Below are 72,089 nucleotides of genomic sequence, written 5' to 3' on the forward strand. Positions count from 1 at the left end.
ATTAGAAATTTGTTGGGAAAAGGATTCCTTTATCTTCATCTCCCTGTAGTTTTTTAAGCTTCCTGTTCTTTTTAATAAATTCAATTATCTCTAGCAGTCTGTGGCAGCATCAGTAACAAAGAAAGAACTTGAATTTATATAGTGCCTTTAATATCCTTAGGATGTAGAGGCATAGAGTTATAGGCCGGAATTTAACTTTGAGTGGGAGGCCCCCCATTGGCCTAAAAGTAGGTGGCGAACCCACCTCCGCCGGGCCTGGGGAGACACGTTGGAATTTTCACGCCCCAGGTCCTTAATTGGTCTTGGGCAGGACGTCCATCTCCTTGAGGCGGGAAGTCCCACCTAATGGAGCTGCCGGCCAATCAGTGGACCAACAGCTCTTAGTCCCAACAGCACCAACCAGGAGTAGTGGCCGCTGCTGGGACTACACCCAGCTTCAGCAGGAAGAGGAAGGACGACCCCAGAAAGAAGGTATGTCTTTTGGGCCTTGCCAGGGATAATTGGCCAGGCCCTGGTGAGACAAGGGGAGTCGGTTGGGGGGGGGGGGGGGAGGGGTGTTATGCATTGGGGACAGTTGAGGCTTCAGGGGGGACCTCCATGGGGCACAGGGTGCCCGATAAGGAGGGTCTCTCCAGCCTGCAAGTAGGCCACCAGGTCTTACCTGGTGGTGTTTTGGGGCCTTTGTTGTCCACCTGCCGTGGGTAAAATACCAGTGGCGGCGGGAGGAGGCCCTTAAGTGGCAATTAATTGTCCACTTAAGGGGCTTGATTGGCTTGAGGCGGGCAGGCCGTTTCTCACCACCTCTGCCCTGCTTAAAATCACCTCCCACTCAATTTTTCGGCCCCCCCCCACCCACTCCTGCCACCAGCCCACTCGTTGGGGGCCGTAGAATTCCGGCATAGTGTCATTTTCAGCACAGAAGTTATGTAGAGTCTATAGCACAACTGGTCTATGCCAGCATACATGATCCACATGAGCCTCCTCCCACCCTAATTCATCTCACCCTATCAGCATATCCCTCGACTCCTTTCGTCCTAATGTGCATACCTAGCTTCCCCTTAAATGTATCTATCCTATTCACCTCAACGACTCCTCTCTGCTTTTCAGTGGTATCCCTCTAGAAGTGAACCCTAGTATTTTCTTATGGCCTTATTAACCTGCATTGCTACTTGTAGTGATTTGTGCATATGTCCTCCTGGATCCTTTTGCTCTTCTACCCCATTTAGATGCATATTATCAAAGCAGTATGTGGTCTCCTTATTCTTCCTATCAAATTGCACCATCTCCCACTTATATATACTGAAATTTATTTGCCAATTAAATGCTCATTCCGTAAGTCTATTCATGTCTTCTTGTGGTTTGTCTCATATTTCTTCAGTATTAACTATACTCCCCAATTTGGTGTCATCTGCAAATTTTGAAACTGTACTGTACTTCTGATTGCCAAGTCCAAATCATTAATGTAAATTGTAACAACAGTAGTCCCAATCCCAATCACTGGGCAACACCACTTCCCATCTTTTGCCATTCTAAGTAGCTACCCTTAACCCCTACTCTCTGTTTTCTGTTTTGTCACCAGCCTGCTATCTATTCTGCCACCTGTCCCCTGACTCCCCATGCTCAGATCTTATGTGTCTATTATGCAGTACCTTATTGAAGGCCTTATGAAAATTCAAAATGTTACATCTAATACATTAAAGCTGCAGTCATGAATGGTGGTAGACGATTAAACAACTAACTGGAGGAGGAGGCTCCATGAACATCCCCATCCTCAATGATGGCAGAGCCTGGCACGTGAGTGCAAAAGATAAGGCTGAAGTGTTTACAGCCATCTTCAGCCAGAAGTATGGAGTGGATGATTCATTTTTGCCCCTTCCTGAGGTCCCCACTATCTGAGTCCTCAGCCAATTTTTTCATTCCCCAAGAAACAGCTGAGCATACTGGACACAGCAAAGGTTATAGGCCCGACAACATCCTGGCTGTAGTGCTGAAAACTTGTGCTCCAGAACTAGCTGTGCCTCTAGCCAAGCTGTTCCAGTACAGCTACAACACTGGCATCTACCCGACAAAAGTGGAAAATTGCTCAGGTATGTCCTGTAAACAAAAAGCAGGACAAATCCAATCCGACCAGTTACCACCCCATTAGTCAACTCTCAATCATCAGCAAAGTGATGGAAGGTGCCGTCGACAGTGCTATCAAGCAGCACTTAGTCACCAATAACGTGCTCACTGGTGCTCAGTTTAGGTTCCGCCAGGACCACTCAGCTCCTGACCTTATTACAGCCTTGGTCCAAACATGGACAAGAGCTGAATTCCAGAAGTGAGGCAAGAGTGACTGCCCTTGACATCAAGGCAGCATTTGACCAAGTGTGGCATCAAGCAGATCTAGCAAAATTGAAGTTAATGGGAATCAGGAGGAAAACTCTCCATCGGTTGGAGTCATACTTTACGCAAAGGAAGATGGTTGTGGTTGTTGGAGACCAGTCAGCTCAGTCCCAGGACATTGCTGCAGGAGTTCCTCAGGGTAGTGTTCAAGGCCCAACCATCTTCAGTTGCTTCATCAATGACCTTCCCTCCATCATAAGGCCAGAAGTGGGGATGTTCACTGATGATTGCCCAGTGTTCGGTTCCATTGACAATTCCTCAGACAATGAAGCAGTCCATGTCCACATGCAGCAAGATCTGGACAACGTTCAGGCTTGAGCTGATTGGCAAGTGACATTTGCGCCACACAATGCCAGGCAATAACCATCTCCAATAAAAGAGAATCTAACCATCTACCCATGACATTCAAGGCATTACCATTGGCATGTCCCCCACCATCAACATTCTGGAGGTTATCATTGACCAGAAACTTAACTGGACCAGTCACATAAATACTGTGGCTACAATAACAGGTCAGAGACTGGGTATTCTGTGGCGAGTGACTCACCTCCCTACTACGCACAAAGCACATGTCAGGATTGTGTTGGAATACCCTTCCTTCACCTGGATGAGTGCAGCTCCAACAACACTCAAGAATCTTGACACCATCCGGAACAAAGCAGCCTGCTTGATTGGCACCCCATCCACCACCATCAGCACTCACTCCTTCCACCACCAGCGCACAGTCGCTGCAGTGTGTACAAGATGAACTGCAGCAACTCACCAAGGCTCCTTCAACAGCAACTCCCATACCCGTGATCTTTACCACCTAGAAGGACAAGAGCAACAGACGCATGGGAACACCACCACCTGCAAGCTCCCCTCCAAGCCACACACCATCTTGACTTGGAAGTATATTGTCATGCCTTCACTCTTGCTGGGTCAAAATCTTGCAACCCAGTGGTAAGAATGCACTGTGGCGCAGTAGTTAGCACTGCAGCCTCACAGCTCCAGCGACCCGGGTTCGGTTCTGGGTACTGCCTGTATGGAGTTTGCAAGTTCTCCCTGTGACCGCGTGGGTTTCCGCCAGTTGCTCTGGTTTCCTTCCACACCCAAAGTCTTGCAGGTTGATAGGTAAATTGACCATTGTAAATTGCCCTTAGTGTAGGTAGGTGGTAGGAGAATTGTGGGGATGTGGTAAGGAATATGGGATTAATGTAGGATTAGTATAAATGGGCGGTTGATGGTCAGTACAGACTCAGTGGGCCGAAGGGCTTGTTTCAGTGCTGTATCTCTCTATGACCCTATTACCCATGTCCACACTTCAAAGAATTCAATAAGGGTGGGCAATTATGACCTTCCCATTTGAAATCTATGACGACTACTCGGTGGGCCGAAGGGCCTGTTTCAGTGCTGTATCTCTAAATAAAAAATAAAAATAACAACTATGTTTTCAGTTTCTAGATGTTTTTCTATTACGTCTTTGAGTAAAGATTCCATTATGTTTCCTTCCATCGACATTAAGCTAACCAGTCTATATTTGCCTAGACTTCCTCTATTTTCCTTTATAAATATAGGAATAACATTAGCTCGCTGCCAGGTATTCCACCTCCACTTCTTGCTTTCTCCATTATTCCCTTTTCAAATGAATATATATATATATATATACATAAAATAGTGCCTCTGTTATCTCTTTCCTAACCTTTTAATATGTGTGGATGCAATCCATTTGCAATAGGGATATTATCTTCTCTAACTTTGATTAGATTGTTAATTTTCTCCCCCCCCCCCCCCCTTTCTATATTAAATGTCCTTATATATTTTTTGATCTCATCTTCTAATGACTTGCCCACCTTGTTAGCCTCCTTGGTAAATACTGAGGCAAGGGCTGGAATTTTAGGCACCCCGCTAGTGGCGGGGGTGGGACGTATAATTGAGTGGGAGGCAGGGGGGAGCATTCCCAACCTCATCCGGCCCCATTCCAATTTTACACGGGGCGGAGGTGGCAAGAAATGGCCTGCTCGCCCCAGGCCAGTCAAGGCCCTTAAGTGGCCAATTAACTGGCACTTAGGGGTCTCCACCTGCCGCCCCAGATATTTTAACCTTGGCTGGCGGGTGGCTGAGGCCTCAGAAAGCCCGTCTGGTGATACCTGGCAGCCTTCTAACAGGGGCTTTCCTGATTGTACACCCTGTGCCCCGTGGAGGGCCGCCCCCAAAGCCCCAGCTGCCCCCCATGCACAACACACACCCCGCCCCCCCCAAAACCAGCCCCCATTAACTCGCCGGGGCCCGACCGATTGACCCCAGTGAGGCCCTAACAACTTACCTTTGTTCCGGGGCCTTCCTTCTTGTTGGTTCTGATGGCTGGATGTAGTCCCAGCAGTGGCCACTGCTCCCGGTGGCGGTGCTGGGACGAAGAGCTGCCGGCCCGCTGATTGGCTGGCAGCTCCATTAGATGGGACTCCTTGCCTCAAGGTGGTTGAAATCCCGCCTAAGACCAATTAGGAGCCTGGGGAGTGAAAGCTCCCAGTCTGGCTCCCCAGGGCTCAGTGGAGGTGGGCTCGGCACCAGCATTTCAGCTGGTGGAGGGGGCCACACCCCCCCCTAACCCCACCCCCCCCCTCCCCTCCCCTCCGCCCCGTCCAACGAATAATTCCGGCCAAGGTAACTATTCAATATTTTTGCCATTTCACTATCATTGCCTGTGAGTTCATCTTTACTGACCCTGTTCCTATTCTTTTTTTGAAGGTCATTGATAGATTTGTGGAATGCTATACTATGTCTTTTTATATTCCATGTCTCTTGATAATTTAATTTTGTAGTTCTTCTTTGTTTTTCTAATTTTTCTGTATTTCTTTCCTAAATTCTTTGTATTTTCTTGTCATCCTCTCCTTTATTGTCTATTTAACAAGTATCTCTATTACTTTAGTTTACATTTCACCCTTATCTCTTTATTCTTCAATGGTGTTTCATTATTCGCCAGACAGTTGATTTCTTTTCGCAGAGTATTTTTTTCCTGAACTCTATTGATCACCTTTTAAAACATTTCCACTGCTGTTCTATCTCTTTTTCATTCTTTTTATCCAGTTTACCTTCCTTTCTTCCTTCTCATCACATTGAAATGAGCTTTTCTTTCAAATCTTTTACTTTGGTCTTTGTTTACTTATGTCTTTTTCAATCATTATTTTGAGATTGCTGTTGCTTCGATGTTTCCCTGCACTTATTTCTCTTATCTGCTCTCATTCATTGCCCATTACTAGATCCAGCAATGACTCCTCTCTGCTTAGGATTCTTACGTACTGGGTAAGAAAGTAGTCCTCAACATATTGTAAAATTCCCATTCCCTTTTGCCCTTTTCCTACCTCTTCTTTCCAGTTTATTTGGGAATAGTTGAAATCTCCACAGATGTTTCTTCTATGCCTTTCAGTAATTTAATAGATTTGCTTCTGCATTTCTTTCCTCCACTACCCAAAATATCCCCCTAATTGTCAAATCTTCTATAAATTCAACCTTTAAAGTCTGCTCCTCCCCCCTTGGCTTACATCCTGCTTCATAGTGTCATGGTTATGATTCTGGCCATCCTCCCGACATCCTTATCCTCACCAGTAACACGTACATTGTACTTGTTAGAAAGGACCAGTATCAGCAAAACCTCCTTCTCTGCCTCCTCTAGATTTCCCCTGCCCTGCTGAGTGGCAATCACAATCTCCCCTTTCTGTGCTTACGATTTCCTCTGAGGTGCGACTGTTCCCTGGAGAAACTTATCCAGAAATTCCTCCTGCTGCGTTCTGCTTCGGAGTGTCTGTAACTCAAATCCAGCTCTGCACTGGTGAGTATTAAGATGAACATTTCCTGCAGATGTGGCAATCTGAGACAATCTGGTCATTCACAAACTTCCACATACTACAGTCCCAACATGCTGCCTGTGCTGTCATTATTATTCTTCATTTACTTATTGTTTGTAGTAGTTTATTTTCAGAACTATTGAATCGGACGAGATCTAAATAATATTTCAGAGATGGATTTAGCTTGACTCCAAATTAATCAGTAAATTAATTACTCAGATTGCTTTAATTATTTGTTTACTCATTTATTTCAAGTTGATGGATTGGTTTATATTTCAGATTATATATTAAATTAAATACTTAGCTCAAATAGCTCAGCTTGCAGATTGCAAGCTAAGTGTAGATATTTGAGTTTGGTGAGTGGGGATTTTAAGTGTTGTTATCTTTATAAAGTCTGGTCTGCATTCAGCTGGGATTTACCCTCTAGATAAACTAGGGTTAAGAAAGTAAAGTAAGTTTCTTACAGTTTTAGGCAGGAATTAACAGGCTCTACTGTGGAGTAGCTGATTAGTTGAGTAGCTGACCAGTCAAATCTGGTTGCTGCAGTTTCAGCTTCAAAAGGTATGAATGGAGTGGTCTGGGTGCAGCGTGCAACCGGTATGCAGTTTGCAAGCTGAGTGTGGAGATTCGAGTTTGGTGAGTGGCGGGTTCAGTGAAAGTGCGAGGCGGTGCTCCATTTTCTACTTTTTTTCTACTTTTTTAACCCTCCAGTATTTGGTTCCTGCTTCGATGCAGTGGAAGGAGCTGTTTGGTGAGTACCCGGTAAGCTATTCTAGTTATAATAAATAGTCTGTAAAGTTAAGGTATGGCAGGGCAGCTCTGCCGAGTGGAATGTCCAGCCTGTGGCATATGGGAAGTCATGGAAGCACCATGTGTCCTAGACAAGCACATCAGCAAGAGGTGTCACCGACTGCAGAAGCTTGAGCTCCAGGTTTCGGAACTCGAGCGGAGGCTGGAGTCACTGTTGTGCATCCGCGAGGCAGATGTTTAGGGAGGTGTTCACACCACAGGTTAGGAGCATGCAGTCAGATAGGGAATGAGTGACCGCCAGGCAGTCTAAGAGAACTAGGCAGGTAGTGCAGGAGTGCCCTGATATGATCTCACTCGTTAATCGGTTTTCCAATTTGGATACTGGTGAAGGTGATGGTTCCTCAGAAGAGTGCAGTCAGAGTCAAGTTTGTGGCACCACAGGTGGCTCAGCTGCACAGGAGGGGAGGAAGAGCAGTGGAAGAACTGATAGGGAATTTATTAGTTAGGGGTACAGACAGGCATTTCTGCAGCAGTAAATGGGAGTCCAGGATCGTGTGTTGCCTCCCTGGTGCCTGGGTCAAGGATGTCACGAAGAGGTTGCAGGATATTCGTCTGGGGGAGGGTGAACAGCCAGAGGATGTGGTCCGCATTGGTATCAATAACATAGGTAAGAAGGGGGATGAGGTCCTGAAAGCAGATTTTAGGGAGCTAGGAAGGAGATTCAAAAGCAGGACCTCAAAAGCCGCAATCTCAGGATTACTCCCAGTCCCACGTGCAAGTGAGCATAGGAATAGAAGAACTGAGCGATTGAACACGTGGCTGGAGAACTGGTGTAGGAGGGAGGGCATCTGATTTCTGAGACATTGGGACTGGTGCTGGGACAGGTGGGACCTGTACAAGATGGACGGGTTGCATCGTAGCAGGACTGGGATGAATATCCTCCTGGGAGATTTGCTAGTGCTGTTGGGGAGGGTTTAAACTAAATTGTCAGCAGGATGGGAGCCTGAGAGGGAGCTCAGATTGGAGGGAAGCAAAACTGATAACTTGTCTGGAGTGTGGAAACCAAGAGCAAGTATCAGAGAGGAATACCAAGGTGCACAGAATACTGGAGGTGATAGATAGCACTAGATTAGGGAATAGTAAGTTATTAGGTGGGGTCCGAGTAAGGGAGAAAGTAATCAAGTCTGAATCAGGGTTAATGTGCATGTATGTGAATGCACGGAGTGCGCTTAATAAGACTGGTGAGGTACAGGCGCAGATTGCCTTGTGGAAATATGATGTTGTGGTTATAGTACAGGTTGAGAGAGTGGTTAATAAAGCATACAGTATCCTGGGCTTTATTAATAGGGGCATAGAGTACAAGAGAAAGGAAGTTATGTTGAACTTGTAAAGACACTAGTTCATCCTCAGCTGGAGTATTGCGTCCAATTCTGGGTGCCGCACTTGAGGAAAAACGTCAGGGCACTGGAGAAAGTATAGAAAAAATTCACGAGATTGCTTCCAGGAATGAGGAATTTCAGTTATGAAGAAAGATCCGAGAAGTTAGGACTGTTTCCCTTGGAGAAGAGAAGGCTGAGAGGTGATTTAATAGAGATATTCAAAATCATGAGGGGGCTGGACAGAGTAGATAAAGAGAAACTGTTCCCACTATTGAAAGGATCAAGAACGAGAGGGCACAGATATAAAGTATTTGGTAAGAGAAGCAAAAGTGATGTGAGGAAAAACTTTTTCACGCAGTGAGTGGTTAAGGTCTGGAATGCGCTGCCTGAGAATGTGGTGGAGGCAGGTTCGATTGAAGCATTCGAAAGGGAATTGGACAGTCATATGAAAGGGTAAAATGTGCAGGGTTACAGGGAGAGGGTAGGGGAATGGAACTGAGCGAGTTGCTCTTTCAGAGAGCCAGAATGGACATGATGGGCCGAATGGCCTCCATCTGCACTGTAACTATTCTGTGATTATATATTATATTAAACACTTTGGACAATTATATACTAAATTAAACACTTAGCATAATTATATACTAATTAAGTAATTTACTTCCTAGGGATCCATTGCTCCTCCCTCTGCTGTGATGTCATTTTCTCAGATTCAGGGCAGGATTTTGTGGCCCAGCGAGTCGAATCCCGTCTCAGCCATTCCAAGCCTCCAACCAACCCCCTCCCCCCACTCCCAGTGCGATCTTGCGTTATTCCAGTACTTAAGGGCTGGATGCCGGGATCCCATTCCTTTAAAAGATGAAGACGGGGATCCCGCCTCCAAGGGCTGCCGGCCAATCAAAGGGCTAACAGCTCAGCAGTATTGGGAGTGCCACTAGGAGTGGTGGCCACTGCCGGAACTGCAGAGGCCTTGGACCCAGGCCCAACGTTGGAGACCCAGACCTCAGGTAAGTGAGGCAGGGTCACCATGGCCAGTCCAGAAGGCCCTGGCAAGGGGAGTGTGAGGGTGAGCGTTAAGTGCAGGGTGAGGAGGGTCCAGGGAGGTCGAATTATTCCCAGCAGGGCACCTCCGTGGGCCACAGGTTTCCCATGGAAAAGGGACCACCCCCAAGCCCACAGGGAGGGCGCCTCATATTACTAGGTGACATCCCGTGTGTCAGAAGCACCCTCCTCTGCTGGTTAATTCCCAGCAGCAGGGAGAAGAGGCCCTTAAGTGGCCTCCTGTCGCAATTCTATGGGCCCCCCGCCTCTGACCCTGTCTCAAGGGGACCCATAAAATCCGGCCATCAGAACTTCTTTCAGAGTTTAACCTGCTCAGCCACTTCTTACTGTGCTTTAGCTTCTCTGTTCAGCTTTTTTTTTTAGGTGCTTCACTCAGCAGCTTCTCACCTGCGCTTCAATGCAGGAAACGGGGCAGCACAGTGGTTAGCACCGTAGCCTCACAGCTCCAGCGACCTGGGTTCAATTCTGGGTACTGCCTGTGTGGAGTTTGCAAGTTCTCCCTGTGTCTGCGTGGGTTTTCTCCGGGTGCTCCGGTTTCCTCCCACCACCAAAAGACTTGCAGGTTGATAGGTAAATTGGCCATTATAAATTGCCCCTAGTATAGGTAGGTGGTAGGGGAATATAGGGACAGGTGGGGATGTGGTAGGAATATGGGATTAGTGTAGGATTAGTATAAATGGGTGGTTGATGGTCGGCACAGACTCGGTGGGCCGAAGGGCCTGTTTCAGTGCTGTATCTCTAAATAAATAAAATAAATAAATAAATAAAATAAACATGTATTTGCGCACAGCAAGATCCCACAAACAGAAATGTGATAGTAACCAACGAATCTGTTTGTTGTTGACTGTGACATAAATTTCAGCCACTACACCAGGGAGAACAGATCTACTCTTCAAATAATGTAGCATTTGGAGCAAACCCGCCACCCATCCTCACTACCACAAATGATGCACAGTTTGGTGGAAACTGGAGAGAAATTAATATTTCATTTTCTCCTTCTCCCTTTCCCTCACACCATGCAGCAACCCACCTGAGAGGGTGACAGATGATCTCTTCACATTTTAGACATGTTAGGCTAGTCTCTGGACCAGTCAATGCTGCTTTGTAATCAGTTATGATATAGCAGCATGAGAATGCCCATAAAGGGAAGAGGGCAGACACTCACCCTCAATTATCAGGTAATTCAATGAGGAAGCGCTACTTAGCATTCCTTCCCTGTAATGGTTGTGCTCAAGATTGGAATTGCCACATGAGGAAACACAGGCTTGAGTACATGGTCTAATACTATGTAGCACAGAACACGTAAATCACATAACTGCAAGACCCTGTCCTGCCTTATTATTAGGTTTCATAAGACAGAGCAGAATATCTGCTGTGTTACTGATTCCCCAAATTACAAATGAGTAAGGCCCTTAGGCCTGTACATTTTATTAACAAGTTTGACCCACTTTTAAATCACGATAGGTTGTGTTCATTGGTCAGCAATATGCTAATGAGACGGCAAAAACAGAGGACCATTAGAAATCGAGTTAAAGGGGAGATCAGAAAAGTCTCTTGACACAGAGGGGCATTAGAATGTGGAATTCTCTGCTACAAACTGTTCTTAAGGTGAAGCTCATAAATTCTTTGCAAAGGGGATTATAAAGTTGCTTGAAAAGATAATGATTAGAAGATATGGAGAGATTAGAAAAACACTGGCGCAGACTTGATGACTGAAAGACCTGTTTCTGTGATAGAGTCATGGGGCAGAATTTTACTGGCCCAGGGGTGAGGGGCTAGGAGGGGTGGGGGGGGGGGGGGGTGGAAAATAGAGGGGAGATGCATCTGAAAGGCTCACCGATTCAATCCCACCACCGGGGAGGTTGCCCAGCGAGGGACCGGCTGCGGCTTGGCTGTCCACCTCTGTTCGGCTGGCAGCAGATTTGAATAATTAAAGGCCCAATTAAGGGTGATTTTCCCTGGGCCACCGCCATTTTGCCAGGGGTAGAGCAACCCCCATGGCCGTGTGGGGAGGTCGCCAGCTGCACAGAGGCAGCCTCCCTGTGGTTTCCCGGGGGGCCATCGTAGCCACGGCTCCATGACCCAGGGAGGGGTCGCCAGCAGCAAAGTCTGCCCCTGTGGCTCCAATGCTGCCACTAGAGGGGTTACCCCTCCGTTCGCCAGGTCCTGCCTGCTTGGCCCATCAGAAAAATAAAGTCATGCTCACACTCTGAGGGCACCTCCATTTTGAGGCACCCTCACGTTCTTCTAGCTGCCTCAGCAGTGGACACCTCTCTCAGCGGCACTGCCGGGGATCCAGAGCTGCCGGCCCTCTGATTGGGCGGTAGCGTGAAAGGCCCACCCACTGTCCTTAATTGTCCATCTCCCCCACCTGCTGGCTCTTAATTGCTTTCGCCTGGCAATATCGTGGGCAAAGTACCTCCTCACGCCCATGTGGACCTCTGACTCGTAAACCACCCCGATGATGGGACCTCTACTGTTTTGGAAAAATCTTGACTATAGAGTCAATATGGCACAGACGAAGGCCATTCAGCCAATCGAGTCCATACCAGCTCTCTGTAGAAGAATCCCGTCAGTCCCATTCTCCAATTTGATCCCCATAGCCGTGCAAATTTATTTCCCTCAAGTGCCCATCCAATTTCCTTAGGAAATCATTCATCATCACCACATCCGCCACCCTCATAGGCAGCGAGTTCCAGGTCATTACCACTCACTGCATAAAAAAGTTCTTCCTCACATACCCCCTGCATCTCTTGCCCAAAACCTTCAATCTGTGTCCCCTGGCCCTTGTATCATTAGCTAATGGAATAGTTTTTCCTTGTCTACCTTATCTAAACCTGTCATAATCTACACCTCTATCAAATCTCCCCTCAATCTCCTTTGCTCCAAGAAGAACAAACTCATCTTCTTCAAACTAACCTTGCAACTACAATCCCTCATCCTTGGAACCATTCTGGTAAATCTCCTCTGCACCCTCTCAAGGACCCTCACATCCTTCATAAAGTGTGGTGGCCAGAACTGATATGAAATGTTAAATATATATTGGTGAGTGGTGGGTTGTGTAGAATAAAGCACTGGGTCATGCACATTGCATAGTTCACAGGACCCAAGACTGGAATATATAATGACAGCCCTCACATAATTGGTTTACTTTACTTCAACCACTGGTCTCAACATATATTTTCTTTGTCCAAATATTTGACTAATAATGCATTTTACTTTACTCATTTCCCTTAGCTGGGTCTTTGAAAGGTTACAGGGTAATGTACATGGCAAGATCATCAGAAGTTTCTGAATTTAGATGTTAAACTATGCTAAAGAAAAATTGGAGCAGATGTGTTGTTATTGATGCAGGCTGTATGCTGCACCAAATTAAAAACAAAATTCTATGTTATATCTTTTTATCTAAATTACAGATAGGCCATAGCACTGAATTTTAAATTAGAACCAGAGATGCTTTTCTGGTGAGTTGTCCTTTGTCTTAATAGCTGTGGTTGAGTTAATATATCATTTTGTCTGAAGGCATTACATGGTAATGGCACATAAATTCTGTCTGGTCTAATCTGTATGGTGGTTGGTAGCAAGCAATGGTTGACTGATGCATCATGTTTCACAAAGAGAACTGGCATGTAAAATTGCAATGGCTGAATCCCAAACCTAGGGCTTAATTTTATCAGTCCTCTAGAAATGGGCAGGGTGGCAGGAGGCCCATAAAATAGCAAGGGAAGGCAGGGGCTGGAGCGCCTGTCACCTTCCTGACACCATTCAATTTTGTCAGGGGCAGGGAGGGCTGAGGACGGCCTTCCCGCCCAGAGGCCAATTGAGGCCCTTATGCGGCCAATTCATGTCCACTTAAATGCCTTTTCCTGCCACCACTAGTATTTTACTAGGAGCTGGTGGAAGCCCAGTCACATGGGGAGGCCACCCGGTAAAACCAGACGGCCTCCCTGTGGGCTGGGGTGAGGAAGGGGGTGCCTTCCTCCTTGGGCAATCTGTGGACCACGGAGGTCTTCCAGCAGCCAAGGCCATCCCTGCGCCAACAACCCACCCCCTCACTCAACAACCACCCCTCACCAGGGCCTGCCTGACTGAGCCAGGTGTGCCCTCCCCACTTACCTTCACTCCTGGGCTCCATCGTTGCTCCTGGTCCTGGGCCTCTTGCAGTACCAGAATTGGCCACTGCTCCAGGTAGCACTGCTGGGACACCTGAGCTGCCGGCCCTCTGATTGGCTGACAGCTCTTGAAGGCAGGATCCCTGTCCAAAAAGGGAGGGGGACCCCGCGCAGGGCAGTTAACTGCTTGAGTTAAATGCAGCTTGGGAGCCGCAAAACAGCCTAGGTACCTTTCCCATCACCTTTCTGGCTCAGTTTCAGAACTGCCACCACCTGCATAAAATCCAGCCCCTAATATAATAGTAAACTAGCCCCAATGATATGTTGGGAATGATTCTGCAGGCCATCTTCCTGCATTTACGCTCTTCTCAGTGGAAAGGAAATTTATAGAAAATGCCTGCTCCAAGCCTCCCTTAAGCCAAACATTTTGAATCATAGAACAGGAGAGGAAAGGAGATTAAATAGTAATTTCCAAGGATATGGATGTCTCACTCTCAATTTATTGGATCAATCCAACATGTAAGTGACAGAAGAATGGGATTTCCATTCCGAGGTCAGGACCTCGACATCGCAGTCACTTCCGGGCCCTGACCCTGCACCGTGTCGGCAGCACGCATACATTGCAATTTTAATTGGCAAAGCAGTTAATTGACCCAGAGTCACATTAGCCACCCCAATTAGCAGCAGCAGACATGGGAAGGAGGCAGGTCACAGGGAGGCGTGGGCCTGATTTAAAGGGCCAATGGCTGCCATTGCTGTGGTTGCCGTTTGTCCCAAGAATGGAGGCTGAAGCTGAGCAGAGGGCAGTGGGCAGAGAGGGCCCCCTTGCCAGGGCAACCCCCCCCCCCTCCATTTTTCTGATGCCTCACTTGAGGTGCTGCTGGAGGCAGTGACAGCTCAGAGAAGCATCCTGTTCCCTGCCAGTGACAATAGAAATCCTGCAAAACAGGGGAATGGTAAACAAGAGTTAACGGGGCAAAGGAGTGTGTCGGGGAAGAGTGTGTCAGATGGAAACTCTTGCAGTGTTTGTGCCATTGGAAGCTTGCTGACCTTTGTTCTTAAAGGATGCCTGCTCTCACTCAGATGAAGAAGACTCTCCTCTCCAAATGTCCTGCGGACTGATTATTACACGTGATTCAGAATTCAGGATTGAAAATTCGTTCCCAATCATTGATAGAGTTGATAGAATTGGTTGTGTTCCACGCTTTCTCTTGTGACTGATTGTGCATTTCAGCAAGTCAAAGTATTGGCTGGAAGAGTCCACCATTCACGAGAAAGAAATAATTTACATTTATATAGTGCCTTACACATCTTCATGATGACCAAAGTGCTTCACCACCATGTGAAGATTTTTGAAATGTCGTCACTTGTAATGTCAGAAGTGGCAGCCAATTTGTTCACAAGGACCCACAAGCAAAAATGAAACGAATGACCAGATCACCTGCTTTGAGTGATGTTGGCTGATGGAATATTGTTGAAGAGGACAATTTTCCTGCTCTTCCTTGAATATTGCCATGAGATCCTTTACATCCTCCTGACACAGCAGACCAGGCTTCAATTTAACATCTAGTCCACAAGAAGGCACCTCCAACAATGCAGCACTCCCTCTGTAATTCATTGAAGTGTCAGCCTAGATAGTGTCTGGAGAAAAGTCTCTGGATTGGGGCTTGAATCCACAGTTCACTGAATCCAGAGTGCTACCACTGAACCAAGGCTGACACCAAGTAACGTTACCACAGTGCCTGGTGGAAGCTCTGAAATGTTTCATTAAAATATTGAGATTTTGTGCAACATAGCATTTTTCTGAAGCAGTGGTTCTCAAACATTTTTGGTTGAGCACTCCTTTCTAAATGGGTGAGTAATCATAGATCCACCACCCCGCCCCATCTAAATTATAATACTATATAATATGAAATTGCTGCATGTAAAGAGTGTTTAAATAATGCTTTTAAGAAAACAGATATTTACTTCCAGTTATCAGTGACATGGGTGTGCCTGCTTCTCACTGAAGAGTTTATCTTTGCATGATCCCTCCTAGCTGAGACAGCTAACCCTCTCTGCGCTGCACAGCCGGACTCTGCTCCCACCTCCTGGCTTACACCAGGCCCTGCCTCTTGTTGTCACTAATTCACTTAATCGTGACCAATGCGCCTCCCTGACAACAGCGCCCTGCACGGTCTCCCATGTTGTCCATCCATATGGCTGGCCATACTCGGTAAGCACTTTCACATTATTCCACCCACCCTGGAATGTCTGTACAGACCCCCAGGTCCCCAGCCTGATGGTCTAACAGAACTCTGTATCTCAAAGGCTTTCTGCAGCTGGAATTTCTGCTTGCTGTTCAGCTACACTATGAACTCTGTGCGAAATTCCATGGACAGATTAATTTATATAACAGTGGTAGGCTTCTGATACTTTGAGATGCCTCTTAAGTTTCTGAGTTTTTAACTCCGATTCCACCCTCCCTCCCAGCACACATTGTACCCACCGTCACCCACCGACAGCACATATCAAGAAATCACAGGCGCCCTCTCTACAATTACCTTTCCTAAAAATTAATGGAAGGGAAACTGTTTGGACCACACTTACAAATTCCCCAATTTAGGCCCAACAAGTGACGCTGCTGGCCAAAAATATAAATTTATAAAGTCAGCCCTCACATCTTTTGTGATAGACCATGAAGCAGCTGGCATGATCCAACTTTCTCTTCCACCTTGTGAAGACACACTTGGGGAGGGGCTGCCTGGCTCGACTCATGAAGTCACCATGTAGGGTATCATATGTAGGGTATCATATCATATGAGAATATCACAGCTGTACTGCGGAAGGACACCACGGAGGGGTCACGCAGCGAGGCAATATGCGTGGAGCTCAGGAATAGGAAGGGTGCAGTCACGATGTTGGGGGTTTACTACCGGCCTCCCAACAGCCAGCGGGAGGTAGAGGAGCAGATATGTAGACAGATTTTGGAAAGATGTAAAGGTAACAGGGTTGTGGTGGTGGGTGATTTTAACTTCCCCAATATTGACTGGGACTCACATAGTGCTAGGGGCTTGGATGGGGCAGAATTTGTGAGGAGCATCCAGGAGGGCTTTTTGAAACAGTATGTAGATAGTCCAACTAGGGATGGGCCATTCTGGACCTGGTATTGGGGAATGAGCCCGGCAAGGTGGTCGAAGTTTCAGTGGGGGAGCATTTCGGGAGCAGTGACCATAATTCCATATGTTTTAAGGTACTTGTGGATAAGGATAAGAGTAGTCCTCGGGTGAAGGTGCTAAATTGAGGGAAGGCTAATTATAATAATATTAGGCAGGAACTGAAGAATTTAGATTGGGGGCGGCTGTTTGAGGGTAAATCAACATCTGACATGTGGGAGTCTTTCAAATGTCAGCTGATTAGAATCCAGGACCAGCATGTTCCTGTGAGGAAGAAAGACAAGTTTGGCAAGTTTCGGGAAGCTTGGATAACACGGGATATTGTGAGCCTAGTCAAAAAGAAAAAGGAAGCATTTGTAACGTTTTGGAAGGCTAGGAACAGATGAAGCACTTGAGGAATATAAAGACAGTAGGAAGGAACTTAAGCAAGGAGTTAGGAGGGCTAAAAGGGGTCATGCAAAGTCATTGGCAAACAGGATTAAGGAAAATCCCAAGGCTTTTTATACATATATAAAGAGCAAAAGGGTAATCAGGGAAAGGGTTGGCCCACTCAAGGACAGAGATGGGAATCTATGTGTGGAGCCAGAGGAAATGGGCAAGGTGCTAAATGAGTACTTTGCATCAGTATTCACCAAAAAGAAGGACTTGGTGGATAATGAGCCTCGAGAAGGGAGTGCAGATAATCTCAGTCATCTCGTTATCAAAAAGGAGGAGGTGTTGGGTGTCTTGCAAAGCATTAAGGTAGATAAGTCCCCAGGGCCTGATGGGATCTACCCTAGAATACTGAGGGAGGCAAGGAAGGAAATTGCTGGGGCCTTGACAGAAATCTTTACATCCTCATTGGCTACAGGTGAGGTCCCAGAGGACTGGAGAATAGCCAATGTTGTGCCTTTGTTTAAGAAGAGTGGCAAGGATAATCCAAGAAATTACAAGCGGGTGAGCCTTTCGTCAGTGGTAGGGAAACTATTAGAGAGGATTATTCGGGACAGGATTTACTCCCATTTGGAAACAAACAAACTTATTAGCGAGAGGCAGCATGGTTTTGTGAAGGGGAGGTCGTGTCTTACTAATTTGATTTAGTTTTTTGAGGAAGTGATGAAGATGATTGATGAGGGAAGGACGGTGGATGTTGTCTATATGGACTTTAGTAAAGCCTTTGACAAGGTACTGCATGGCAGACTGGTGCAAAAGGTGAATTCACACGGGATCAGAGGTGAACTGGCAAGATGGATACAGAACTGGCTCGGTCATAGAAGACAGAGGGTAACAGTGGATGGGTGTTTTTCTGAATGGAGGGATGTGACTTGTGGTGTTCCGCAGGGATCAGTGCTGGGACCTTTGCTGTTTGTAGTATATATAAATGATTTGGAGGAAAATGTAGCTGGTCTGATTAGTAAGTTTGCGGACGACACAAAGGTTGGTGGCGATGCGGATAATGATGAGGATTGTCAGAGGATACAGCAGGATATAGATCGGTTGGAGACGTGGGCGGAGAAATGGCAGATGGAGTTTAATACAGACAAGTGTGAGGTAATGCATTTTGGAAGGTCTAATGCAGATGGGAGGTATACAGTAAATGGCAGAACCCTTAGGAGTATTGACAGGCAGAGAGATCTGGGCGTACAGGTCCACAGGTCACTGAAAGTGGCAACGCAGGTGGATAAGGTAGTCAAGAAGGCATACGGCATGCTTGCCTTCATCGGTCGGGGCATAGAGTATAAAAATTGGCAAGTCATGTTGCAGCTGTACAGAACCTTAGTTCGGCCACACTTAGAATATTGCGTGCAATTCTGGTCGCCACACTACCAGAGGGACATGGAGGCTTTGGAGAGGGTACAGAGGAGGTTTACCAGGATGTTGCCTGGTCTGGAGGGCATTAGCTATGAGGAGAGGTTGGAAAAACTCGGATTGTTTTCACTGGAACGACGGAGGTGGAGGGGCAGCATGATAGAGGTTTACAAAGTTATGAGCGGCATGGACAGAGTGGATAGTCAGAAGCTTTTTCCCAGGGTGGAAGAGTCAGTTACTAGGGGACATAGGTTTAAGGTGTGAGTGGCAAAGTTTAGAGGGGATGTGCGAGGCAAGTTTTTTTACACAGAGGGTGGTGAGTGCCTGGAACTTGCTGCCAGGGGAGGTGGTGGAAGCAGATACGATAGCGACGTTTAAGAGACATCTTGACAAATATATGAATAGGAAGGGAATAGAGGGATATGGGCCCCGGAAGTGCAGGAGGTGTTAGTTTAGGCAGGCATCAAGATCGGCGCAGGTTTGGAGGGCCGAATGGCCTGTTCCTGTGCTGTACTGTTCTTTGTTCTTTGTACAGTACTGAGGGAGGGTTGCATAGTCTTTGAGATGAGAGGTTAACTTGGAGTCCTATCTGTCATCTCTGGTGGACATAACAGATTCCACAACAGTATTTAGAAGAACAGCATGGAATTTCTCTTGGCACTCTGGTCAATATTTAACCCTCAACCACCATCAGGAAAACAGGTTATCTGGTCATTATCACATTACTGTTTGTGGGAACTTGCTGTGCACAAATTAGCTGCTCTGTTTCCTACATCACAAGAATAACTATACCTTAAAAGAGCTTCATTGAGTGTAAAGCCCCTGGTGATGTCTTGAAGTCATGAAAGGCACAATATAATTGCATTCTTTCTTTTAGCAATCATTGGTAATGTACATGTATGAACTATGTGGTGCACTGCATGAATTTGAGAATGAACAAGGTTCTCTTTTGCAGTGAGGCAGTAAATGTCTCTAAAGATTTTATGAGAGTACTCGGCACACTTTCACCTTAGCTACCAGCTGAGGCCAACAGCTGCAGTTCACGTTCCAGCCAAGCGGAACTGCATTTATATTCTCTAGATCTTGCTTGGCTGGTATTTTAACAATCTTTCCTGAGGGAGAGTCATGCATAATTCTGGATATGGGTGTAGGTAGAGCTCTCTCCAAAGTGAAAAGTGGGCAAGGAAGAGTTCCTACTCTCTAAATATTTAAACTGAGGCAGGTCGGGTTTCCAAAGTGCCCAGCGGGTTTACCAGACCCCAAGCACTTTCCAAATCAGGTTTGGCATTACACTATTTACAGTCGATGCAGTGTGCAGAGTGCTGTAAGGCTGTCCCTTCCAGGGGTCTCATTCTGCTTCGCACCAGGATCCCTGACTGTGGATTCACACTGCAAGTTAACAAAATTTCATCATACTGATGCTGAATTTGGAGTGTAAATGCACTTTTGGGTCATGTTTAGCTATGAAGTGCTTACCTCCTTATGTGTTCTTTATTGAGGGCTAAATTTTCCCAGCTCACTGCCAATCTCGGCGGCCAGCTTCAAAAACGAGCGAGATGTGCGCTATGGAACCGCTGCGATATTTAAGGCAGTGACTCATTTAAATGGACGGGGCAGACCGCGCCCCCCCCCCCCCCCCTTCCCCCGCCCAATGACATGGAGGGGGCGGGTGCTCGTTTCCCAACAACAGCGTCCGGCGCCACTGCGCAGGCGCCGGCACCATTTTTAAAGGGCTTCAAGTCCTCACATGTAATTTCAATTTTTAAAGTGATATGCATGTTAGAGTTATTTTAAAAAATTTAATAAAAGATTTAAACCCCTCTCCCACCCCAGCAACGACCAAACAATTTATTTAGTGCCTTCTCCCCCCACCCAAAAAAACTTAGCTTGCGATCCTGACCTCTCCCCCCACAAAGTTCATTACCTTTCACCTTCAACTCCTTCCCATCAACCCCTCCACCAAAACAATTGTTTTCCCCGCCACCTTCCCCAACTCCCACCTCCTGACCTGAAATCTTACCTCCTCCTCCCTCCCAAACGTTGTGCTGCCTTGGATCTCCAAATGGAGTTCCAAAGGCACCAGAGTCCCCAGCAACCAGCCGGAATACGGTAGTGGGACGGCCAATGGGAGCAGGTAGGTAATTAAATCTTATTTAAGTATTTAAATCCTGCTCCTGTCACCGAGCGGTGGGGACGCCACCACGAGGGCCTCTTCCAGATGTGTTTTCCGGGCCCCCTTGCCACGACCGCCAACATCAGCCCTATTCCGGCTGGTTGCTAGAAACTTTGGTGCCTTCGGAACTCCATTTGGATATTCAGACATGATCCAAAACTGAATTAAATCGGCTGTCAGTCTCCTGAACAGAGCCAAAAAACAGATGAACCAAAGCAGAAGCAGTGAATCCTGCATGTTTCATTTGTGTATCAGTCAGGAGTCAGCGTATTAAGTCTACATCCTTCGGTAACCAGAGGCAAAACTCAACTGCTTTGACGGTGTTGGTGACACCATTAGGAGAAAGTATCCCGACAATGTGATGAAACAAAATTAACAGCAGGATTCAAGCATTTAAAGAAGTGATGAGAAACCATGCCAGAATTGATTAATAATTCATGGCCCTCTGTCCTGGTAAGAAGATCAACAGTGCAAGAAAACATCCATTAACCTCATTCAATATGAACTCCATGCAAACCAGTAATGCATGCCAAAAAGATATTAAAAAACATGTATAAGATTGATAAAGAATGATGCCTTGCATTTCATTATACTAACTGTGCAAAATAAGGTCAAGATTTTTTTTAAATCTTTAATTCGCAATTTGTAACAGGTGGTTTCTATGAGGTCCCATAGGTTTGTCCTCAATCATGAAAAAGACCTTCACATTTAACTAAATTTATTTTTCTATTCAATATTAAATATGAAGAGAGTGCAATTTCCCCCTTGATTCCTCACCTTATATTTTCAAAGGCACTGTGCATGAAACATACATTTTACATGCGTGCAGTATGGACTAGTACAGACATGAAGATGAGAGCACAGCATTTGTTTGCTTGGCCCTCCCAAATCCCTGTCTTTAAGTTTATATGGTTACAAACATTGCTTTCAACAAATTGGGTTTTGTTATTCCAACTCTAAAAATCAGTCATCAGCACTCAACTCTTTTGTGAGACAGAATTGATAACTTTAAGGTAATCAAACACACCTAGATACAGACAGCATTCTTACAGTCAAGGGAGTATGCTGAAAACTGGACTAGGTACCAGGACTGCAACTTATATTTATATTGTATTCAGCTGCCAAGGCCCTAAGCGCTGGAAATCCCTCTCTAAACCTTTCCACTTCTCCACCTCTCTCCCCTTCTTCAAGGCTCGGTTGGCATCCTTCCATTAACGAAAGATGATGGACATGCAGCAAACAATCCATTTATAGTTGGGGTCACTTCTCTTGGTGCAACTTTGCTGATGACTGTGAAGGCCAATCCTTGAGAGGCAGGTTCTGCCACAAGTGTCACAAGTGAAGCTACCAAGTGATGCTGTGATTGTCATTTTTGACTTTGGTGCCTGTTGCCAAGCTGCTGTAGCAACTACTCGTTGTGGTAGTCCACACCAGTCCACGGAATGTGTTGCCATTTCCCTGTTTCGCCAGCTAGTGACTCCCAGGTGCAATAGTCGACATTTAGGGCCTTCATGTCACGTTTGCAAGCATCCTTGAAGCAGAGCTTTGGGTGCCCCACTGGTCATCTGCCCTCAGATACCTCACCATACAGAAGGTCCTTAAGTATGCGACTGTCTTCCATCCTGCAGACATGTCCGATCCATTGAAGCTGCCTCTGTTTGATTTGTGCCAACACACTTGGGAGCTCTATCTTTGAGAAGACTGTCACATATGTGATTTTGTCCTTCCAGAATATACCCATAATGCGCTGCAGACAGCGAAGATGGAAATCATTGAGCTTCTTTTCCTGGTAGCTGTAAGTCACCCATGTTTCACAGCCATACAGCAAGGTGCTAAGAATACGGGCCTTATAAACCAGCAGCTTGGACCTAAGGGTCAGCTTGGTTTTATCCCATGCGCGTTTTGCAAGTCATCCAAAGGTGGTAGCTATTTTCCCTATGTGTGTATCGAACTCAGCATCAAGGGACAGAATGTCTGTCACCGTGGACCCAAGGTAGCAGAAGTCACTAACCACTTCCACTGGGGTGTTATTCAGTGTGATCAGGGATGGAGATGCACCACCTTGTCTCATGACCATGGTTTTCTTGATGCTTATCGTCAAGGAAAACAAGTTACAGGCATGGGAGAGACAGTCCATGAGTCTTCTGAGCTGAGTTTCCGTGTGAGCGACTAGTGCAGCGTCATCAACCTAGAGGAATTCTCTGATCAGGATGTGATGAGTTTTTGTCTTTGCTTTCAGCCTTGATAGATTGTAGAGCTTGCCATCTGACCTAGTGTGCAAGTAGACTCCTTCCATATCTGCAGGGAAATTGAAGTTCAGGAGCATGGAGAAGAAGATGCCAAACAGTGTGATGTGATGGAAACCACACCTGCCTAATGGAAACATATTAATTTTGTCATATGCAATACTATTTGAACGCTTACTGGATGTGGAAAATAATTTGTTTAAAAAGACCACAGAGCAGTGGCTGAAAACATGGCTGCAGATTTGCATTCTGAGGGACAGTTGCACAGAGATAAAATGGAAGTACTCCCTGATTCAATTATCCAGATAGGTTTTGTCAATAATGATGATCAAAATCCATTGAGAGTCATTGTCTGCGTAACAACCAACATTCCACCCACCCCCCCCCCCCCCCCCACCCCCCCACTGAGTGTGTCTGGTAAGCTTTGAAGAATCAACAAACCTCACAGGCGATGCTGTCTCAAACAAAGAGCTGGTCACATGACTAACCTGCTGGCCAACCTGGGAATTGATTGGATTGTGCTCACAGAAAAGTTTTGAGACAGACAGCTTTCGAAGACCAAGAAGAAGCAAGGTCTCTCTCTCTCTCTCAAGCAAAGTTCCAGGGACCAACAGAAGTAACTTAAGCCTCAAGACAGAAGACCCTGCAGCCTTCTGGTACCAGCAAAACAAGTTTGAAAATGTGCACTGGGCCCCAATGAAAACTGCAAGATTTAACTTCAATCAAAGACTTCACATCCAACCCAAAACCAGTAACTGAATTCCATCTACTACTTCAAACCTTCTCCCTTTAATTCTTTCTCCGCCTTTGTATCTTTTTGTGTGTGTGTTTATCGCGTATGCATGTTAGCATGGTTGCGTCGCTTATTTTTAGTAGTTTTAACTGAGTTAGAGTTTTAAGGTTAATAAACTTACACCTTTCTTGTTTAAATTTGAGAAACCCTGGTCTGATTGATTCCTTTACAATTACAATTAGAGAGCAGTGAGCAAGGACTCATTGAGGAGAAGCTAAAAACAGTGTTTTTAAAAATTAAACCCTATTATGGCCAAACTAGCAAATGGCCAAGAGGGGATCCCTAGACCCCTTCCTCATCTGGTCATAACAGTGGTGACCAGGACACAACCCTGTTTCACTCCATTCTTCTGTCAGAAGTGGAGCCATCAAACTGTACACTGCAGTACATGTTGGCATGGAAGGAACGGATGAGACTGAGGAGCTTCAGTGGACAGCAAATTCTTCCCCAAATCTTTTAGAGCCCTGTTCTGATGATGGTGTCGAATGACCTAGTGAGATCTACGAAAGTAAGGTAAAGGGGTATACTCTGTTCCCTAAACTTCTCTTGTAGCTGGCATATAGAGAAGATCATATCCACAGTAGATCTGCTGGTACGGAAACCGCACAGTGCTTCTGGGTACATTCAGTCTGCAAGTAAATGGAGTCTTTTAAGTATTACCCTAGCAAAGGCCTTCCCCATGACAATAAGGAGTGAGTTGCCCCTGGTTTCGTTGCAGCCTCCTCTGTCGCCTTTGTTTTTGTGTAGTGTGATGATTTTGGCATCACGCATGTCCTGCGGAACAGAGCCTACCTTCCAGCAGAGGAGGAGAAGGTGATAAAGGTATGGCAATAGATGGGACTTTCTGTGCTTAAGCACTGCAGCTGGGATTCCATCCTTGCTGGATGCCCTTCTGTTCGCTAGGTGGTCTGTGGCCTTCTCGAGCTCCAGTGATGAGAGTTCTTCATCTAACTCCTCCATGACAGGAAGTTGCAGGAGAGCATTAGGCGCAGACTGGGAGATGTCCGACTCATGGGAGTACAGCTCACAGTAGTGTTCAATCCAGCAGGACATCTGTTTACTTCTGTTGATGAGTGCTTCACCATCTACTGATTTCAAGGGACCAACTTTGGTGATGGCAGGGCCAATCGCCCTCTTGATCCCTTCATACATAGCTTATAGATTTCCTTTGTCATGTGTAGTTTGGATTTCTTGACATAAGCTGATCCAGTGTTTGTTTGTTCAGTATCTCCCTCTCCTTTGCATGGCTGTCTTGGCTACTTTCAGGTCATGCAATGTCTTAGCTGTTGGGTTTATGTTATGCATCATTTAGGCTTTGTTTTTTGCATCAATGACAGATAACTCAGCTGAGTAGGTCTCACCTCCTTTAAGATGCTCCTTAAAACCTTTCTCCTTGACTAAGATTTGGTGTTCCACCCAAATATCCCCTTATGTAGCTCGGTGTCAAATTTTGCTTTATATTGCCCCTGTGAAGTGATATATAAATATAAGTTGCTGGTATTGTAATCTAACACAATTTATCAACTCAATCATTTAGATTGAAAAGTTTAGTATATTTTTTGCATTGTAGATAACAGATAATTTATTGAAAACTATTAAATGATTTGGTGCAAAGCTACAAAATATACTGCAAAAGAAGGGGACCTTCACATCAAACTTATGAGGTATTGTTTTTGTTCTTGCTAATAAATTTGTCAGAATTAATTTGATAAAAACCTCCAGCAATGAATACATCAGGGGGTGGGATAGTTAACATGGAATTGTAGTATCAAAAAAATTTCACAGCACAAAAGAAAGACATTCAGCCCACTGTATCTGTGCTAGTTCTTCACTAGAGTAATCCAGAGATAATATCACACCCCTGGTTTTTCCCTATCCTATATTTTCCTCTGTTTCAAATATTTGTTCAATTAAGGGTGATGGAAACAGATACAGTAGTAACTTTCAAAAAGTAATTGGATATACTTGAAAAAGGAGAAATTTGCAAGACGATGGGGAAAGAGCATGGGTGTGAAATTATTTGTATAGCTTTCAAAGAGCTTGCACAGGCATGATGAGGCATGATGGGTCAAAGGGCCTCCTTCTGTACTCGATGATTCTCTGATTAAATTTCCTTTAAAAGATTGGATGTTCTTGAGTTCAGCCATTCCTTGCAGCATAGTATTCTATGTTCAAGCAACACTCTGCAGAAAGGAATCTCTCCAAAACTCCTTTACCATCTTCATGATCATTTTAAATTGAAGGCCCTCTCATCACGGGCTTGCCAGCCAGGGGAAATAGTCTTTCCTTGTTCAGCCTTTCAAATCCTTTCATAACTTTAACAGCCTTAATTAAACTTCTGTGGGAATAGTCTCTCTTGACAACTATAGTTTCTTATTACAGGCATCATCCTGGTGATTTTATGTTGTATATAATGTCCTTTCTTTAATGTAGCACCCAAAACTGCACACTGCATTGCAATATCTTTCCACTGAGTGCATCTCACATTCTTTGTTTCTCCTCTCAAAATGTATTATCTCACAATTCACCCCATTAATTTGCATCTGCCACTTGTCTGCCGATTTTGCCAATCCCTCTTATGTCTTTCTAAAGTGTTTTAGCTTCCTGCTCACAGTTTGCCAAACCCATTACTTTTGCATCATCAGCAAATTTAGAGTTTGCACTCTCTATGCACATCTATAAATATCAAGTACAAAAATGGATCAATCTTAGTACAGCATTTCTTTAGCAAAGACATTAACCCACTTTAACGTTATTACCCCACGAATTGATGAAATCACACCACACAATCAAATTTTAACTTCCTGCCCAGTGTAAACCAAGTTAAAATTGAACAGGATACTTGTAAAATTATGAGCACGAAGGTGACTCTTAACTGCCCTTTGAAGTGGCCTAGAAACCCACTCTGTTGTATCAAATCAGGGCAATGGGGGATGGGCAATAAAGGCTGGCCTCGCCAGTGATACCCACATCCTGAGAATGAATAACAAAAAGCAGAGCTAATAAACTGTTCATTTTATATATCTCTTTTATCAATCATAAGATCATTTTGTCAATAGTCTCTGCAGTGCTGCAGGGAAATCGTTTTCATTAATCTTTCCTTAAAGCTGATCACTTGTATCTTGTGGCTGTGCCCCTTACAATGCATGTATATGTTTTTTGGGGTGCGGTGACTGTTTTCTGATGATGTATTATAAAGTTTTAGCATAATCTCTGTAGACATGCAATTTACCCATCAGACTATATACTGAAACATTCTGAGTTGTCTTAGTTGCTTTTTCACTCTGTCATTACTACAGCCTAGAATTGCCCTCATCTCCCAGTCGCCCATATCTGTCCAGGCACTTGAATTGCATCTTCAGCACCCTGATGGCTTGCTCAATGACAACTCTTGCTCATGTGGCTTCAGTTCTAACTACAGTGGTAGGGTTCCTCGTACATGTCATCAGCCATGTCCTTAGAGGGTAGCCCTAGTCCCCAAACAGACATCTGCTGACTTGGAGGTGCAAATGGAATATCTGTAGGAGACTTGACTAGTGCAGGATGAAGACATCATGGCAGCTTCCTGGGTATCTTCCACAGTCATGCATAATGATCTTTTGGTGGTTGTATACCAGCTGACCATTGATGGAGTGGAATTCCTTGCACTTGATGAATACTGCTGGGTGATCTGAAGGTAACTTGATTGTCATATGTGCATAATATGTGACTTTCTGAACCTGTAGAAATCCAGCCAGAGCAGTAAATCTGAGGACCCTTTTATTTTGATTGGTTTCATCGGTAGTGAGGACATAAATGCTGGCCCTGGCAAACATAGCATCAGGCCCATTGAAGATGTACTTCTAGGGGAGCAGATTGTGAGATTCTACAAATGTCACCAGCAGATCCCCAGCAGAAGCTGGAGGTGAAGAAATTAAGTGCTGTGGTAACCTTGACCGCCACAGGCAATGCTTACCCATCTGGTCCACTTGGAAAGAGGTATTTTTCCATGAAGCTGCAAATGTCAGCAACAACCTGACAGGAAAGGCTGAGCCACCTGTGGCACTGGCGCTCAGTCATGTCCAGGATACTAATCCTGTGCCTGCATACTCTGTTTTAGGGGTATCACCTCCTGTGAGCTGGGCTCCATGCTCATCCGTGTGGAGTGGCATGTGGTTGAGCAGAAGGCTGCTGCTGCTGTTCCTGCTGGGTGCTGCTCCTACTGTTTCACCTCAGAGGTCAAGGTAGAGCTGCATAAACAGCTCCCATGCTACTGAGAACGCTGGCATCTGGGAAGTGCACATCAAAGGCAAAAACTCCAAGGTAGCCGAAATCACCTCCAAAGTAGTGAAAGTTGACTCAGAATAAGTCCTGTGAGCAAAGGCCTTTCACTTAGGCAAGGAAGCAGCAGTCATATTTAGTATTTAAAGCCTTTCTTGCCTGTTGATTATTCAGCCCCAAACCCCGCTGCTCCCTCGCATTATTTGACCCAGGGAGTTCTTGGAAGCCCGAGAAACCTTAGTGTTCAGAATTAAAAGCAAAATCCTGGGTTAAATGTTACACTTAATTGCAGTTTAAAATATTTAAATCTCAGACCTGCACATCCCACAGAGGTTTCGCATGTGCCAAGAATGCGCTCGGTATAAAGGAAGTCAACGGGTTCCTGCCAGCTTGCCGACATGCGGCCAGTCTCTGTTTTTTTAACCTGGGGACCATACAAAAATCTGCCCACTTTGGCAGGCTAAAAATTCCCTTATGATTGCTTGCTTTCAATTCTACAGAATTTCATCTGTGCCTTGTGTTTTCTACCTGATGAGAACCAATGCTCTGCAAAGTTCCTGTCTGATATATGCCACCTGGTCAGAGATTTCTTGGACCTTGATCTCTTTAAATTATTATGCACCTCTGCCACCCTAACCCCAATATCTGCTAGAAGATTGGTTGACCCTTAATATTGGATAGCAGGCAAGAATTAGCCTCTTTGAGAAAAAATTCACTTAATATTTTAATTATTGAATTTTCTTCTTCATTTTCAACCCCAGTGTTATCCTTTGGAATTCTAACTTTCTACTTTTTTTTTCACACAGCTGTGCTGTCATACCTAAGCTTGCCCCACCCCAGAGCTCCGTGTCAGGACAAAACAAAAAACCAATCCCTTCTCAAAGGGAGGCATTACACACAGACAGATGAGATCGGAGTTTCAAGGTGAATTGTTGGAAAACAACTGTTGATCTTACTTCTGCAGGTATGCTTATCTTTATATGCTGAAAGATTTTTTTCAACATTTTGAACTAAATAAACACAAGTGCCACATTGTGAATGTTGAAATATGAGCTTTCCGGAAATATAAAATCACAGATCAAATTGGAGCTTGGAAGTTTTGATAAAAAGCAGAAGCAGATTTGTTGTGAATTGTTCTGAATCAAAAAAGGTATAAGCTATTTAAACCTTAATTATTTGTTTAAAGGAAGGTATATGACTGATTTTTTAACACAGTACTCAACATGTAAACTCAAAGAATTAGAGTAGTTCGGATTATAGGACTCTTGTGAATACCACATGTCACAGGAGCAGATAGAGTGAATGGGATCTGTACTTGCTATTCCTTGCCACATAATCTCTTCATATGCATTTGAAAGATTGAATATGAAGGTGAGAAAATCTTGTGCACATTATATGGTCTAACTGATGTCTGTGAAAGGTGAATGGAACGATAAGAACCAGACACTTTAAATCATTATCCTCATTAGAATGTGAGTGTGTTAGGCATGTATAGCATTTTTGTTGTAGAGCCTAGCTCACATTTATAGAGCTACAAGAATGAATTATCATCAATCAAAATGTTCTTCTGATTGAATTTGGAATCCTGTCATTTGAGTTACAGATTAAACTGCACAGGGGTTTTGCTCTGTCATAGAAATTGATGCTATTCTGATACCAACAATAACTAGTTTTGCCCTTGAGGGATTTCTCTGCACAATAACCTATCAGAGCTGTTCCAAATTTATAGTCTGTCTCTTTCCACAGTTTTGACTAATGGCATCCTCCAGGCTCACCAGAAACAGGTTGGGATCTGGTTAAATGACCAGATTACTGCTGAGCAGATGTGTTGAAAGAACATGTCTTTCAAGGAAATCTTGCCTTGCCCTATGCCAAAAGGCACAGCAAAATGTGAGGCAGAATACAGAAGACTGCAAGAGGACATGCATGGTGGTGGTGGTGGGGGGTCAGATACAGTTCAGCATGTGAGAGTCTATTCTGAGAGAAAGAACAAGAAATAAAAATATTCCTTTAAATAGTGGAGGAACAGAGAGATGTAAGCATAGAAAAATGCAGACATTTCAAAGCAGGAAGGACAGAAAATCAACAGAGGTAGGGGATTCAATAGTTGGGGAACAGATGTTTCTATGGTGTGATTCCAGGATGATATGTTACCTCCCTGGTGCAGGGTCAAGGATTTCATTGAGCAGCTGCAGAACATTCTGAGGAGGGAAGATGAACAGCTCGATGTCATGGTCCATATCAGTACCAATGACTTAGGAAGAAAGAAGGATGAGGCCCTGCGGGCAGATTTGAGAGATCTAGGAAATAAATTAATAAGAAGGACCTCAAAGGTAGTAACCTCCAGAATACTCCTGGTAACACACTCTAGCGAGTACAGAAATAGGAGGATATTGCAGATCAATGTGTGGAGAGATGGTGCAGGAGGGAGGGTGTTAGATTTTGGGGCATTGGCAGCAGCTCTGGGGAGGTGGGACTTGTACAGGCCAGACGAGTTGCACTAATATCATCAGGATCAATACCATCATGGGGAGGCTGGCTAGTGATGCTGGGGAAGGTTTAAACTATCTTGACAGGGTATTGGGAACCTAAATGTAGATTCAGAAGTGAGAGAAGCAAAGGCTAGAAATAGAAGGCAGAAAATTAGTGAGTGTAGAAGGCAGTGGAAACAAAGGCTAGGAAATAGACAACAATGGAGTTTGGCAGTTCTTTATAGTATATACTTCAATGCAAGGAGTCTATGAATATGGCAGATGAATTACAGGCACAGATAGACACTTGGAAATATGATATCATAGCTATTACTGAAACATGGCTTAAAGAAGGGCAGCAATGGCAGCTAAATATTGCTGGTTACAGTGTTTCCAGATGAGATAGAGAGGGGGATAAAAAAGAAAGTGTTTGCAATATTGATTAAAAATACAATTATACCAATGGGAATGGATGATATGCTAGAAGGCTCATCAAAATAGGCTAAAAGGGTTGAACTAAAGAACAAAAGGGGGCAATCACAATGCTGGGAGTATACTATAGACCCCCAATCGGTCAGGGAAAGATAGAAGAGCAAATATGTAGGAAAATTTGTGAGAAGTGCAAAAACAATAGATCTTTAATAGTAGGGGATTTCAACTACCCTCATACTAACTTGGATAGAATCAGTGTAAAAGGTATAGAGGGTGCAGAATTCTCAAAATCTATTCAGGAGAACTTTTGTAGGCAGTAATTAGCAAGCCCACAAGAGAAGGGACAGTTCTAGACTTAGTTTTAGGAAATGAATCTGGGAAGGTGGAAGGGGTATCAGTGGGAAAGCATTTTGGTGGTGGTGATCATAATCAAGCTAGATTACTGTAGTTATGGAAAAGGACAAAGTTAGAGCTGGAGTAAAAGTTCTCAGTTAGATGAAGGCCAATTTTATTAAACTGGGATGTGTTTTGGCAAAAGTGGACTTGAAGGTAAATCAATGTCAGAGCAGTGGGAGGCTTTCAAGGAGGAGGTAAAGAGAGTTCAGAACAAACATGTTTCCACAAAGAAAAAGGGTGGGACTCCAAAATCTAGAGCCCCCTCAATGTCAAGAAGCATACAGGATAGGATAAGGCAAAAAAGGGAAGCGATGGCAGAAACCGACAGCTTAGTACTGCAGAAAGCCAAAAGGAGTTTAGAAATTGCAGGGGTGCAAGTAAAAAGCTAATTAGGAAAGCAAAGAGAGGATATGAAAAAAATATTAGCAAGCAAAATCAAAGAAAACACAAAGATGTTTCATAAATACATAAAGAGCAAAAGGATAACTAAGGAAAGAGTAGGGCCTATTTGAGACCAGAAGGATAACCTGTCTGTGGAGGCAAAGATGTGGGCATTTTCTTATTGAATATTCGCGTCTGTCTTCACAAAAGAGGGGAATGATGCTGACATTGTTGTTAAGACGGTGAATGAAATATTGGATGGGATAAACATAGAGGGGACATATTAAGGGGTTTAGCATCTGTGAAAGTAGATAAATCTCCAGGTCCATATGAAATGTAACCCAGGCTGTTAAGAGAATCAAGGGAGGAACCAGTGGATACTTTTACCATCATTTTCCAATCCTCTTTGGCTGTATATGTGATACCGGAGAGCTGGACTTCTGCTAATGTTGTATCACTGTTTAAAAAGAGGGAAAGGGATAGACTGAGTAATTATGGGCCAGTCAGCCTAACCTCAGTGGTGTGCAAATTATGGGAAAACTTCTGAGTATTAATCGTCATTTAGAAAGGCCCAGATTAATCAAGGACAGTCAGCCTGGATTTGTTGGGGGAGGATCGTGTCTGACCAGCTTGAATGTTTTGAGGATGTTTCAAGGAGGGTCAATGATGGTGGTGCATTTGATGTAGTCTACACAGATTTTAGCAAGGTTTTTGGCAGACTGGTCAGAAAGTAAAAACCCTTGGAATCCAAGAGCAAGTGGCAAGTTGGATCCAAAATTGATCCAGTGGCAGGAAACAAAGAGTAATGGTCGACGAGTGTCTTTGTGATTGGAAGGCTGTTTCCAGTGGGGCTGACAAGGTTCAGTACTAGGTCCCTTGCTTTTCATGGTATATGTCAATGACTTAGACTTAAATCTAGGGGGTGTGATTAAGAAATTTGCAGATGTTACAAAACTTGGGCCCTGTGGTTGATAAGAAGAAAGTTGTAGACTGCTGGAAGATTTCTATGGACTGGTCAGGCAGACAGAAAAGTGCCAAATGAAATTCAGGCTGGAGAAATGTGAGGTAATACATTTGGGAGGGCAAACAAGGCAAGGGAATACACAATAAATTGTAGGATCGTGCGAAATGTAGAAGAACAGAGGGACCTTGGACTACATGTCCACAGATTCCTTCAGGGAGCAGGACAGGTAGATTAGGTGGTTAAGAAGGCATAAAGGTTACGTTCCTTTATTAGCTGAGGCATAGAATATAAGAGCAGTGTGGTTATACTAGAACTGTATAAAACACTAGTTAGTTCACAGCTAGAGTACTGAATACAGTTCTGGTTATCACATTACAGGAAGGATGTGATCGCACTAGAAAGGGTACAGAGGAGATTTACGAGGATGTTGGTAGGAATGGAGGATTTTAGCTATGAAGAAAGATTGGATAGGCTGGGATTGTTTTCTTTGAAACAGAGGAGGCTGAGGGGCAATTTAATTGAGGTTTATAAATTTATCAGGGCCAACGTAGAGTGGATAGGTAGAATTTCCTTTAGCAGATAGGTCAATAATCAGGGTACATAGCTTTAAAGTAATTGGTAGAAGGATTGGAGAGGAGTTGAAGAGAATATTTTTCACCCAGAGGGTGGTAGAGACCTGGAACTCACTGCCTGAGAGGTTAGTCATGACAGAAACCCTCAAGACATTTAAAAATGACCTTAGACATGTAATTGAAGTGCCATAACCTGCAGGGCTATGGACCCAGAGCCAGAAAGTGGGATTAGGCTGGATAGCTCTTTCTCGGCCACAATGGGCCAAATGGCCTCCTTCTGTGTTATAAATTCCTAAATGCATCCATGCTATTCACTTCAACTATGCCATGTGATAGCACATTCCACATTCTAACCACTCTTTTGGATAAACATTTTGCTCCGGAATTTCTTATTAGATTTATTAGTGATTATTTTGTATTAATGCCCCCTAGTTTTGGTCTCCCAACAAGTGGAAACATTCTAAGTCCATCCTATCAAGCCCCTTCATAACAACAACAACTTATATTTACATAGCTCCTTTAATGTAATAAAAAGTCTCAGGGTGCTTCACAGGAGCATTATAAAATAAAATATAAGACTTAACCACATAAGGAGATATTAAAGAGGTAGGTTTTAAGGAGGAAAGCAAGGTAGAGAGGCAGAGAGGTGCAGGGAGTGTATTTCAGAGCTTAGGGCCTAGGCAACTGAAGGCACGGCCACCAATGGTAGAGCGATTAAAATCGGGGACACTAAAGAGGCCGAAATTAGAGAAGTGCAGATATCTCGGAGGATTGTGGGACTGGAGAAGATTACAGAGATAGGGAGGGGCAAGGCCATGGAGGGATTTGAAAACAAGAATGCAAATTTTAAAATCAAGACGTTGCTTGACAAGGTACCAATGTAGGTCAGCGAGCACAGGGGTAACAGGTGAACAGGACTTGGTATGAGTTGAGACATGGGCAGCAGAGTTTTGGATGATCTCAAGTTTATGGAGGGTAGCATGTGTGAGACCAGCCAGAAGTGCATTGGCATAGTTAGGTCGAGAAGGCATGAATGAGAGTTTCAGCAGCAGATGAGCTGAGACAGGGACAAAGTTGTGCGATGTTATGGAGGTGGAAATAGGCAGTCTTAATGATGGCATGAATACGTGGTCAGAAGCTCATCTCGGGATTAAATGTGACACCAAGGTTGCAACAGACTGGTTTAATCTCAGACTGTTGCCAGGGAGAGGGATGGAGTCGGTGGCAAGAGAATGGAATTTGGAGTGGCGACTGAAAAAAATGGCTTCAGATTTCCCAATATTTAATAAATCAATAACCCTATTATGTCATCCCACTGCTTCATTTTTCTATAGAAAAATACGTCAGAGAACTTTAAATTAAGCCTAGAGAGAATTTCAACACTGAAATCCTGATTCATCAGTAGCTAAAACAGATTGAGACAATGTTTAAAGATAACACAAAGCCAGTCTGGCATTGTATCACACCTTACTGGGCAGCTATTGCATACATTTGGTTTAAAAAGTCAATATTATTTTAGTAATCAAGGGCACACCAGAATCAAACTGCCAATCTTTCTGATGATTACATTTCCTTCTTATGTAATATTTAAACTACTTCTCCAAATGTTTTTATTCCTTATTCAACCCAAAGAACACCCCAGTGGAACTCCACTAATCACTGCTCCCACTTTTCCATTGAGCAGCACCTTCTGTTTTCTATGGGTTAAGTCAGTTTCTAACGAAACTCGCTATTTTACCATTAATTCCAAGAGGCTTAACCTTCTTTTAAATTGTCACATGTAGAACATTATTAAATGCTTTATTAAATGACTATTCTAATGGTCTTCAAGCTTTTTGATAGCATCCTTTATCATGCCCTTGAGCATTTAATCCCACTACGATGTTACAGAATGTGTCTATAGGGATTCATGTTTCACTCATTGGGGTAGACCTTGACTTTGAAGTCAATGGAGCTAAAAAATCAGGAGAGATGTAACATCGGTTAACAATTTCCCATTGCTCATGTTACACTATTGCACTGTCAAAACCTACCCATACAGCTATTGATGGAGCTCCTACAAATATTAACCACAGCATTATTTAATTCCTTTTTTACTTCCTTGACAATTGTAGCTGATTTGGCCAAAGTGCCTTGTAGGCATTTAAGGGGGATTCTGTAATCAAATACACCCAACAGAGAGCAGTGCTCCCAGGAAGTCCATCTTGGCAAATGTCAGGAGAGCAGCCTATGATTTTCTGTTATTAGTCTTATGGGAGAGGAAATCATTGGTAGCACACCAGCAATTTTTCAAAAAAAACCCTCTTAGAAACTGCCACTCCACTTAGTATTCCAGCAGTGTGGAATTATCTCGTGAACTCTTTGCATTTCCACATAGTACTTCGGGTACTGATGACTGCTGTATTATATTTACCTACTGTATAAAATTGTGAAAGTGTATTTAACATATCTGCAATTTCCAATAATTTGTTTCCCAAACTCATCCCTCAAAGGACTTAATTGGTCTTTAATATACTGTCTGCAAATAACATTAACAACATACAGTGTTTGAGTCTACTTAGCTTTTCCTCCGCATGTCTATGGAAAAGAATGAATTTGTTAACCCTCTGGTTCTGCTTATTAGTCATATCTCAAATACAGGTGGAGATGGATCTTTGGCAAATTTCTGCCAAATCCCAACTGGGCAATTGGAATGAATCACTAGAGAAAAAGAGCTGTTGTAACCTACAGAGCCACCAACAGAGCAATGCCTGTCATGAAGGACATCATAAATCTCATGTACTACTAAATGTTACACTTAGTAGCTGTGTCACTGAAGAGTGTCAATCTCTTTAGACATGGCTCCTCCATTAAGCCTAGCTAAGCTTTTCAGGGCTGTGAATATATCCTATTCCTCTTCTATGTTTAGCAATATTCTCAATCTGTTCATGCAAGCTCTGAGCTGAATGTAAAGACATTTCAAGACGCTTGGGTGGATTTTAATTTGTCTACAATGGAAATCGTTCGGGTTGTTTAACAGGTGGCGAATCCGCTACTGCCAGTCTTCCAAAAGTTAAAATATACCCCTTCAAGTGATTACAAATTGCAACTTGGTTGACTTCGATTGGATTCCCCTCTCTGGTTAATGGTGGAAATTGGTAACCTCTGACATTACGAACAAGTCATTTAATGCAGACAGCTGTTTCTGGATATCACTAAGCGATTGGAAACACTACTGACACTCAAAAACAGTAAACTTTTCACATGCACTCGTTCCAATAAAGAGAAAAAGAGTCTTAGAGAAGAAAAGCTTTTCAATATTCAACTCAGTACATTTTCCCAATAAGGTTGTCGGGCAAATTTTTATTAGGGCAACTCTGGAAAGTTAGCTCCCGTAAGATTACTTGCCCTTCATATGCATGATTTAGCACTCTTCTTGGGAAACACTGAATAAATTTGACCATTAAAGAACTCAGTCATTTTGAAATAGTGCCATTTTAAAAAAATTTAATAGTTTTGAAATCTCTTTATCCACAATGGTTTTAAAGTCGGTTTGTACCCATTAATATTTGATAATGTGTTGCTCCCTTTCAGGTATTAGTGAGAAGATTTTCAGGCATAATGAATTGGGCTTTCCTTCAAGGCCTGCTCAGCGGAGTGAATAAATACTCCACAGGATTCGGCCGGATCTGGCTGTCCGTCCTCTTCCTCTTCCGAGTCATGGTCTATGTGGTGGCGGCAGAAAAAGTTTGGGGTGATGACCAAAAAGACTTTGAATGCAATGTCAAGCAGCCTGGATGTGAAAATGTCTGCTTCGACTTCTATTTCCCTGTCTCCCACATCCGACTGTGGGCTCTGCAGCTCATATTTGTCTCCACTCCATCCCTGCTGGTGGTCATGCATGTAGCTTACAGAGAAGAAAGGGAGAGGAAGAACAGGAGAAAACATGGGGAGACCTGTCATACTCTCTACAATGACACAGGGAAGAAGATAGGAGGACTGTGGTGGACTTACATAATCAGCCTTCTATTTAAAGCAGGGATTGATGCTGGGTTCCTGTACATACTTTATCGCATCTACGATAACTTTGAACTACCGCGCCTTGTTAAGTGCCAGCTGGACCCTTGTCCCAACACTGTGGATTGCTTCATTGCCAGACCGACTGAGAAAACGATCTTTACTATTTTTATGGTTGTGACTGCAGCCCTGTGTATTCTTATAAACGTTTGTGAGTTTACGTACCTTGTAAGTAAGAGAATCGTGGCCGAGTGCTGTTCCTCAGGCAGACGAAGACGAACAAATCAGTCCACAAAGGCCCCTGCAGCCTTCTTTGAGAAGTCATCTAATCCAATCTTCAGTTCAGAAAATAAGTCATTCGCCGGAAACCAAAGTCCAAATGCTATCATTCACTTGAATTCATGAAATTTCCATTAGCAAGCAAGTCAAAAATTACTTCCATTTGAATGTGCAGAACGAATTGAACCTCGGGATACGCTGATTTCTTGCAAAGTATTTTTCTTCATCTGACAGAATCTAGAGCTCAACAAAACATTCTCAGACTGGTACCATCTTTTATGAAGATAATCCTGTTTTGTTAAAAAAAAGTCACTTTTAGAAGGTCTTCACATTATCTCGTCTCCAGTCTCTGCTCCAAGGCAAACTGACTTCCTGTGTTACCTACCACAAAATTTAATTAGCAGGTGAAGGGGTCATTTGATGTCTGATTAAATTCAATCCGACTGTAATTTGTTAGGACCAAGCTGCTCGCTTATAAGGCCTATGTTCTCAGCACCTTGCTGTATGGCTGTGAAACATGAGTGACTTACAGCTAACAGGAAAAGAAGCTCAATAATTTCCATCTTCACTGTCTACAGTGCATTATGGGTATATCCTGGCAGGACAAAATCACAAATGTGGCAGTCCTCTCAAAGGCAGAGCTCCCAAGTGTGTGTTGGCACTAATCAAACAGAGGTGGCTTCGGTGGATCAGACACATCCGCAGGATGGAAGACAGTTGCATACCCAAGGACTTTCTCTATGGTGAGGTAGCTGGGGCCAGATGACCAGTGGGGCCCCAAAGCTCTGCTTCAAGGATGTTTGCAAGCGTGACATGAAGGCCCTAGATGTCAACTATCACACCTGGGAGTCACTAGCTGGCGAAAGAGAGAAATGTGGACTGGTGTGCACTGCCATGATGACCAGTTGATACAGCAGCTTGGCAACAGGTGCCAATGTCAAAAACAACAACTCACAGCGTCTCTTGGCAGCTTCACGTACAGCATTTGTGGCAGAACCTGCCTTTCAAGGATTGGCCTTCACAGCCATCAGCAAAAGTGCACCAAGAGAAGGCATCCCACCTAAATGGATTGTTTGCTGCATGTCCATCATCTTTTACAGATGGAAGGATGCCAAGCAAACATATTTTGTTTGCATCAGTAGATTCATGTTAACTGTTAAGGGTTCCAATAGCAGAGTTGATAAACAAAATTGTAGAACATTATGCAGGATAAGAAGGAAGATTAAGAAAAACCTTTTAAGTAAAGGGTAATAGGTTTAGGGAATAAGTTATCTGTGAAGGCCATAGAAGCAGACTACTTAACTGAATTAAGAGATAAATGCCAAGCAATGACCACCTCCAACAAGAGAGAGTTTAACCACCTCCCCTTGACACTCAATAACATTACCACCACTGAACACCCCATTTTCTACATTTAGGGGGTGTTGAGCATTGACAAGAAACTCATCTTGATCATTCACATAAATGCCATAGTTACAAGAACAGTTCAGAGGCTGGATATCATTAACAAGTGGCTCACCTCTTAACTCGTCAAAGTCTTTCCAACACCTACAAGGCACAAGTCAGAAGTGTGATGGAATACACTCCACTCACCTGGATGGGTGCAGCTCCAACAGAACTCAATGATGTTCAACAGCATCTAGGAGAAAGCAGTCTGCTTGAACAGATTGTAAATTAGAGAGGACCCCATTTGGCTGATTTCACAACATACCCCTGAAATGTTGATACTATCCGAACTCTTAGCATAGCTCCTACACGCAGTAATTCACAGAATATTTAAGAGGCATTCCCTGAACATTTCACTGTGTGACTTCTTTCACTGGTGTTTCCCTACATTCACATGAATAGAACACTAAGAACACTGCCTGCCCACACCACCACCCTAAAGCTTTGTGAATCAGCGCATCAGGAGCTGGCCACATTGTTGTTGCAATCTGAATCCAACACTAAATTTTACATTTCTTTATCTGTGCAAAATTGTTTCCAGCTGCTGGTGTCACCTGTCGCTGCAAACATCATGCTGAGTGAGGTGCTATTTACACATCCAAACCAGTTGTATTTTGATCCATCTAAATCAGGCTGGTTTGCATTTGGCCATTGTGTTGGAGCTAGCCCCAAGCAATAACCCATCTCTTTTTAAGACTCCTGAGTGTAACCCTGGAACTGAAGCTAATTGTAGCAGCCCGTCCCCCACCCACCGCTTTCCACTAAGATGAGTCAAGTCAGCACAGACCAGGAAGGTCTGTGTAGGTTAGTGTTAGGCTACAAGGTACATTTATTTACTTCTTTTGGGCCTCCTTATCTCGAGAGACAATGGATACGCGCCTGGAGGTGGTCAGTGGTTTGTGAAGCAGCGCCTGGAGTGGCTATAAAGGCCAATTCTGGAGTGACAGGCTCTTCCACAGGTGCTGCAGAGAAATTTGTTTGTTGGGGCTGTTGCACAGTTGGCTCTCCCCTTGCGCCTCTGTCTTTTTTCCTGCCAACTACTAAGTCTCTTCGACTCGCCACAATTTAGCCCTGTCTTTATGGCTGCCCGCCAGCTCTGGCGAATGCTGGCAACTGACTCCCACGACTTGTGATCAATGTCACACGATTTCATGTCGCGTTTGCAGACGTCTTTATAACGGAGACATGGACGGCCGGTGGGTCTGATACCAGTGGCGAGCTCGCTGTACAATGTGTCTTTGGGGATCCTGCCATCTTCCATGCGGCTCACATGGCCAAGCCATCTCAAGCGCCGCTGACTCAGTAGTGTGTATAAGCTGGGGATGTTGGCCGCTTCAAGGACTTCTGTGTTGGAGATATAGTCCTGCCACCTGATGCCAAGTATTCTCCGAAGGCAGCGAAGATGGAATGAATTGAGACGTCGCTCTTGGCTGGCATACGTTGTCCAGGCCTCGCTGCCGTAGAGCAAGGTACTGAGGACTTTATTTACTAGACCATTGGAATAATGCAGATTGTCAGGCAATAGAACAGAAATATTTAGAATGAATGGATAGGAAAAGATAGAAGCAGACTGTTTCTGGTAGTTACGGGGTCAGGAATGTGGGGCCATAGATACAAGATTAAATGCAAGAGATGCAGAACAGAGAACAGGAGAAATCCTTTACACAGAGCTATGCGGCTGATTTCCGGGGTTCGTGTTGAGACAGAAATTATGTTAACATTTAAAATTAGATTGGATAGGTGGCTGAAGGAAAAGGGGTTGATGGAATATTAAAAAGGTAGATAAATGTGATTAAAATTTGCTTGTGTGGAGGGTAAACACTGACATGGATGTGGATATGCTTCTCTATTGTAATTTTTTATGTACTTCTATGTATTGCATTTGTAGTTATGTGTTCAATCTGCATGGGATACTTATGGTTTACTTACAAATATCAACATGCATCATAAAATAATGAATTGTAAATAGTATCAGTATAACTTGTTTTTACAGTACATTCTATTTCACTTATAGAATGTGGTGATCAAACAGCTTGGCGAATGTCACGCAGTGCAAAGTTTACTGCATGGAGATAGTCAGAAAGTTTGAATTTAATTTGATCATTTCATTGATAACTGGCTCTCAATGATGCTTTATTCACTACCATAATGATTCCTAATGACTCCTCATACAGTATTATACAGGGAGTATGCATCCTATACATCCATGCATTATATATATAATATGCAAAGTAGGTACATAAGTAATTCCTTTTAGCACAGCTATTCATTTTATTAAGGGGAATATATAGCAATTTTAGCCCAGGGTCTTATTTATCAGTACGCAATGTAATGTCTGAAGAAGGTGTTGAAATGTTCCCAAGTTACAATAAAAACCTCTATCAAATGTTATTCTGGTATCAATGTCTTGATGTTTTGAAATTTTACTGAGATCCCACCCTGTGAAAAAATGACTGACTTTTGCAGTCTGAACAAGAATATTCTATCCATGTATACACACTGGGGTTACATTTTTTGGGTAATCAGATTCCTTTTGCTGATAGTTCAAGTCTTCAGAAGAAGGAATTTTCCTCCACGCAAGATCAGGTAGCAGGTTGTTCAACCTTGCCCGTCTAAGAGCGAAGACCAAAGTATGGAAAGTCCTCATCAGGGAACTTCTCTTTGCTGACGATGCTGCATTAACATCTCACACTGAAGAGTGTCTGCAGAATCTCATCGACAGGTTTGCGGCTGCCTGCAACGAATTTGGCCTAACCATCAGCCTCAAGAAAACGAATATCATGGGACAGGATGTCAGAAATGCTCCATCCATCAATATCAACGACCACGCTCTGGAAGTGGTTCAAGAGTTCACCTACCTAGGCTCAACTATCACCAGTAACCTGTCTCTTGATGCAGAAATCAACAAGTGCATGGGAAAGGCTTCCACTGCTATGTCCAGACTGGCCAAGAGAGTGTGGGAAAATGGCGCACTGACACGGAACGCAAAAGTCCGCATGTATCAAGCCTGTGTCCTCAGTACCTTGCTCTATGGCAGCGAGGCCTGGACAACGTATGTCAGCCAAGAGCGACGTCTCAATTCATTCCATCTTCGCTGCCTCTGGAGAATCCTTGGCATCAGGTGGCAGGACCGTATCTCCAACACAGAAGTCCTCGAGGCAGCCAACATCCCCAGCTTATACACACTACTGAGTCAGCGGCACTTGAGATGGCTTGGCCATGAGAGCCGCATGGAAGATGGCAGGATTCCCAAGGACACATTGTACAGCGAGCTCGCCACTGGTATCAGACCCACCGGCTGTCCATGTCTCCACTTTAAAGACATCTGCAAACGTGACATGAAGTCCTACGACATTTATCACAAGTCGTGGGAGTCAGTTGCCAGCGCTCACCAGAGCTGGCGGGCAGCCATAAAGACGGGGCTAAAGTGTGGCAAGTCGAAGAGGCTTAGCAGTTGGCAGGAAAAAAGACAGAAGCGCAAGGGGAGAGCCAACTGCGAAACAGCCCTAACAACCAATTTTATCTGCAGCACCTGTGGAAGAGTCTGTCACTCTCGTATTGGCCTTTATAGCCACTCCAGGTGCTGCTTCACAAACCACTGACCACCTGCAGGCGCTTACTCTTTGTCTCCCGAGACAAGGAGGCCAAAGAAAGAAGAAGATTAACTCATTCCTTTTTGCACATTAAAGGGACACTCTCATCTGATAAATTAACTTTCAAGGTTAACTTAATCAATTCAGCAAATCAACAGCTGACACAACGACAAAGATTTCATTTTACAGAGGTTCAATTGTTTTGACTGAAACATGATGGCTGTGTAGTGGAATGTTTGGAACAGGCTATTCCTTGGAATTCCCAGAAATTGAAACTGAGACAATTAGAACCCTTTAAATGGCGCATTCTTCCTTTATTCACTACACCAGCAAATGGCTTAATTTATTAAAAATGTCAATTTTTATAAGCTTTATCACAATATTTTGTATATGCCATATTAAAGATTTAAGATTATTTTAATCTTGGTGGGTATTAAAGTTGTGAGAAGAGAGTCAGTATTTTTGCATTATAAATTATGTTCATCTAGAGAAAACTTAGTTCCGCAAAGTCATTGCACAGACGAATTAACTTTAACAACCCATTCACTGGATTGCAGTTTAATTATATTCCAATGACAAGTTGAAGGGCAAATTCAGGAAACAAGCTGATAAATTAATCATGGAATTTTTCCATTAAAAAAAGCAACTGCTACTAATTACACAGCGTAGGCAAATCAGAGGTCAAAATAATAGACAGACTTTGAAGCAGACAGGATTTCTGGCTTTGCATATCAGTTGCCAGAATTCAACATTTCTTGACTAATGTATTATTGACCAATCAAAACTCGTTGCTGGTTTTTACATTTTTCAAATTAAAGAACAGGGAACAATATGCAATACATAATTCAGCATCAATTACAATATCTGACTAGATTTGCCTTTTTACCAAATGTAGTGTTCCATCACAAGATGCACTGGGGATTACTGAAATACACCAGTGAGAATGGTTCTTGGGGTTCTCTCCACTTTAATAGGGGAAGGAAGGGCCAACACGTAAACATAAGTCCCACTATGTCCCACCATTCACTAGGAATCTGAAGACCAGTGGCAGCCATGGAGCAGTGCTAGCATTCTTATCTCTGAGTCAGAAGGTTGTGGGTTCAAATTCAAATATCAGCAGGAGTACTGCATTGTCTGAGGTGCTGTCTTTCAGATGGGATCTAAGTCTGAGGACCTGTCTGACCTCTCAGATGGATGTATAAGACCCAATTGCACTATTTTGATGAAGAGCAGGGAAGTTATCCCTGGTGTCCTGGCTAACATTTATCCTTCAACCAACATCACTAATGCAGATTTGCCTAAATATGGTGCAGGAGTTGTGATCCTGTTTCCATTGAGGCAGGATGCACGTGAACTTCGTGCTGCCTCCTCATTTGAATGATTTCAGCATGCAGCCCAGCATGATCCATGCTGCTGGCTGGCTGCACGCTCAACAACAGGGGCCTAACAATGTGCAAGACTAACGTGTTCCAGCTAGCCGCCAGCACTTGAAGTTGCACTGAATGAAAGGAGGCTGTTGTTGACTTTCCGTGCTGTAATTGGAAAGAAGGGAAATGAAACACCAGGGCAGAGACAGGGCTCCACGGTTCATAGATACAATGTTGGCGACCTTAATCATGGATGTGGACGGGAGGAGAGACGCTATGTTTCCGTGGGGTGCCTGGAGACCCTCATGGAACATCCTCCGAACAGAGAGAGAGCAGGTGACCAGGAAGGTGAGCTGCTGGCATCTGGTCCTGAGGACCTGCAACAGCGCTGCAAGGAGTTTAGTAACCTCATGTGGGTGTTCGATGTCAGTGAATGCAACTTCAAAGGACATCTCCTATCCACTGCATCACCAATCTCTCACATTTTTCAATGCACCAAGCCTCCATCACTCACCCAACCGCTCTCCCTAGCACTCAGGACTGATGCCTAGCATCCAGATTCTCCACCTCACCCACCTACCAATAATGTAAGCCTCACACCCACCTCTCATTATCTCTACATGCCTCCAGCTATTCAGCTATGGCAGGCACATCAACAAAATACCACACAACAGTCACTGACATTAGATTAGATTAGAGATACAGCACTGAAACAGGCCCTTCGGCCCACCGAGTCTGTGCCGAACATCAACCACCCATTTATACTAATCCTACACTAATCCCATATTCCTACCAAACATCCCCACCTGTCCCTATATTTCCCTACCACCTACCTATACTAGTGACAATTTATAATGGCCAATTTACCTATCAACCTGCAAGTCTTTTGGCTTGTGGGAGGAAACCGGAGCACCCGGAGAAAACCCACGCAGACACAGGGAGAACTTGCAAACTCCACACAGGCAGTACCCAGAATTGAACCCGGGTCCCTGGAGCTGTGAGGCTGCGGTGCTAACCACTGCGCCACTGTGCCGCCCCTCTCTCTCACGGGACAAGATTGCCTAGAGTAGGAGAAAAGCCAAACTGGCGAGTGGCTCAAGCCTGGGCATCCATGATGCACTATGGGCCATCAGCAGCAGCAGAATTGTATTCCACCACAAATTGTATTTCACCACATGGTATATCCCTCGATCTAATATTATCATCAAGCCAGAGAACCCTAGCCCTGCTTCAAAGAGGAGCATCACCTTGTATACCTAAAAGCCTAAAAATACACGGCTACGTGAATACTAAACAGCAGAAGCAGCATGTTATAGACAGAGCTAAGCAATCCCACAATCAACATTTCGGGACAAAGCACTGCTGTCCTGCCACATCCAGTCAAGAATGCTGGTGGACAATTAGGCAACTAACCAGAGGAGATCCCATAAACATCCCTATCCTCAATGATGGTGTAGCCCAGCACATAAGTACAAAAGACAAAGCTGAGGCATTTTTAACCATCTTCAGTCATAAGTGCCAAGTGGATAAAGCAGGTCGGCCTCATCCTGAGGTCCCCAGCATCACAGATGGCAATCTTCAGCCAATATGATTCACATCACTTGACATCAAGAAACAGCTGAGTGCAGAGGATACAGCAAAGGCTTTGGACACTGACAATATCCTGGCTCGATCTGATAAACTGGACAATTGCCCAGGTATGTCCTGTTCACAAAAAGCAGGACAAAGACAATGCAGCCAATTACCACCCCATCAGTCTACTTTCAAGCATCAAAGTAATGGAAAGTGTTGTTAACACTTACCAATTATTGGCACTTACCAATAAGTCAATCATCGATGATTAACTTGTGTTCAACTAGAACCACTCAGCTCCAGACCTCATTATAACCTTGGTTCAAAATGGACCTCACCTCAGAGGTGAGGTTAATGTGACTGCCCTTGACATCAAGGCAGCATTTGACCAAGTGTGGCATCAAGCAGCCTGAGTAAAAGTGAAGTTAATGGGGATCAGGAGAATATTCTCCATTGGTTGGAATCATGCCTAACCCAAAGGAAGAAGGTTGTGATTGTTAGAGGCCAATCATCTCATCCCTAGGATATCACTGCAGGAATTACTGACAGCAGTGACCTAGACCCACACATCTTCAGTTGCCTCGTCAATGACATTCCCTCCATCATAAGGTCAGAGGTGGTGTCGATGGTTGATGGTGGCACAGTTCCTTTCACAATTCCTCAGATAATGAAGCAGTCCGTACATGCATGCAATGAAATCTGGACAACATTCTGGCCTGAGCTGATGAGTGGCAAGTAACATTTGCACCACGAAAGTGCCAAGCATGATCATCTCCAACAACAGAGCATCTAACTACCTCCCCTTCATGTTCAACAACATTACCATCACCAAATCCTCCACTATTAACATCCTGCCTCTTGATTGGCACCCCTTCTTCTTCTTCTTCTTTGGCCTCCTTGTCTCGAGAGACAATGGGTAAGCACCGAGAGGTGGTCAGTGGTTTGTGAAGCAGCGCCTGGAGTGGCTATAAAGGCCAATTCTAGAGTGACAGACTCTTCCACAGGTGCTACAGATAATATTGGTTGTCGGGCTGTTACACAGTTGGTGCTCTCCTTGCACTTCTGTCTTTTTTCCTGCCAACTGCTAAGTCTCTTCAACTCGCCACTCTTTAGCCCCACCTTTATGGCTGTCCGCCAGCTTTGGCGATCGCTGGCAACTGACTCCCATGACTTGTGGTCAATGTCACAGGACTTCATGTCGCGTTTGCAGACGTCTTTAAAGCGGAGCCGTGGACGGCCTGTGGGTCTGATACCAGTGATGAGCTCGCTGTACAATGTGTCCTTGGGGATCCTGCCATCTTCCATGCAGCTCACACAGCCAAGCCATCTCAAGCGCTGCTGGCTCAGTAGTGTGTATAATCTGGGGATGTTGACCGCCTCGATGACTTCTGCGTTGGAGATACGGTCTTGCCACCTGATGCCAAGGATTCTCTGGAGGCAGCAAAGATGGAATGAGTTGAGATGTTGTTCTTGGCTGACATACGTTGTCCAGGCCTCGCTGCCGTAGAGCAAGGTACTGAGGACACAGGCTTGATACATGCGGACTTTTGCGTTCCGTGTCAGTGCGCCATTTTCCCACACTCTCTTGGCCAGTCTGGACATAGCAGCAGACGCCTTTCCCATGCGCTTGTTGATTCCTGCATCAAGAGACAGGTTACTGGTGATAGTTGAGCCTTGCTAGGTGAACTCTTGAACCACTTCCGGAGAGTGGTCGTCGATATTGATGGATGGGGCATTTCTGACATCCTGTCCCATGATGTTCGTTTTCTTGAGGCTGATGGTTAGGCCAAATTCGTTGCAGGCAGCTGCAATCCTGTCGATGAGTCTCTGCAGACACTCTTCTGTGTGGGATGTTAATGCAGCATCATCAGCAAAGGAGAGCTTGCTGATGAGGACCTTCCATACTTTGGTCTTCGCTCTAAGACGGGCAAGGTTGAACAACCTGCCATCTGATCTTGTGTGGAGGAGAATTCTTTCTTCTGAAGACTTGAATGCATTGGCACCCCATTCACCAACTTAAACATATACTTCTTCCACGACCAGTGCAGTGAGGCTACAGTGTGTATCATCTACAAGATGCACTGCAGCAACTCGCCAAGGCTTCTTCGACAGCACCTTCCAAAGCTGCGACCTCTACCCCTAGAAGGACAAAGGCAACAGGCATTTGGCAACACCACTACCTGCAAGTTCCCCACCAAGTCCACACCATCCTGATTTGGAAAATACCATCGTTCCTTCACTGTCACTGGGTCAAAATCCTAGAACTCCCTAACAGCGCTGTGGGAGTACTTAAACATCTTGCAATGGTTCAAGAAAGTGGTTGGCCACCACCTGCTCAAGGACAATTACAGGGAGGAAATAAATGCTGGCCTTGCCAGTGACACCCAGATCACATGAATGGATAAAAAAAAGTAGGCTAGCAATTGAATTGCTTTTTTTTTACACTTCTAGCTCTGCTGTCTGCTCCTGAACAACGCTGGTGAACTCTATGAGCAGCAGAAGGCCCCAAAAGGGTCTGTTGCAGACCACACGGTTATAGCCAGCCTCCTCTTCTTAAATGCAGACTGTATCTTAAAGGGAAGCTGCACAAAAAGATGGCTGCAATGTAAATCCTTGCAAAGTGAACACCAGGACAGACAATGCGACACTGGAGGTATTAATAGCGTAGGTGGGCAGGAGGAGAGAAGCCATGGTCCTATGGAGGTCCAGAAGACCCTCAAGGATCACCCTTAGAAGGGAGTGGGAGCAGAGAGATCAACTCCCAGAGTCTGGACCTGAGGACATGGCAGCAGTGCCACAAGAAGCCTGGTGACCTCACACAGGTGGTCAACATCAGTGAATGCATCTTCATATGACATCTCTTAAGCACCACAACGCCAGTCTGATGCTGAATGCACCACACCCTCATCATTCACATAGCAGCACTCCATGGCACTCAGGACTCATGTCTAACATCCAGATACTCCACTTCACCCTCACACGCATATGAATGCTGCCAGCCTCTTGCACACCTCTCATTGCCTCCACATGCCTGCAGCTATTCAGCTATGCAGGAGTATCACCCACACAGTGCTACACAGCCACTGACATTCCGCCCTCTCTCTTCCAGGACGAGGTGGCACACAATAGAAGGGAGCAGAGTAGAACCGGTGGACGACAAGGATGCCTGATTCTCCTGAGCCCTACAGAGGAGATGGTTCTCTGTATCATGGTGCTGGCTGTGACAGGGCTCATAGCATCTGACGCTGAGCAGATTGAGGATGACAGCATTTCCTACCTTATGCCCCTTCTCAGCTCCTGACTCACCCTCATTGTGTTTTCTGATAATGAGTAATCTGCTGATGGGTGTGACCATAGACATTTTGCTTCCCACTCCCCCACTTCCCTTGCACCAACTTTCCTCTTTTGAGTTCCTGCTTTCAGACATGCAATAACTGCTGGCTGCATAGTCATAGGACCCCCAAGAGGAGGAAAGGGAGCCTCAGCACAGTACTGATGAAGAAATGTTGTCACTTGATCTGACACTCACAGACAGCAGCTCAGATACTGGAACTGCACTTAGCTTGGAGGCTGGTATAGAGCTTGGGTCAGTACATGGTAAGTTATGCAGGCATGAGTGGACTTATCCCAGGCCAAGGGTAAAGAATGGTTTATTTGTCAGTTCACTAGAAAGCAAGATGGCCAATGAGTTCTGCTGCAGAGGACTCAAATGAGGACTCAATGGGTGACATACAAACATATGAATGAGGAGCAGGAATAGGCCACTTGGACCCTCGGACCTGCTCTGCCATTCAACAAGATCATAGCTGATCTGATTGTAACCTCGACTCCATATTTCTACCTACCCTTAATAACCTTTCACCCCCTTGCTTATCAAGAATCCATCAACCTCTGCCTTAAAAATATTCAAAGACTCTGCTTCCACCGAATTTGAGGAAGGGAGTTCCAAAGGCTAACAATCCTCATCTCTGTCTTAAATGTGCGACCCCTTATTTTTAAATAATGACCCCTAGTTCTAGATTCTCCCACAAGAGGAATCATCCTTTCCACATCCATCCTGTCAAGACCTCTCAGGATCTTATATGTTTCAATCAAAGCACCTCGCACTCTTCTAAACTCCAGCATAACCTCCCTACATTTGTATTCAAATCCCCTCACAATAAACAATATCATTCTATTAGCTTTCCTAATTACTTGCAGTACCTTGTTCCGGCCGTGGTGGGAGCAACACCCTGTCAATTCAGTCCCGTCACTGCACAGGTCACAGCATATTATTAAAGTTTTCCACCAACCGGAAAACAGCCAAATTAAACACTATAGTAACCCCCAGAATAAAACAGACCAAACCAGGTATCTTTAGACAACAACAAATTAATTATTTATTAAAAATAAATCTTAAACACTATTAAGATAAACCTATGACTGAAGACCTTATGACTACTTATTTTAACCTAACTTCCCCATTCACACACATACACTCAAAAATAGCAGTAGTTAACCGGTTTTAAAAGTGTTTTTTTTTAATTAGCTGTTTCTTAAGAATAACTAAATAAATAAGTCTTTGTGGGTTATGTTCCTGATGGATGAGGTATTCTAATGTGAAAATAATCAAATGCTACTCGAAGTCTTCACTTGGATCTGAAGAAACAGTCTGCTTTTGATAGGCATTCAAACTCTTCAGCTACAGCAGGCATCAACAGTTCCTTCAGCAATACCAAATAGTCTCTCAAAAGGGTTATTTCCTCTTTAGGCAATTAACTAGGCCTGTAGCTCCTTGTAGAATTTCTGATGAAAGGAAATGGACATCTCTTTTCTCTTCAGTACGCTTTGCTGGTGAGTCATGTTCAGACTGGTTTTTGCCAGTTTTACACACAGTCAAATTGAAGCATTATACCATGTGACTTCTCTTTCTCCTGCTTTGGCTTAGGGACAGGTGCAGCTGGCACCCTGTGCTCAGTCTTAAAGGCACACTGTTTTCAAACTGAGTCTTAAAGGCACACACTGTTTTTAATCCGAGGAGAAAATAATACAAGTCTGTGACAACCTGCATACTAACCTTTTGCAATTCATGCACTAAGAGACCCAAATCCCTTTAATCTCAGAGCTCTGTAATCTCTCACCATTTAGATAATATGCTTCTTTTTTATTCTTCCTGCCAAAATGGACAATTTCACATTTTCCCACATTATAGTCCATTTGCCAGATCTTTGACCACTTACTTAACCTATCTATATCCCCTTGTTGCCTCCTTATGTCCTCTTCATATATTACTTTCCTACCTATCTTTGTGTCATCAGCAAATTTAGCAACCATACCTTCGGTTCCTTCATCCAAGTCATTTATATAACTTTTAAAAAGTGAGGCCATAGCACTGATGCCTGTGGCACATCACTCATTAAATCTTGCCAACCAGAAAATGACCCATTTATGCCAACTCTCTGTTTCTTGTTAGCTAGCCAATTTTCTATCCATGCCAATATGTTACCCCCTACACCATGAGCTTTTATTTTCTGCAATAAACTTTGATGTGGTATCTGATCAAATGCCTTCTGGAAATCTAAGTACAGTACATCCACCAGTTTCCCTTTATCCACAGCACATGTCACTTCTTTAAAGAACTCCAATAAATTGGTTAAACATGATTTCCATTTCACAAAACTATGTTGACTCTGCCTGATCACCTTGAATTTTTCTAACTGCCCTGCTATAATGTCTTTTAACAATAGCTTCCAGCATTTGTCCTAAGACAAATGTTAAGCTAACTGGCCTGTAGTTTCCTGCTTTATGTCTCCCTCATTTTTTGACTAAAGGAGTTACATTCACTATTTTCCAATCTAGGGAATTTTGGAAAATTCAACCAATGCATCAACTATCTCACTAGCCGCTTTTTTAGGACCCAAGAATGAAGTCCACCATGACCCGGGGACTTGTCAACTTGCAGCTCCAACAATTTGTTCAGTACCACTTCACTGGTGATTGGAATTTTCTTGAGTTCCTCCCTCCCTTCCATTTCCTGATTTACAGCTATTTCTGGGATATTACGTGTATCCTCTATAGTGAAGACCAAAGCATAAAGTTGAGCACTGAATGGGCATGTACACTGAGATGTGGGGTGCATTGGCTGGCCTGCCATGACAGCCTGATGTTGTCAAAGAGCATGGAGGAGTCTGGCTCCAACCTGGCAGAGGGGAAGGTGCAGAGTTTGCCCTCTCCTCAGCCTCTGCTCCAGCTCCCTGTCATGCTGCAGACCCAGGAGCACTGCCACTTCTGTGCCTGTCACCTATACCATCCCTTAGAGACAACACTCTCTGGTAAATACAGGAACTCACCAAATGTCCTCCAAAAACACCCCAGAGTACTTTCAGGCATTTTGCAATAGAAAAACTGCAAAAATTTACCTTACCTGCAATCAGGGTTCCTGACCCTTTAAATAACATTATGGCAGGAATGAGATTCAACAGTTTAAATAGTTCCCTTTGTGGGTCAGAGAGATTGATTGACATTGCATGAACAATTGTCACATTGTTAAAAGAGTACTTATGCTGTTAAGCACCATCTCTAACATTCTGTGGGAAGTTTAAATGGCAATCAATGTGGAAAGCCAACAATTTTATGAAAATCACGGGAGGCAAACGACAGAGCAACATAAAACAACATGCAAGTTATGGTAATTCAGAACTCATGACATTCCCTCTTTCATCTTAACATGTTGGCCAATTTGTGCATTCATAATGGCTTACATCGTGAACTCGCCGTTATTTTTTCAACAAGATTAGGGTCAATGTAATAGCAATCATATTTAGGTGTTGTTGATTCGGGTTGATGACCTTTCTGTAAGGTCATCGACCTGAAACATTAACTCTATTTCTCTCTCCACAGATGCTGCCAGACCTGCAGAGCATTTGCAGCCATTTTATTTTTATTTCAGATTTCCAACATCTACCAGTATTTTACTTTTATTACATTAAAGTGTCCATTTACTGGCTTCAATTATGTAACCGAAAGCACATGAGCAAAGTTACAACCTCTTGTTTTATCCAAGTCCTTCTTTCATTTCTACATGTAGCTTTCAGCAATATTTTACCACACAGTTCCTTCTATATTGGAGTTGCAAGCTCCGATTTTTAAACAGACGTAATATAGATTCTAATATCATTTAAAGCTTAAGAGGGAGGCAGTTGAACATTGCAGCATTACCGAAAGACATGTATGAACAGACGGCTCCATCTGAATAGAGGATGGGGAGTTTATAACGAGGTCGTGAAAACAAAACTTGAGAAAAGGTTAAAATGACTTTCATCTTTGCTTCTTTTCCAGCCATCTGTGCAACAGTGCTCACTGTTATCAAAAAAATTCCTGCTCATATAACATGTAAAGTTATGACATTTATCTAGGTGGAGTGAAGTAAGTCTGTGATGTGCTCTTATTGGCATGCAGACCCACCATAAATACTTCAAATATTGGGACCTTCCACTGACCCCATATACTCTGGTGGGGTCAGTACTGGAGACCCCTGGGACCACTGCCTGAAGATTATTGGCACTATTTTCGACAAATAAAAGGACTCTTTTCCTTTTGGTAACTGACAGTGAGTTTTGAACATTAGGACAGAAAATCACCAAGACGATATCAACATGCACAAGGAGTCTCCAGAATGTGCCAAAAGGTACCTAAGAAGGTTGCCAACTCTGATTGCATGTATTCCTGGATGTTTCATCACACGACTTCCTGCCTCCAACCGACTGGCCCCCATTCTCCCAGCATCAATCATCTGGCATGTCCATCCTCATGGAGCAGTGTCTTCCCATACCAGTTGGAAAGCAAACATCCAGTTACCCAACTGGGGGGATGCCTCGGCACTGCCAATCAAACAGATTTTTTAAAATCCTATCGCCAATAGTTTTATAAGTAATAAATTGATGAAAGTGTTCAAATAAAATGTAAGGAATGCACAACATTGTTAATGTCACTTTGATTTTTCTACTCTTTAGTTCCTGGGGACTCCTGGACAATTCTGGAGGGGTGGCAGCTCTCTGAGTGTGTCAATATTCACAAGGTGTGCCTGGGAGTATCCCCACAGAACAAAGCTCGGAAACTATTCCTCCATACCCTCCTCTCCATGCACCATTTCCTGGTTTAATTGATTCTTCCATAATTTTGATTTTTGCACCTGCTGCTCAGTGAAATTTAACCCTCGTTTCCATTCCCTGTAAAGTTAATTTGCATTTAATAGCTTCTTGGTAGTATAGTCCTGGTATTTCCATTGCTCAGGGCATGTCAATTATCTGTGAAAAAAGCAATGTTTTTATAAGCAGTAACGCCCTGAAATACACTGTGCGACTGGTTGAACTGGTCCAAATGGATAAAAATGAGATTACTATATCCATCACTATTGGCCAATGTTCCCCTCAGTGCAGTTAAAAGCAAACTCGCATGCAAAGCCAGTTTTAGCAAAAGTCTCCAAACCTCCTTTTTCCCCATTCTATGTTAAAATTGTGCAAACTCAGCATTTCAAATGGAAATCACGATCAAAATCCTGATCACAGTTTAATAACATTTAGCTGCAGGTGTACAGGTACTGTAAATGCCTTGCACTGTTGTGCCTATGTGCAAAAGGTAAAATAATGAGCAGAGGTACAAAGACAAAGCAAGAACCATTTTACTTCGACATTTGGTCAGGTCACATGAAACATTATCGACAACATGTGTGTGAAGACAGAACAAACACAAAGCTACCAAAGGGACATGTGCTGCATGAGGCAAATCAGGCAACCTGTACAGTACAGTGCACTCAAGTAATGAATTTGCAGATAGGGAGATGTTAAATACTGTACCAAAGATTAACTTACACACACAAGAGTTGGCTCTAAGTATAACTGCCCCAAATAATGGTGCAGTTGTACTGACACATTCAAGTCGATGTAAAGCAGATTTAGACTCACATACCAATGCAGAAGTAGTAATGTAATTTACAATTTGGGTCCCGATCTGCTCCTGATTCTACTTAAATAATCAGGAGGATATCTCACTTCAGATTGGGTTTGCACTAGAAACGGTATAATTTCAGCACAATGCCGAATCCCTTGTTTAATAGCATTCAAGTGATTTATTGGGATTTTAGACATTTCAATGTTTTTATTGTTAGTACGGATGCCCACACAAACTCTCCTAGCTGCATTTAGCCACACATGAAATGTTTGTTCTGGGCATACATCCAAATGTACATGTAAAGAAGAATGATAAAAGAAAGACTTTTATAGACCTTTCATGACCTCAGGACATCCCAAAGCATTTTACAACTACTGTAATGCTTTTGAAGTTTGCTCACTGTCGTAATGTAGGAAATGCAGCAGCAAAATTGTGCACAGCAAGATCCCACAAACAGTAATGTGGTAATGACCAGATAATCTATTATAGTGATGTTGGCTGAGGGATAAATATTGGCCAGGGCAATGGGGAGAACTCCCCTGATCTTCTTCGAAATAGTACCTCGGGACAATTTATAACTACCTGAGAGGGCAGACGGGGCCTTGGTTTAACGTCTCATCCAAAAAGCTCTTTTGTCACTGCAACAAGCCAATTGCATATTGTGCTCTGCACATACTGGAATGCTGGAATCTATTATTAAGGAAGACTAACAATTCACTTAGAAAGTTATAGTATGATCAGGCAAAGTCAACATGTTTTTACAAAAGGGAAATAGTGTTTGACAAATTTATTAGAGTTTTTTGAGAATGTAACTAGTAGGGTAGATAAAGGGGGATCAGTAGAGACAGTACTTGGATTTCCAAAAGGCATTTGATAAGGTACCACACAAAAGGCTCATACACAAGATTAGGGCATGGATAGAGAATTGGTTAATGGACAGGAAGTAGAGAGTAGGGATGACTGGGGTATTTTCAAATTGGCATTCGAAATGAGCAGATTTCCACAAGAATCAGTGCTGGGGCCTCTATGCGATCTATATTAATGACTTAGACAAAGAGACCAAGAGTAATGTATCTAAGTTTGCTGATGATACAGAGCTAGGTGGGAATGTAAGCTGTGAGGAGGACACAAAGATACTGCAAAGTGATATATATATACAGGTTAAGTGAATGGACAACAAGGTGGCATATTGAGTATAATGTGGGGAAGTGTGAGGTTATTTACTTTGGGAATAAGAACAGAAAAACAGAATATTTTAAAAGGCATGAATCTTCTAAATGTTAAGGTTCAGAGAGACCTGTGTGTACCACACAAGGAACACAAATAGTTAACATTCAAGTACAGCAAGCAATTAGGAAGAAAAATAGCATTTTGGCATTTATTGCAAGGGGATTGGAGTGCAAAAAATAAGGAAGTCTTGCTACAATTGTACAGGGCTTTGGTGAGATCTCACCTGGAGTACTGTGTGCAATTTTGGTCTCCAATGTTGGTCTCCATACTTGCATTGGAGATGGTACAGCAAAGGTTGACCAGATTGGTTCGTGGGATGAGAGGGTTGTCCTATGATGAGAGCTGAGTAAATTGGGCCTTACTCTCTGGAATTTAGAAGAATGAGAGGTGATCTCATTGAAAGAAGATTCTGAAGGGGCTTGATACAGAAAGATTGTTTCTGCTAGATGGGGAATCTAGAACACAGGGCACAGTCTTAGGATAAGGGGTTGGTCTTTTAGGACTGACATGAGGAGTCACTCAGAAGATTGTAAATCTTTGAAATTCTCTACCCCAGAGGGTTGTGGATGCTCCATTGTTGAGTGTATTTAAGGTTGAGATAGATTTTTGGTCTCTTAGGTAATCAAGAAATATGAGGAGCAGGCAGGAAAGTGAAGCTGAGGCAGAAGATCAGCCATAATCATATTGAATGGTGAAGCAGGCTTGAGGGACAGTATGCTTTACTCCTGCTGCTATGTCTTATGTTCTTATGCACTTGTCTAACAACAGTGGCTGAATCCTAACCTCAGTTTGAGGATTGACTTTGGATCACAGGAATGTCAACTTGTGTCCCAATATCTGAGTATTTACAGTGGGATTTTTGTGTTAGCAGCTTGATTACCATCCTCTCCTGATTCTACTGGACCTAAGCCAGTTACATTATTTTTTATATTCAATCAGGATGTGATAATGGCTTTATGTAAATCAGAGGTGATCCCAAAATAACCTTCTGCTGTTTTCACTCTTGATTAAATAACAAGGGCAACTCAAAGCCTCTCTTAATCTGTCCATCACAAATTCATAAATATCCCCCAAACAAGCAGCTAGATGCTGTCCTCAAAGAGGCAGGGCTGCAACCCTCTCAGATAATACTGACTGGACAGATGTTTACCATGTTGGTTTGTACATGTTGTGTCAATGATATTATTTTAGGGTGTTAAATGACTAAATACCTTTTGCAGTAAAATTTAAATATTTAAATGAGGGTCTTACTTTCCCAAGCAGGAAATTGAAATGAACAGAGGCACTCCCTTTAACTGTCACCCAAAAATAAACCTCATTGTCTCTCCTCTTGATATTGTAACCAAATAATGCAGTGTATAACCTAGCTGATATAATCCATGTTAATGTACATTGACAAAGAAAACATTGTCATCTCTGAGCCTTAAGTGTCTTAAGTGTCTGTTATTGCTTCAGGTACAAGTTTATCACGTAAAATCACTTGAAGACTGGAAACAATGATCTCGGAGGGGTGCTGGTTGGGACACTGCAGTTGGTCTTTAGGATGCACAGGGAGGTGGCAAATTTGTCAGGGTTCCCTTTCCTAATTGATGTCTAGTAATTCCTGCTGGAAATTCACATGGGTGCACCTTGGGTGAAGACACAATCAGGCTTGGCTATGGGGGCTTCCATGGTGCTAACCAGTCCTTGCCTACATGAAGAATGTCCACCTTGGTGCAATAGTCATGAATCTGCATCTCAACAAGGAAAAAATCCTTTCAGGAGAGGAACAAGTTGGCCAAAAAAGGGAGAGAAAAAAAACTGCAAACAGATTGTACCAGGCAATGGTAAAGGAACATATCCCACATTACTGATTGGTTGCTATGAAGAGGTGATTGGATTGGTTAAGATTAAAATTCTATGGCCTTGAAACTCACTTAGAAGATCAAAAGCAGCATACGTGAGCTTTTAAAATCTTGCTATCCTCTCAGATTTGTTTTTATTCTATTAAACTACTATTGTAATGGTTATAATAAATGTTTCAGCATACATTATACCGAAATGGAGGCCTTGAACTGATTAAATTACTGAGCTGCATCTAGCGCTTTTTAATCAGCTCTTTGTCCTCCATTTTAGCATAACCCAATCGTTACAACCATAACAGTAACATTTGTGTCCATTAATCATGGATGCGAAATGTCTGCTAGCTTTCTCAAACTGGACATTATCAGCATTGCCAGTAAGTTTGGTAATAAACATAAGTGTTCTCCTGCAAAATTCAATGCTCAAATTTGAATAGGCCCATTCCCCAGACAATTAACCCTTTGGCAATTGTAAGCACTTAGCATCCCAGTTCAAAATGCTAAAAGCAGCATTGAGGTTGCTTGGAACATTTGCCTACATTAACGGCTCTGTATAAATGCAGGTAGTTGTCGTTTTTTTTTAGATTAGAGATACAGCACTGTATCAGAAACTGAAGTTATAATTAGTCTGAGCCAGGACAGAAGTGGAAAGGTGGATCCCACCAACATATAGTTAGACATTTCAAAAGGAAGAAAGAACTTGCATTTATTTAGTGCATTTCCCACCCTCAAGATGCATAACACCCAGCAAAGTACTTTTGAAATGCAGTCCCTGTTAAAAAAAAAAGAGAAGACTGAGAGGGAATGTGGTAGAAGAGTTTAAAATCATGAAAGGTTGGGGCAAACTGAAACTAACTAAACTTTTCTGTGAGTACAGAACTTAAACACAAGGGATCATATTAACAAATTAGGGAAGACCAAAGAAAATAGGAAATGCAGGAGAAACCTCTTCCACTAAAAGAGTGGTAAGTATGTGAAATAGATTACCAGCACAAGTCATGGAACTGGGCAGGTTCCTGTCAACAAATGGAATTCACAGTTATTGGAAATGCACCACGGGTTTATTGTGGACAGGTGTGCTAAATGAACCAAAGGACCTTTCTTGTCTGAAACTGTTCCTATATAACTACGTACTGTAGGCACATGCAGCAGCCAACTTACATACAGCAAGGTCCCACAACAGCAATTAAATAAATGAACGGATAATCTGTTTTAGTGCCATTGGTTGAGGGATAAATGTTGGCCAAGACACCAAGAGAACTCATTTGCTTCTACTAGGAATTGTGGCATAGGATGTTTTATGTCCACCTGACAGGGTAGCGAGGACTGAGTTAAACATCCCATCCAAAAGCAACAGCATCTACAGCCGCGTTGCACTTCCTCAGTAGTGCACTGAGCTGTCAGCCTGGATTATGTGCTCAAGTCTCTGAAGTGAGGCTTGAACTCATGACTTTTGTTACAAACATATGGAGCCAGGTTTGATACCACAAGTTAGAAGCACCCATGGTTAGGTTTTTATTTTCAGGAATCCTGAGTTCGCCGCATGTGAATAAAAATTCCTAACCATGTTGCAGTGTGGATAACCTTGAGTCTATTAGATGGTCTTACATTTAACTTTGCAGCCCTCATTGCAGATAATGTTGCATACAGAACATGTTCTGCATGTAAAGCATGAGGGTACGTAAGTATTATTCTTCTACATTTGCATCTTTATCTTAAATACTGTTTACATTTTGTGGCCAAATTCCTTCAGCACAAAGAGCTCATCATGAGCATACATGTCTGCATTTATTGACTGAAGTACAGAAAAATAAAGACACAAAATATTTGTATAGCAAAGCATAAATGCTGCATTTTATGTATGTTATTAGGGTTATAATTCTGTGGAGAAATGTACCTATGGAATGTAGAAATTTGATTTAAAATCACTTCAGTAACATTGCAATAGATTTTTTTTCACTTAGACCGATAATTTTTTGTTCTATATGGTATCAGAATATGGGAAAAAGACTATAAATGAAGTTGAGGTACAGATCAACCACCAAGCAACTTGAAAGGTGGAAATGGCTCAAGAGACTGAATGGACTACTCCTGGTCCTATGTTCCTATAAAGCCCTCATCACCATTTCTATCTATTCACCTAGGAGACAGGTTCAGACAGAAAAGACATAGATTTAAATCAGAATTGAAATATTCACCAGGCTCTGCTAAAATCCACTTCACATTGACAAATTAAACTTTCATCAGGGACTATATGGGGATAGTAAAATCACAGAACTGGTACAAATTGGACATCTGTCTGTGCTACAATTTCATCAAATTCTATTGGGGTGCTCAAATCAGGCATTCACTGCATATTGAACTCAGATTCAACTTCAGTCACGTGGTATCTTGCAGACAGACGCACTAATATGTCAGCACAAACTATCCTCCCGGCTTAAAGACGTGTTGAAACAATCCCTCTGTGCTTCTACGCAAACACAGCAGCTGGGGCACCAGCATGCTCCAACAAACTGTTGATGGTTCTGTTTTCCTGAGGCACCCATCCAGCAGGGACATGTACGTGCAATTGACATGTCAGGAGAGCATTTATGCAATCTGCACTTACTAGTCAACCGCTTTCCTTCCTAATCAACAGCTGGTCTGTTATTTTTCATGAAGGAATGTTGCTGTTGGGCAAACCCATATTGTGCCATGTTTATCATGCACACCATCAGTTCTTGTATGATTATGACTATAAATCAACCCACCACCAATCTGAAGACTAAGCTGCAAATAAAACAAGTGTCTGCTCTGTGACTGAGATAGAATTTGAAGCTTGATCCATGGTTGAGCAGTTAATTTAGATCATGTCTTTTCACCAATATAATGGAATGTATAAACTTTTATAGATGTTCCTTTACTGTTTTATACACAGATAATTGGTGAGATTAGGCAATGCCACTACAACCCTTTCTAAATGCCTCCCTACAAATAGAAGGGCACTACAAGTTCAGGCAGTCTGTCCAAACCAGTAACTTAAATAAATAAAAGGTAACTTAAATTACAGCCAATCCTGTCTGGCACCCACTGATCAGAGGATATTCCTGGCAAACTAGTGCAGATCAGCTGCTTCCCTTCCAGTTTTTCCAATCAGTTTGTGTTTGCATTTTTACAGATACTCTCTTAACTTTCAGGGTCTGACAACGTATTAATTTAAGGTAATTAGCTTTAGACAGACTGCCCCAACTAGTGATCTGAAGAAGGAGTTCTGTTAGCAGGGGCTCAACTGTTGAATACTCCTGTAGATAAAGTTATTTTTATAACATAAGAAGTTGATTTCATATTGTTCAATCTTTGATTGCAAAGAACAATAAAACAACCTCAAAAGAGGAAGTTTACTACCTGTAGCAACTTGTATGCAGTCAGAGTGTTGTGATCGTCTGTAAACAATTTAGTGGTTATGGTCATCTGAGCTGGTTGGGCTGATTTTGATTGTAAGTAAGTTTCTGAATAAAAGTTGGTATTCAAACTTCAAAACCGCCAATCTACACCAGGCATTTTATTTTTAAGATTATGAGCTGGATTTTATTTGTAATGGAACGTCCTGCTGACTGGATAATGTGACAGGTACGGGTGAGATATGACCCATGACCTCATCCAGATCTCTCAAGTCTTCCAGTTTTATGGGGTGATTTTGAAAGTGTCCAAGTGCCCTTACTTAGTTCCTTCTCTTCCACCCAGACTTCTCTTACATCTCCCAGTTGCCCTTGTGATAATGGAATATAGGACAACCACCCTAAAGAATGGGAAAAGAGCACATCATATAGAAATTTCAAAGAAACACATTCAAGGTAATGTAAAGATCAAACTAATTAGATCGTGTTTGATAATTCAGCTTTTTTATTTTTATGAGAGTGCATTGAAACAACTTTTGTTAAGTATATGAAAAGATGTAAATTTTCAAAGTGCTGCCCATGTGTAAGACTTAGACAGGTTTCGTTATAAAAACTGTCCAATTTGTGTTTCCATGATTGTTTCAATAATGGGCTGTTTGTACCTAATATTAATGTTATGTGGGGTAACAAGTTGAAAATCTACCCCAAAATGTTATTGATGACAATTCATGCACTCTGCCATTTAAATCATATGTATAGTTAAGATGATTTCCAGTAGCTATTCATCTTCCACCTTTGCAATCAATGTAAAATATAATTTTGAAGAAAAAGACAACTTGAAACTTAGCTGCTCCAAAGTAATTAATCTACTGGTTTATGGCACTGTAGAATTATTGTGTGAAATGATCTGATTCACTAAAGAAATCCAGCAGCATTACCTTGTAGCATAGCTTATCTAGACAAGGAAAGCCAGAGGGGATGCCCTTTAGGATACCAAATACTAAAATGTTCACCTGGCATAGGGTAACAGTGCAGAGATGAACCATGAGGTTGATCCCTAAAGTCAGGTGTCTGAGTTAAAATGTAAGACTGGAGAGACTTGGGCCGCAAAATTGTAATGCCCGTAGTTTCAGCACTACAGGTGCCATTTTGGTTTCATAATGGCATCCATGCCTCTCACATTTACTTCTATTGCTGCCTGTGCCAATCACCATCTTAGCGCTGTCATTACAAGCCTGTGCTGAAAGTATGCAGAGTAGGCAGATTGTGACATCAGTCAGCGTCTAATGCTGATTTGACTCCAGTGCTGTTAACATTCTAGTTAACACCCTCTCTTAAAACACACACAGCTGAACACCAGCGTTATTTAAAGGATTGTCTACAACTTGCAGGTTAGTTGCTGATTAATCTCTACTGGCTCTGTTTGAATTTGTGGAAGTGCTTGGTGTTGAAGGATTTGGTTACAGATGGTGAATTCTGCAGGGGATGGTGCTGTATGTGGAGAAGGCATTGGTTGTGACTACAAGGTGCCTGGCCACACCACTTGCTCCCGTCATGGGGACTACAGAATCATAGAATCATAGGATCATAGAATGTTTACAGCACAGAAGGTGGCCATTCAGCCCATTGTGTCATGCCGGCTCTCTGCAAGAATAATTCAGCTAGTCCCACTCCCCTGCCCTTTCCCCATAACCTTGTGAATTTTTTATCTTCAGGTGTTTATATAATTCCCCTTTGAAAGCTACAATTAAACCTGCCTCCAGCACCCTCTCAGGCAATGCATTCCAAATCCCAATCACTCGCTTTGTAAGAAAAATATTTTCTCACGTCGTCTTTGGTTCTTTTGCCAATCATCTTAAATCTGTGTCTTCTGGTTCTTGACACTTCTGCCAATAGAGTTTCCCTCTATCTACTCTGTCTGGACTCCTCATAATTTTGAACACCTCTATCAAATCACCTCTCAACTTTCTCTTCTCTAAAAAGAATAACCCCAGCTTCTCCAATCTATCCACATAACTGAAGTCCTCATCCTTGGAACCATTCTCATAAATCATAGCATTTTCATAACCACCGAACAACTCAAAGTGCTTTCTTCTCTTCTTCCTCTAGGACCTCAGCTTGTCATCCCACTGCCTAGCCAGGTGGAAGTTCTTGGGTGTCTGAAAGGATAGGGATTGGGTCAGAAAAATGGGGAAAAGCAAGAGGCGCATAGTTGCACCATCTGCAGTTTGTCAATCATAACAGATTGCAGGATGAGGATAAACTGGCATGTGAGAAGATGGGGGACACATACCTTCATCCATGATCGTCTCTGTCCTGCCACTGGATACAGCCTCAGTCATGGCTACACTCAAGGGCCTGGATTTTAAGAGCCCGGCGCCAATCTCGGTGGCGGGCTCAAAACATGGCGGGCTAACTGCCGCAATCTCCTGCCTGGTGGATCATTTAAATAGCTGTGGCGGACCGCCCACCCAAATCATGTCCCCGGCAATGGCGCCAGCTGCCTGTTTGCAGGCACTGGCGCCATTTTTAAAGGGTAGCCAGCCCTGTCGGCAGATTTAAATTTTTAAAGTTACACCCCACCCCCCCAAAAGTTTTCAAATAAATTTCTAACACTCCTTTCCCACCCCAACAACAATTACATTAACTATTTGCCTGTTCCCCCCAAAACACTTATCTTTTAAAGCTGACCATTCCCCCCCACCCCCCCCCCCACCCCCACAGACTGCACAAAGTTTACAGTTCACCCCTTCCCACCATCCCCTACACCCATTCCCGTTCCCCCGCTCCTGCACTGAGAATCTTACCTCCTCCCCCCCTCCCCACAAGTGTCGTGCCGGCTTTCCCCAGATGGGGAATTGAAGGCATGGGAGTGACAGCCACCGCAGTGAGGATTGTGGTGGGCCTGGAAGGTGGACGGTAAGTTGATTTAAATGTATTCAGTTTATTAATTTAAATATTGAAATTCAGGTCCTGTCGTCAAACGGAGGGGGTGGGGGCTGCCACGGAGCCTCGCTGCCGCCAGGAAGATCGGGCCGGGCCAGACCCATATTCCAGCATCCCACCCCCTCCCCGCCACGGAGCCCGATGTCGTGGACTGGGGGAAAGGACATGCAGCTCTGCTTGACCCCTGCCAGTTTGGTGCTGCTCCCTCTGATTATGGACTACCTTGCCCTGTAAGAGAGAGGGAAGTGTGTCAGTGAGTGTGGTGCAATGTATTTGGGTGATGCTGCCACAGTTAAATAGCTAACAGTGCGTGCAAGCTGTGAGATGTAAAAGTGTGGCTTGCAGCAGTGCAAAGTGTATAAAGGTGTAGTGAGGCAATGAATGTGATGCTTAAGTCTTGGTTAAAAGAGAATGTTGATCTGTGAGTGAAGAGTCTATGGTGATTGGAGCTGTGTGTGAGGCTAATGGTTTATTTGTAATGAAATGGCATGCGAAGATGGATTCACTGAACTTTACCACTCATGTGAAGTCATTAAACTTCTTTCAGCTTTGCATTCAGGTCCTCGGGGGTGGACTGCTGGCACTGACTGCGATGCTTACCTGCTTCTACTGCTTTCCGAGTATCTGCCTGGAGAGCCTCCTGACCCCCTGTGCTAGAGGAACTCCCTCCTCCCATGCACCTCTTGCACCAAGGCCTCCAGTGTTGTATCGGAGAAGCTTGGGAAATGCTCTCTGGCCTGTTGCACCATTTTTCAATGTTCTTCCTATTTATTAACTTCTTTTTCACCACTTCCAGACCCTGCTGCAGCCAGAACACACCTCACCATAAAGAATTGACTTTAAGTGGTGCTAGCCTTGAACAAACTTGAGCCCCATTCTGAGGCATGCAGCCACTGAACAGCACGTTCAATGTTGGGCTGCACACCACAGTCATTAAAATTATAATTTTGCATGCTGCCTGCATTACTTTGCAAAGGTGCTGGTTAATTGGGTATCACGATCTCGTTGCCTGTTTTTAGGGGCTATCAAATTTTGCCGCCTTGGACTTTTCAAGAAGCATCTGAGAGCTATATAACATAGTGAATGGTATGGAATATCCAGGATACCTCTTTATATTAAACGGTAGGAGTAGTACAAGAAACACAGGTTCAAAATACGGAATGGTAACTTTAGGAATGATATGAGAACATTCTTCTTCACATAGAGAGTAATCAACACCCAAAACATACTGCTGAATAGAGTGGTGCAGGCAAAAACTAGAGCCATTTAACAAAACAATGGATACAACAAAGGGGGGAGTGTAAGGTTGTTATGGATGGATGAAGTAAGATTAGATAGAATGACTTCCTCATGCATAAGTATCTTTTGATCTTCATTATCTGCTCTGGACTATTGGTGGGACAATTTCCTCCTATGTGGAATACGTTTAAGTTAGGATTCCTTGTTCGCACAGGAATTCTTGCGGAATCTGGCCAAAGGGTGGTCCCTGGTCTGAAGTTGTTTTCCATTGAAATCAGTATTAACTGCTGCTAACAAAGATTGAAGACCCAAATTGGTCAAAGTCCCATGAAACATTGCAACAGCATATATAATATAAAGAGACCAAGAGCAGGGATTCACTTTATGACTGCAATCTAATCTCTGATCTTAATGACAGTCGGGGATTGCTGCAGTCGAACTCTTTGATGAGATTTTTGCGCTTTCATCCAGGCTACTCTTCAGGAATGCTGGATTGGCAATTGGAAAGTGTTCCCCTCCCATCTTTGACCTCATTCACCTTAACATGAATGGGCTGAAGTTACTTTTTAAAAATATATGATTTTCTTCACATGCACCTGCACCATCACAACCTATTCTCTGGATGAGTGAGGGTAGTTATAATGTTGGGCAATAGTTTAAAATGGATGATATTGAATTAGCTACCCATCATATTTTCCTGATTTTCCTTTATACTGACGTCAATGGAAGGGCAGGGCATATAATGGGCACTTTATTCGATATCAGCCATTTTACACAATCACCCTGATTTAAAAATTACCCCCAACGGTGTCAAATTTTGTTTACTTTTATGAGTGATCAAGAAAGAAAGAATTGCACTTATGCAGGTTTCACAACCTCAGGACACCCCAAAGCATGTTACAGCCAATGAGGTACTTTTGAAGTGTAATCAGTGCTGTCTTAAAGGAAACACAACAGGCAATTTGTGCATAGAAAGCTCCCACAAACAACACTATGATAATGACCAGATAACCTGTTTTTGTGATGTTGATTGAGGGATAAATATTGGCCAGGACACCAGGAATAACTCCCCTGCTCTTCTTCTAAATATTGCCATGCTATCCCCCTGAGGGGGAAGACAGGAAGTTAGTTTAATGTCTCATCCAAAAGGCAGCATCACAAACAGAACTCCCTTAGTACTACTTGTCATGCTCATGCAAGGAGCAATTATGAACTATAAAAATGAACTGAGGAATTAACCACCCAAAAATGGACACACTTTTGTTACCAGACAAAATGGAGTAAGAAGTCAAGTGACCTCTCCTGAACTGCGAAGATACATAATGACTGCTGGATACTGAACCCATCATCATGTCTGGACCAGCCTTGAAGAAAGCATCAGAAATGCTTATGGTCCCATTCAATGTGAATGGCTACCTTTATTCAAGCAGTTAGACTAACAATGACCTTTGCGGACTGAGAGTTGCCAGACTCAAACTCAGGATAATAGGTGTGACCAAACACCACTTTATCAAGATGAGCAACATTCAAACACCATTGTCTAACAATGGCCACACATTCAGAGACTTTGTATGAAAACACCAGGGGAGAGAAAATTTGATCACCTGACAGAAACCAGGCCTGGTAATTTTTTTCAAAGATACTTTTCTGTGCAGAAAGCCAGAGCAGAGATAGAAAGTCAGCAGCCAGGAGGCTGAGAGAGATCTATTCCAGCCAAGAAGAAGACCCTGTCGAATATCAAGTTTAAAAACTACCTAGAGGCAGAGACGCAAAGATAATCTTTGAAAACTGCCCATCTAAGAGATTGAAACAGGATTTTCACCATCGGACTATAGCTGAGATTTAACCAAAGAAGTCTGCAACAAAGCATCTGTCCATCTGAAACTCTCCAAAGCTTGACTCCAGTGAACCAGGAGAAAAGGAAGATCATGCCTGCACCGTTTAAATTTTCCTCCTGGGAAAACAAACAAGATTTCACAAAAAACTCTTTGTAAAAACACGAGACCTACATGCATGCTATCTTTTAATCTCTATCTTTTCTCGTGTATGTACATGTATGTGCGTGTGGGTGAAGTTATGAATTTTCAGGTTTTTGTTTAATAAGCATTTATCTTTCTTTAAACCTATGAGAAAACCTGGCATTTGTCTGTTTATTGACCATTAAAATGCTCAAGGGTTAAAATATAATTCTAATAAAATACAGTCTGCCATCAGTTGAGAGGTGAAAAGAGAAATCACCCCTATCATTTCATAACATACTGCACAGGCATACCAATCTTAGATTTTTTGTTTTCAAGTCCTAGACTGCAAATTGAACCCAAAGCCAATACTACCAACTGAGCCACAGCTGACAACAAAGCAGCAACCTGCAGAATGTTACCATGCTGAAAGTTTAAGAGAGGAGTTTTAAATATTCCGAAAAATGAAAAGCGTTAACAAAAATTAGCTGCAGAGCCAAGTTATTTAATGCTGCTGTTGATAACATTTTTTCTTGACATGTTTATCAATCTTCGTTAGTTCCTTCTTACAGGAAGATTTTTTTTCATAACACAGGAACATCTGTCATACACATAGTCTACAGCCAAGAGAATGATGTTTAGATCCTGAGTCATTTTGATATTCAATCCTGTTTGTTCCATATGTGTCTTCAGTTTGTAAAATGACCTATAGCTCATTCTATCAACCAAATAAAAGCAATAATTTGACAGCATAACGCAACAGTATTTTTCAAGGTGCTCTGTCCAAACTCTTTAGTCTCAAATTGCATTCTATGTACTATTTTCAATTGTGCTCTCTACAGAAGTCTCCATAATGATCATTGTGCTTCTTCAACATAGATTTTCTGTTTGGCTGAAATCCTGTATAGAAATATGCTATGGTGTGATTTGCTGTGCCTGACCAAAAGCAGGCTGGTCCTGTCCTGGTTTCCAGGGCCAGCCTAGTTTAGAAAATGGTGGCATTATGGATTCCAGTCTTTGGGAGCTTGTCCTTTGGGGGGTGGGCATGATTGTGCTACTGCAGTGTTTGAAGGTCTGCAGCAGTCTAAAGGGGCATCAGTAGAAATTATGGCTTTGACAGTTGAACTGAAATTTATTTATCTCAAGAATGCAGGAGGATCAAAGGCCCCATTTCACTAATGAAGGTTTATCTATCCTTTGGCATGAAAGCAAGCAAAGGAGGGAGACATTGTTTGACATGGAGCAATGCAGACCTGCAAGTAAATCAGCATAATAGCAGCGACAGAAAGTGTCCAGAGCATGCAGTGCCAGCCTGAACACCTCACACATGTCAACTTATTGTCAGAAAAAGCTGAATGACCTTACTAGGGTGGGCAATGTAAAGGGCTGGGGTGTGGGGTGGGGGGGTGCGAGCAGATATGCCATCCAAAAATTCCTAATACTAAGTATATCTGACAATTACAGTATCTCCACTCACACTGTGCTAATGTTTTTGAACTGCTAACCATCGGTGTCCACCAAAGAGCATGATAAAGGCTGGAATATTCCTTCACTCAAAGCCTTACGTGCATGAACCCCACTAAAAATTGCTTGTCACATGCAATTTTCATCACTCCCATTATGGGCCGCCCACTAATAAGTGGGTTTACTAGATCTCTATGTGAGTCACACTGGAGAGAAGGAGGATCATCAGTGATATCCTGTCTTGAATATTATGGATTGATGCAGAGTGTTGAGGTAGAATTACAGCAACATTTGTTTCCTAATAACGTGGAGGTCTGGCTTCATATCTGCCATCTTTCATGGTGCTGCCTCAGCTATGAGGTGTTGAACAATTGACCATATCACTGTAATGTAATAGAGCAGGTCAACATCACCTGGTGGTCTGCCTTTTAACTGACTTTATCAACCTATCTACATATAGCAATTCAAGCATCCTCTCCAGTGGTTAATAACTTTACACCAATCTATAAACCATTGGTTTTGGTACTGAAACTACTGCTTTGGATGCATGTATAGAAATGCTAAGGGGATCTATTCCTGCCTGAGTTCATTCTGAAGGACATTTCATTTTCACAAAAAGAATATCATTCTCAGAAATGAAACCATCAACAAAATTGCCTGCTGCGTGAGCAGAGATTGTTCATTCAAGGTGATCGATCGCAAAAGTTGCTGTAATTCTCATAGAAAGTGACAGTGACAGGAGAGAAGAGTGTAAGAGTAATTTTAGTCTGCATATTTTATTTTGAGATGTGTCACTGTACTCATATTTATGTTTTATGTCTTATTAATCATAACTGAATCAGTCGCTGGCAAGATACGTGCGAAGCAGGCAGAATATGAACTTAGATCAGAATTATTGCATTTCACTGAGATAAGCAGGGAGTGTTCAGAGGTGAAACATGCCTTTGGAAAAAATTCTAAATTGTCCATATTTACATATCAAGCAAAATGGGTTCAAATGTTCATGTAGCTGCTTGTTGCCATTCAGCAGGATCATTCTTTAGTCTTTGTTTAGGTTGTGATAGAGATATGTTAAGAAAAGACTAGCCACTTCCAAACCAGGAGAGTAAACTGGAGCTGAATTTAATGAGCCCATCGCCGGTTCCAACGGTGGGTCAGCAAATGGGCACCATTCCTGTCTGTCATGTGGGTGGCTGCCTGCATGCACTCCTTCTTTAGAGTCATCGGCAGCTTAATGCACCTTAAAATGTTACTTGACTGATTCCTGGACACCCTCCCCACCCCCCACAGTCCCCACAAGCAGGACAGCACAGGATGGCCGAGGCAAGACAAAGAGTGGCCCCATGGTTCAGTCATGCCGTCCTGTAGATTCTCCTCCAGTCTGCAAGGGAAAGGCTTGTGTCATGCAGGCCCCCACCTTTCAAGAATGAGGCACACATTATTTTGCCACATGAACATTAAAACTTAAAATTGCTGCTGGAAAGAAAAGAGGGCCTATTGCAAGTAATTGCCAGGCCCGTCACCGGAAAGACCTTTTTTGCATATTGGCAGACAGTGTTGGAACAAAGAACCCAGTCCCTGCTACCCCAATACACAGAAGACCTGGTCAGACCACTTTAGTCACATGACTAACTGGCAGTTGGAGTTTTTTGAATTTGAACTTGCCACAGAGTTTTAAAACTCAGAAAGCTGTTTGCTCCTGGACTGAAAAGAACTCTCTCCTGTCTGCTCCCATCTCTTTCTCACAGAACTGAAGACCCATTGAAGACAAATAAACCCCGAGAAAGAAAAGTCTCCTACAGTGAACAAGGTTTAAGAAGAATACTGGGCCCCAACGAAAAGCAAGATTACCTACAAAAGGACCACAGTGAGCTCAAAGTACAGTAAACGAGGAACTCTTCTGATATTGCCTCAAACCTCTCTATTTTTTTCTTTTGCTCTTTTCTGTGTCTATTTGCATGTGCGTATCGCGTATGCATGCTAGCATGGGGCGTAGCATGTATCCATAGGCGTTAACCAAATTAGAGTTTAAGTTTTAATAAATTTCACTTTTCTTCTTTAAACCTAAGAAAGCCTGTTTATGCTCATTCCTTTGCCTTATAATTGGAAAGTGGTGAACAAGAATTCACCAAGGGGGAGCTTAAAAGTTTAAAATTAAATCCTGTTACAATAAGACTAGGTGAAGGCTAAAAGAGACCCCAAGACATCATTCTCACCTGGTCATAACAATTGGGAAAGGTTTTCTTCCCCACCGATGGCAAGAAAAGGTGCTTCCACCTGACCAAGCAAGCTTGGGTGGAGATCGCAGAGGAGGTCAGCAGCCATGGGTTCACCCACCAGAACTAGGTGCAGTTTCGAAAAAGGGTCAATGTCCTCCTGTCGTCAGCCATGGTGAGAGCTCCATACTTCCCTCCGTTTTGGGGAGTGCATTTGACTACGTTGGAGGATGCGTGACATGGGGAGGGTGGCGCTACTAGGGCAATGGCAGAGGGGCTAGGGTATTACCTCATCCTGACAGTTGCTTGGCTGCAGCTTAGCCACATGCCACCTTCCATCATAGCTCACCCCCAGTAACTAGCCTGACAGCGTGTGTCAGCATGAGATATATCAGATTCCCCAGTAGAGGACGAGGGGCTGAGGGTAGCAGAACTGTCATGTTGATCTCTGCCAATTTTTATCATCTCCATCCTTCCTCTTGCAGGACAAAAGGGCCCAGTAGCCATCAAGCAGCCCCACACGAGTTTGCATGTCATGCTCCCCATGTGGCGACAGGCCCGTCTGCCATTGGGTTAATACCAGCAGAAGCGGCGAGGCCCTTCATTGGGCATTAATTGCCCCTTAATGGCGTCAATTGGTGGTGGGGTAGGAAGGCTGTCCACAGGTTCTCCCACCACGGACTTAATCGGGGCAGAGGTGGGAAGATGGCGGGGTCCCCACCTGCCACCATCCCACCCGATTAAATGACTTCCCTGCCTCCAAACTCGCTATGGGGGAGAGCATAAAATCCAGCCTTTTAACTTTGTTTCTCTCCACAGTTCCTGGCCCACTAAGAATCTCCAGTATTTTCTTTTTTTGTGAAAATGGGATATGTTACCACTTTATTTCCTCTCACTGAAACTTTGTAATCGGTGCCTCAAGTGTTTTGTCAGGATGTGCAATTGTTTCACATGGATTATTTTCACTGGCAACCTTTTGATGTAATTCATTAAAGTATTAACATCAATTTCATACCAGCATTACTTTAAGGCAAGAATTATCCCATTTATTTAAACCACTGCCTTGAAGCATCTGCCTTAAAATAAGTCTGGCAGAAATTTGGTGCGTTGAAACTGTAGATGCCAAAAGATCACTACCGGAAAACTTTCCCTGAGCCTAGAGCTGTCTAAATCAGCAAAACATATGTGTAACATTTATGATTCGTGAGAGCCAAAGAATACAAGATAAAGAAGTGCTTGTCATTTACAACAGCATTTCAAAATGTGTTTGTTTTTTCAATTTGCCAATTTTTCCTTTTTTTCCCCTCCTCCCTGCTGAAGGTCTTGTCTCTTCCTGGGGTTTGGCTCCATGACAACAAGATATCTGCAGTTACCTTGCCCCTGGAGTCATTCTTTAATTGTAGGTGCACACGTGTGCATTCACCAGCAGAGCATATTCCACTCTTAATCCAAAATGTGTGTTTATCACTCAAAGTGACTGATAGTGGACAACTGATA

The 72,089-nt window shown here is 43.4% G+C and overlaps 1 protein-coding gene across 1 annotated transcript; it reads left to right on the forward strand.

Moving 5' to 3' along the window:
• Window positions 1-6,050: 6,050 nt before the first annotated feature.
• LOC137347106 (gap junction beta-7 protein-like) lies at window positions 6,051-39,752 on the forward strand. The gene is made up of 3 exons (XM_068011194.1): window positions 6,051-6,193; window positions 28,731-28,888; window positions 36,714-39,752. Exon 3 carries the CDS (start codon window positions 36,741-36,743, stop codon window positions 37,539-37,541), a length of 801 nt encoding a protein of 266 aa, XP_067867295.1. The 5' UTR covers window positions 6,051-6,193; window positions 28,731-28,888; window positions 36,714-36,740; the 3' UTR covers window positions 37,542-39,752.
• Window positions 39,753-72,089: the final 32,337 nt, after the last annotated feature.

This window comes from Heterodontus francisci, chromosome 31 (genome assembly GCF_036365525.1).
Source record: "Heterodontus francisci isolate sHetFra1 chromosome 31, sHetFra1.hap1, whole genome shotgun sequence".
NCBI classification, from domain to species: Eukaryota; Metazoa; Chordata; class Chondrichthyes; order Heterodontiformes; family Heterodontidae; genus Heterodontus; species Heterodontus francisci.

What these genes read in the sequence shown, in the direction of transcription:
- LOC137347106 (XM_068011194.1), top strand. Translation starts at nt 36,741, where the DNA reads ATGAATTGGGCTTTCCTTCAAGGCCTGCTCAGCGGAGTGAATAAATAC.